The sequence below is a fragment of the Gossypium hirsutum genome, chromosome D11, assembly GCF_007990345.1.
Source record: "Gossypium hirsutum isolate 1008001.06 chromosome D11, Gossypium_hirsutum_v2.1, whole genome shotgun sequence".
Taxonomy (NCBI): domain Eukaryota; kingdom Viridiplantae; phylum Streptophyta; class Magnoliopsida; order Malvales; family Malvaceae; genus Gossypium; species Gossypium hirsutum.
The window spans coordinates 65779990-65852078 of NC_053447.1; the positions used below are offsets into that span (position 1 = coordinate 65779990).

At 33.1% G+C, this 72089-nt stretch overlaps 3 protein-coding genes, 1 long non-coding RNA gene and 2 pseudogenes across 4 annotated transcripts; all 6 read right to left on the minus strand.

The window, feature by feature from the left end:
- Window positions 1-2921: 2921 nt before the first annotated feature.
- On the minus strand, window positions 2922-5293 carry LOC107954036 (cytochrome b561, DM13 and DOMON domain-containing protein At5g54830-like; annotated as a pseudogene).
- A 10284-nt stretch (window positions 5294-15577) lies between these two features.
- LOC107963670 (cytochrome b561, DM13 and DOMON domain-containing protein At5g54830-like) lies at window positions 15578-18716 on the minus strand (annotated as a pseudogene).
- A 2661-nt stretch (window positions 18717-21377) lies between these two features.
- LOC121223250 (receptor-like protein 9DC3) lies at window positions 21378-22060 on the minus strand (the record flags this gene model as incomplete). Its single annotated transcript, XM_041104385.1, has 1 exon — window positions 21378-22060. A coding segment is annotated over one exon (558 nt), but the record flags the coding sequence as incomplete, so codon positions are not given.
- A 6227-nt stretch (window positions 22061-28287) lies between these two features.
- On the minus strand, window positions 28288-36329 carry LOC107963731 (uncharacterized). Its single transcript, XR_001702001.2, has 5 exons — window positions 36098-36329; window positions 35894-35975; window positions 28900-29040; window positions 28570-28814; window positions 28288-28488 (listed from the first exon to the last, which is right to left on the minus strand). It is a non-coding gene; the product is annotated as an uncharacterized lncRNA (long non-coding RNA).
- A 4435-nt stretch (window positions 36330-40764) lies between these two features.
- Window positions 40765-42193, minus strand: LOC121223251 (receptor-like protein 9DC3). Its single transcript, XM_041104386.1, has one exon. The coding sequence runs from the start codon at window positions 42191-42193 to the stop codon at window positions 41060-41062; it is 1134 nt and encodes a 377-aa protein (XP_040960320.1). The 3' UTR covers window positions 40765-41059.
- Window positions 42194-61702: 19509 nt separating this feature from the next.
- Window positions 61703-65396, minus strand: LOC107955192 (leucine-rich repeat receptor-like serine/threonine-protein kinase BAM2). Its single transcript, XM_041104387.1, has 4 exons — window positions 64673-65396; window positions 62608-62679; window positions 61772-61843; window positions 61703-61725 (listed from the first exon to the last, which is right to left on the minus strand). The coding sequence occupies exons 1-4, from the start codon at window positions 65394-65396 to the stop codon at window positions 61703-61705; spliced, it is 891 nt and encodes a 296-aa protein (XP_040960321.1).
- Window positions 65397-72089: the final 6693 nt, after the last annotated feature.

Consider the following 72089-nt stretch of genomic DNA (forward strand, 5'->3'; position numbering starts at 1 on the left):
ATTTCAGGTCCTAGCTGCTCAAGTTCAGCTTGGTTAGGCACTAGGTCTTCTGAAACTGCTTCTGGCTCATTTTTCTCCCAATTCCAGCAGGCTTTTTCATCAAAGATGACATCTCTGCTCACCTGGACTTTGTTTATCAAGGAATCCAGAACCCTGTAGCCCTTCTTGACTGAGCTGTAGCCTACTAGAACACCTGGTTGAGCCCTTTTAGAGAGCTTGTCTCTCTTTGCTGCTGGTATTTGTGCATAACACAGGCAACCAAACACCTTCAGATGTGCTAAGGAAGGCTTGAAACCAGACCAAGCCTCGAAAGGTGTCTCGGATGCAAGAGCTTTAGTAGGAAGCCTGTTCTGAAGGTAAACAGCAGTGTTTACTGCCTCAGCCCACATGGTCTTGGGCAGTTTCTTCTCAAACAGCAGACATCTGGCCATATCCATCAGACTTCTATTCTTTCTTTCAGCTACCCCATTCTGCTGAGGTGTGTAGACATTTGTAAGCTGATGTTTGATACCAGCATCATTGCAAATGGCTTGAAACTGAGCTGAAGTGTACTCAGTGCCATTATCAGTCCTTATCGATTTCAGCTTGCAACCTGTTTCTGTTTCTACAGCATTTTTAAACTTCACAAACACTTGAGCTACCTCAGACTTGTGTTTTAAAAAGAAAATCCAGCAAAACCTTGTAAGGTCATCAATAAAGAGGATGAAATACCTGTTTTTGCTGAGTGATTCAGTCCTCATCGGGCCACATACATCAGAGTGCACCAGCTGCAGTCTTTCAGTAGCTCTCCAGGTTGAATTTGTAGGAAATGGCAGTCTTGCCTGTTTCCCCATTTGGCAAACTTCACACACATCATCATGCTCCACTGAGCTGATGAAGTTCTCTGCCAAGCCCTCTTTGGCCAATCGAGCCATTGATCTGAAGTTGGCATGTCCAAGCCTTTGATGCCAAAGCTTGGAGTCTTCAACAGAGGCTGTGTATGCTGAGTTTGAGTCATTTGCCCAGTGAACCTCAAAGCATTTATCAGTCATTGTGACTGTCATAAGGCTTGATCCACTTGGATCAGTAATATGGCATTGTTTATCCTTGAACACAACAGAATAACCTTTCTCGAGCAGTTGAGCTATGCTGAGAAGGTTTCTGTCAATCTGTGGTACCAACAGCACATTTGGAATGATTTTGTTGCCTGTGGGAGTACATATCAGCACTTCTCCTCTTCCTTCAGCCCTTATAAACTGACCATTTCCAACCTTGACCTTGGTTTTATAACTTTTGTCCAAGGTTTTAAACAAGGAGGCATCTGGTGACATGTGGTTAGTGCAGCCACTGTCCAGCAACCAGCCTTTTGAGCATTTCTTCTCAGAAGCTACACAGGAAACAGCAAAGACCTGTTCTTCTTGGTCACTACTGTCCTCAGCTACTCGAGCTTCAACCTTTGACTGCTGAAATTGATTCTGCCTTGGCTTACTTCTGTTTTTGCAGACCCTTTCAACATGGCCCTTCTTCTTGCAGTGTTGGCATACTGCATCTGGCCTAAACCAGCATCTGTCTTCTGGATGGCCAGGCTTCTTGCAATATCTGCAGGGCTGGTCATTGCTCCTTGCAGCATCAGGCTTAGGCCTGTTTTTCCAAGGCTTTTTGCCTCTTTGAGCATTAGTGCTCGAGGTTTCTCTGGCCTTGGCTTGAAATGCACCTTCTTGGTGATCTTCAGCTCTGCTAGCTCTCCTTTGTTCCTGAGCATAAAAGGTGTTGATTAGCTCAGTCAAAGAGATGCTAGCAAGGTCTCTTGAGTCCTCTAGAGAGGATATCTTGGCCTCATATCTCTCAGGCAAAGTGGAGAGGACTTTCTCCATAATTCTTGCCTCATCAAAGTGCTCACCTAGGAGCCTTATGCTGTTAACCACTGCCATAATTCTATCTGAGTACTGCTTCACTGTTTCTTCTTCCTTCATCTTCAAATTCTCGAAATCCCTTCTCAAGTTTAACAGCTGTTGTTGCCTTGTTCTCTCAGTGCCTTGAAACTCCTCCTTAAGCTTATCCCAGGCCTGTTTTGGAGTCTCACAGGCCATAATTCTGGTGAAGATGACATCTGACACACAGTTCTGGATGCAGGACATGGCTTTGTGCCTTTTGGTCCTCTCATCAGCATGTTGCCTAATCTGAGCTACTGTGGGATTAGCCCTCAGTGGTGCTGGCTCAGTATCTGTGTTGACAACTTCCCACAGATCGAAGGCCTGTAGGTAAGTCTTCATCTTGACCAGCCATATGTGAAAGCCTTCTCCATTGAAGACTGGTGGGGCTGCTGGTGAAAATCCTGAAGAAGCCATCAAGTTCCTTGTTTTGAAGCAACAGGTCCACTAAGACAAGAGCTCTGATACCAATTATTGGTGCAAGAGGCAGCAGCAAGGTGTTTCTAGTCTTGCTTGAGTAGTAAGCCTCGAGGCTTGGTGAAGAAGCAAACTCGAAAGCAGAAAACAGAAAGATGAAGCTAGCAAGCGAAAAACAGAAAAGAGAGAAAGAGATTGAATGAAAATGAGCTGATATCTTTCATTAAGCAAGTCAACAAGGCATTAAGCCATTACATATATCAGTCAACAAGTAAAACAAACAAGTAATCACCTAATAACATACCTAACACCACTAAATTGCCTAGTAACTTGGTAAACTTGATTGAAAAACAAAAAGCTTCTACCTAAACTTGTCATTCAGCACCTAATTACATCAAAATGCAGCTACCAACTAAGTTTGATCCTAACTAAATACAAAACATTCAATTAAGGAAACTAAATGGATAGCTTCAGCTTGCTGCACACCATGGCACCACTGCCTGCTGCGATTCCAGAAGCATGACCACCTTTGCATGTCGTGCATGGCCACCTTTGCATGGGAACTAAACTTAACATTATTGTTGTACAAAAATCTTGCTAGTTGGAGGATCAACTTTCCTTTTAATTTTAATAAAAATTATATATGAACTTGTGAACTTGTATTCAAATTGAATCTTTCCATTGAGTCGCTCTTGCAAGTCAATGCAGCAATCATGAACCATATTATTAATACCCAGCTAAGATCGTGGACGTTTTCTACTCTATATCTTTCTCCTAAATGCTTCATTCCAGTGAAAAGTGCTGCAATTCCTACGGGAATGGCACCTTTGCCGATAATTACATGGAAATACTCCCAAATTAATTAATCTCTTTGTGGAAGCGTCCTCCCCATTAGCAGGTTTCTCCGATCTGAGATATGCATTCATTGGTTGCACAGAGGCAGAAACTATGGCAACAATACCAAGCTGAACATGTAACGAGCTGACATAGAAACCCCGAAGTTCGGCAACTGCAAAAAGAACACCAAGTATAATAATTGCTAATCCTGAATATTGTAGGTAAATATGATTTTGGTACCATCCATCACCCTTTACATGTTTTAGGTATCTAGCAGCCAATATTCCACCAGGAATCAAAATACCCCAGGAGAGGAACAGCATAAACCCATGTACAGCTTTGACAGGTTGTAAACCTTGCTCAGCCTCGGAAGAACCACAGATAAGCAGCACTTGCACTGACAGTATGCATGTTTTTCTCACTGAGATGTTCATCAGTCCACTTTGAACCCATTGCCCATATGACTTTAAGAGGAGTTGTAGGATGAAAATGTTCTTGCACTCTGGCTTATCATTTTGATTGCATGATGGTTTTAATGGACGTGTGAATTCCAAAGTAATGATGCCATCTTCTGACCTGCACCTGACGTGTGTCAGATTCTCATTTGTTGGATGGATGTTCAAGGGATACTTTCCATGAATGCAATATGTATTTAAATGCCATTTTCCAGTATCACCAATCCAGCCCACATATGCATAGCTATTCACCATCCCATTACCGAAACCTATTGCAAGATAGCCACTCTTATTCACACCAAGGGCAGCAATAGTTATTGAATCTTCTGATAACGTCCAAAAGAAAGTAACTTGATCATCTAAATGCACACTAGTGTTATACATATCAGACAGGGCACCATCAAAATCTTGAACTTTCCATCCCATCTTCTCTTGGTACAAGGATTGATAATACACTTGATCGGGGGTATTCCTATCAGGAACCGAAATCAATTCGTGAGGATTTGCTACAACTCCTTCCGCTTCTGGCTCTCCAGAATAAATAGTCTCAGTTGCATTCCTTAATGTAGCATTCCCACCTAGAGAATCTGAAGTAATATACAATGCAACATCATGCCCTACTTGCACCAAAAACTTAACTGGAACCTCTCTTTCCACTCTCAACACCGGTGCTTACTTATTATTAATACACAAAACCTTAGTCAGACTTGGTGGATTTGGATAATGCAACACCTCCCCTGTTGTAGCAACAAGGGAGACTTCTATATCAGCAATAATCAACTATTGATCCTCAGTATCATTAGCATCCAATGGCCCGAAACAATCATCTACCTTCTCTGAAACATGAAGCACCAAATGTCCTTATCCAACCTTCTCTGGACCCCCATGAAATTGGGGCAAAAAATGAGACCGATTTTCATTCGGTGGTTTCATCAACCCTAATGCCTAAATAACCCTCAGATCCTCATTAGGATACACAGGCAAATCATACTTCTTATTTGTCGAATTCAATGGTTTCCTAAACATAATTAAAGAAACCCCATCTCTCCTATGTCCATAAACCAACATAGTATTATTCACCATTATGCCATTTTTCGAGTTCTCATAAACTACATCAGGGAAAACACCTATAGCTGTACGATCTTTAGAACTCAACTTACATTCACTATAAGCCGTAATGTAAAAATCATCAACAAAAGGCCTACCTTCCTCTGTAAAACTTGCCACCGTAACATCAGCTTCGGACATCAGCTCATTCGTCCTATTCAGATTCGCCCACCCAAATGCCATGTAATAGGTCGTCGGCGCCCCTGCTTCTAACCCGATCTCGATCCAATTTTCCTCCACATTCAAGTTCCACCGGACCCTATAATTATTCGAAAAATTCTTACAGTTATCAAACACTGTATACACCATGTTTGAAACCGAATCTGACTCGTTTCGAGGGAGGGTGACATGGCCGAAGTCTGAGGTGCTGGCGATGTCCCAGATTGAAAGAACGTTGATCTGGTCCCAGGTTATGTCGGGGAGCAATTGGACTGAAAATGATGCATTTTTGTAAGCTATTTGATTGAGGCGTTGATCGGAGATAGGGAACCCGCTGGTGAGGTCAGAGAAGTTGAGGGAGACGGCACCCCAAAAAACGACGTCAGATGAGCCAGATAACATGTCAAATAATTATTCATAAATTTATACATTCTTTGCATATTCTTGGGTACCTACAATAGGTCCTTGAATATCAACGACATGAGTGACGCTGCTACAGACTCAGAATCTCCTTTTGAGCGAGACATGTGTTTAGAGGGATCTCATGACTTTGAAAATGACATAGATTGTAGCCCATCTCCGGACTTGTTAAGGATGGTAGAACAAGATGAAAAACAGATCCTACCTTACAAAGAATCAATGGAGTCCATGGCTTTTCTCTATGTGGGGCATGGATGTCATTAGGCTGATTTTGGCAAAAGCTTCTAGCGGTCAAGAATTCATCTTTGCAGCCGTCGATTACTTCACTAAGTGGGTGGAAGCTGCTTCATATGCTAATATCACAAAGTCGACTGTCAGCAAATTTTTGAAAAAATCATATGTCGGTATGAAATGCCAAAAAGGATCATATCCAACAATGTACTAAATTTGAACAACAGCACGATATCAAAAGTTGGCTGTCTGTTCAAGATTAACACCATATCGCCCCAAAGTGAACAGTACAGTGGAGGTAAAAAAAAAGTGAACCTCTACCGGGGCAACATCTTTCTCTTTGGCTTATTGCAATTTTTTACCCATTGAAGTCGAGATTCTTTCATTGGAACTTTTTGTGGATCTAATCTCGATTGAAGAGGAGTGTTCAAAGTTATCTGTCATGGTCAAATATACCAAAAGCAAATTATGCAAGCTCACTAAAAAAGTTTGCCCCAAAGAATTCCATGAGAGAGATCTAGTAACGAAGAAGATTCTTCCCATACAAAAAGAACTTCATAAGAAAGTGGATGTCAAACTCGGAAGGACCTTATATGGAAGGTCTTATATAGAAAAGTGTTGATTTTGATCAGAAGGGATAACAAGGACATGCCTAATCCTATGAGTTCAGATTAAATCAAAAAATATTTCAAAAAAGAGAGAGAAGAAGAAAAGAATAGAAAAAGAAAAAGGAAAGGCCAAGGTGAAAACCAGCAAAGGGCGCCTTGAGACCAAAAGGGATTTGAGTTGAAAACCCGCAACGGGTGGCTCAAGTTTTGGATAAAAATGGGGCATGAAGGGATCAGAGCAACTCAAATTTTAATCAGATTGGAGCATGTGGTGATCTTGCTATACCTGAATCAATAAGAAAGGGTAGACGACATCTTGGGGCATCGACAAAGTCCTGTAGATCTCCTAAACACATGTTAAACTCAGAATGGTCTTTCAAAGAGTTTGTATACATAAGTTCAAGCTACGATATCTGGGGCACCTAATCTTGATACTATTTATATTGAATTTGCTATCTTGGAATACTTTATTCTTTTTCAAGATACGTGTTCCCAATCAATTCCTCTTTTATTCTTACTATCCTTGATAATTTATTAATTTCGAGCCATGCTCCCAAATCAATTCTATTTTATCCATTGTTATGGTCTTTTTGTAAGCATGTTACATTAGAATAACAATTAATGGATTGAATATTCAAGCAAAAGAAGTTTTGCATATTACTCTAGAAGTTTCTAAATAATATAGGAACTTGAAACAGGACTATTGTTTAGAACACACCAAGTTTAAAGGTTGAAATGTCTAAGGAGGAAAAGTCTAAATTAAGACTACCCATTCGAATTTTATTGTCAAAATATTGATTGAAAAAAAACGACAAGATGTCATGTTGGTGACAAGCTTCAATGATCACCGAGTGATAAAAAGAGGTTTCTCGGAAGAGAAAGTTCTACAGTTGAGCATAAACATTTGGTACGACACCCTGAGAATGGTGTAGGAGACCAAAGAGATTCAAATCCTATATCCTTGAATTACAGTGGGAGAGGATTAAGAAAGCCAGATCTTATACTCAATGGGAGGAAGACAGTTCAAATTTTATGTCCCAAAGGTACAGTGAATTAAACCTTGAAAATTACAGTGGGGGCAATCCGGTTAAGTAAGATATGAGCATTACCAACCGGAAAAGATAGCATTCTGACATGTTGGCAATAAAACCTTATTGAACAATGAGCAATAACAACTCAAACATTGAGGAATCATTTTCATGACATTTTGCATTCATGCATGCACATTTAGTTAGGAGATTTTGATTCGTTCCGATCATACTATTCTAATCACTAGGCATAAATAGGCCCATGAAATGGATTCTATAGGTTTTGTTCCAGTGATGTTAAGCCTTTGACTAGTAATATGAGTAATATTGGGCTCCAAATATTCCGATCATAATATTCTAATCACTAGGCATAAATAGGCCTCTGAGAGGGATTCTACAGGTCATGTTCCCCAGAGAACAGATCGGTGAAACCAAAAATCTTTTCTCCCTGAAGTTGCAGTGGAGCAGACTGAAGGTAGCGAATCTTATTTCCCTGGCTTTGCAGTGGAACAGATTAAAGCTAAAGGTAGCGAATCTTGTTTCCCTGGCATTGCAGTGGAATAGATTAAAGCTGAAGTATAGCGGATTAAAGCTGAAGGCAGTGAATCCTATCTCCTTGGCTTTGCAATGGAACAGATTAAAGCTAAAGGTAGCAAATCTTGTTTCCCTGGCATTGCAGTGGAATAGATTAAAGCTGAAGGTGGTGAATCCTATCTCCTTGGCATTACAGTGGAATAGATTAAAGCTAAAGGTAGTGAATCTTGTTTCCCTGGCATTGCAGCGAAGCATATTAAAGCTGAAGGCAACGAATTGTATCTCCTTGGCATTAAAGACTAAAGACAACAAATCTTATCTCTAATTGAAGCCAGACTACAAATCTTATATCTCTAAAGTTGCAGTGGAGCAGATTAAAGCCAAAAACCTTTTCTCTCTGAAGTTGCAGTAGAGTAGGTTGAAAGAAACTAATCCTATCTCCCTGAAGTTGCGGTGGAGCCACAGATCTTATTTCTCTGAAGTTATAGTAGAGTATACAAAAGAAACCAATCCTATCTCTCTGAATTTGCAGTGGAGCGGATTAAAATGATGGATCTTATCTCTCTGAAGTTGCAGTAGAGCATATCGCATCAGACTTTATTTTCTTAAAGATGCAGTAAATCAAGTTGAAGCTACAAGTCTTATATCACTGAGGTTTCAGTGTAGCAGACTAAAAATTGCATATCTTATCTCTCTAAAGTTGCATAGAGCAGATCATAGCAAACATTATCTCCCTGAAGTGCAGTGGAGCAGTTGCAGTATAGTAGATTGAAACAACACTTCCTATACCTCTGAATATGTAGTGAATTGGAATGAAGCTACCTTAAGAAGAAAAGCATCAAAGTAAGTCAAGATCTGGTGAGACCGGGCAAAATTGGTCCTTTTTGAAGTCTTTGCTCCGTTCTCGTTACACAACAATGAGCAAAGAGGGGCAACTGTAGTGACCCATTTTTGCCCGGGGCCCAATATGACCCAAACAAAACCAAACACAAAATGAAAACAAAACCTAAACTAATTAGCAGCCCATTTTACAACTGGCCCAAACAGCCCAAACTAAACCTAACAACCCTAGCCCAACAGAATCAGAAAAATGAATAGTAAAAAAAATACCCTAGGTGCACCGCACCTAGGTCTTCTGACCCCTAGCCGCTAGCCTGCCTGCACCGCCTCTGCAACCATCACAGCAGGCCTCTGGCACCTACAAAACAGAGAATAACACGCAACAACAAATGCAATAAAAAACAACATGGAAACGGACAAAAAAGAAGAAGCAAACAGTTTTCGATTCGGCTATAAAAGCCCGAACTTTATCTTTTTATTTTTTTACCAGCACCAGTGAATCAAAATAGCAGAAAAAGTCTTAAAAGGTGTTTAGATCTTTTATTTTATTTTATTTTATTTTTTTTCTCTTCGTGTTCTTGTTCATTTTTTATGTTTGTTTACTATTTTTTTATATATGGAACTATCTCAACAAAAAACGAAATAAAAGAAAAAAGGGAAGGGGTACCTATCGGTTCTGAAAGCCTATTGCCGGAGGCCTTCTTTTGGCATTGGAATCGGATCGAAAAGGGTGTGAAAGATCCCATCTATTCGGCCTTTTGGGTCAAGAGAATTGGGTTTCTAACAAGGATTTGGAACGGGGTTAAAAAACCCAATCTTTGCCTAGCTCCGACCACCGCCTGCGGCGGCGCGGCCGTTCGCTGGTGGTGACCATGGCCGGGGGAGGGGAAAGGTTTTGAAAGAAAAAGAGGAAGTTTTTTAAAATTTTTTAAATGGTGGTAGAAATGAATTTTTTTAATAAAAATTGGGCTTAAACAGCCCCTTAAAACAGCGCCATTTCATCTAACCTCCCTAGGCGCCAAAACGGCGTCGTTTTGGGGAGGTCGACCCGAAATCGACCCGACCCAGGCAGGATCCGCGTGTTTTTTTAGCGGAAGGGATAATTGCGCCTTCATCCCTTCCGTTTTTTAATTTTTTTAAATTAGGTTTTTTTTTATTTTTTTTAATTTTACCCCGCGTTTTCAGCGATTTCAATTTGGTCCTCGCTAGACGACGCCGTTTTGGAGGAGAAGGGAAAATTGCCCTTTTAGTCCCTCCATGTTATGCGCGCATTCAGAAAGGTCCCCTATTTTTATTTATTTGCAGATTTGCCCCCCCAAAGTTCTGTTTTAAGTTCAAATCAGTCCTTTTTGTTACTTTTTGCTATTAAATTAATTAATTAATTTTAATGGTGTTATCATTATTTTTACCATTATTATTATTTTTAATATTACTATTACCATTATTGCGTTTATTATTATTACTTACCTTATTATTATAATTATTTTCTCATTCATACTTTTTTTTTTAATTTAATTTCAAATTTAGTTATATATATGCGTACATACTTTTTCATATTATCTATATCTATGTACACGTGTATATATATAGATATATATATTTATATTTTATATACATATCTACATATCTACATATATATATATATTATATTTTCATGAATACATATACATACTTATATATTTTTTTATATTTTATAATTTTTATATGCATATATATACATACATATATATCTTTTTACATTTTTATAATTTTATTCATCTTCTTTATTTATTTATTTACGTTTTCATTATTATTTTGAAAGAATGTTTTAATTTTATTTGCTTATATACTTGTTATTTTGTATGATATTGATTTGTCCTTTTATTTATCTTATTTTGTTGCTATTGCTCGTATTATTTTTACATTATCGTATTCATTATTGTTTTGTTACGCATATTAATACCATGTTTTATTTCTACCATTTCGCGTTAGATTAATTCTATTTTGATGCATGAATTGCGACTTTAAAATAATTAAAATTTCGTATTTTGATTTGAAAAGATCGTACCCTAACTTACGGGGTTTCGATTTTCTCGGTATATTCAAATAAACGATTTTTTTTAACAAATTTTTTTAAAATAATCTCGAGAATTAAGAAAATCATATTCTAACTTACGGAGTACGATGTTTTTCTAAATTCGAGATAATCGAGTGTCTTTCAAATAAGTAAATTTTTCGGCATATATTCTCGTATCGGGAATTCGATACATTGTGTCCTAATGCATTGGATATGACATGTAGTTTTCCCGAGATGAGGATTTTTCTAAAAAATAATAAAGGCAATATTCAATGTTTGAAATTTTGAGAAATTGTGCCCTAACATATTGGGCTGCGATTTCTTCAACTGAATTAAACAATTGAATATCCTTTTAAATTTTATTACAAGAGTTGTTTTAGGACAAGCTCATTTTTGAGGAGGTGAAATATCATGCCCTAACTCATTGGGTTTGATATTTTCTCTCTCCAAAATGAGAGGGTCTTAACGGGTAATTTGTTTTATACATTTTTTTTAAATACAAGGATCGTATTTTAAAATCTTTGCTCATTTTTTATATTAAGAAACTAATTAAAAAGCTAGGTACCAATTTTGGGCGCATTGAGGGTACTGATCCCTCCTCGTGCGTAACCGACTCCAGAACCTATTTTTTGGTTTTTTGTAGACCGAAAAATAATGTTTTAATAAATCAAACTATTTATTAAAATGATTAAATTGTGAGGTGATCCGATCACACCTCATTAAAAAAATTGGTGGCGACTCCCGTAGCTTTGAGGGGAAAAAAAAAGACAGAAAAAGAATTTTAAAGACACAAATTAATAAAATAATTTTTTAATCTACATTATATTAAAACACACACACAAAAAAAAAATCACCTCATTTTCCCGTAGCTTATTATTTACAGTTTTTCTTGCAATCCAAGTGCGAGATGATCACAAATTCCAATTGGCAATTGGAAAATGAGATACGATTTTTATGTTGTTTTTTTTTTTCATTTTGAAATATAATAAAGGCGAAATTGACGGACGGGAAACTTTCTCCTTGGTTTAAAAGTCCAGATATCAATTACAGGACATAAAAAACAACGACAAGTATTGGTGGCAAGTAGATGATAGTGAGTGACACTATTTGATTTAGTCTAATTATTATAACATGTTTGATTGAAACTATTTTGTAATCTCTGATTAAATAAATATTGAGAGGAAAAGACTTAAATTTTCTTCTTTTCCTTAGCTATAAAATTGAATTTCTAGTTTGGATTACATGCCTGTGGTTCTCATCTCTAGTTATGTAAGGCTGAGTCGCTGTTAGTTGGATGGACCTACATTGAAAACATGAATTGAAAAGATAAGTAATAGAAACTTTGTCATATTTAGACAAATATCAACCACATCTTTATTAACTTTTTACATTTCTTATCCCAATATTCAAAACCAAACAATAATACATTCATTGCATGTTCCTTTTCTCAAATATCATTTTATTTAATGTCATTAGAGATTACTCTATTCTTTTTTCTTTGTGATAAAAATTGTTAAACAAAAAATTATTACAAATGTTGTAGGAATCTATCCTTTGAGATTGTTTGATTCTAGTTTTTGACAAATTGCTCAAAGTTGATGGGATAAAACAAGTGAGTTTGATGGTGTTCGGAAACAAGCTTCGATGTTTAGTGAGATCAAAATTTGTTGGCAAATTAAATTACTCAATGGGTAAATATCCATGGAAGTTATTGTCCCAGAGTGGGGCTGGACTTGGATGGTGTCTGCGAGACTCATTTTTATCAAATTCAAATCAGTGGCAGTAATACCGATTAAATTACAACTAGAAATAAAAACAGATCAGTTGGTTTGGTTGCGAAGAGGTTTCGAGGGTCATGCTTTTGGTTGCGAAGAGGTTTCGAGGGTCATGCTTGTTCCCTATCATCCCAAGTACTACTAAGTCAGTACCCCTCTAAATGGGGGGAACTTTGTTGATCTTTCATTGGTTTAAAAGTCCAAATACCAATTGTAAGGCATCAAAACAACAAAGACAAGTATTGGGGACCAGCTGAAGAGAGTGAGTGACACGGTTTGATTTAGAGTCTTATGATTGCAACATGTTTGATCGTGATCCTCAACTTTGATTGTAATGTCTAACAAAATAAATACCCAGATGAGAAGACCTTTTTTCTATAAAATCTAAATTTCTAGTTTTGAAGGCATGCCTGTAGTTCTCATCTCTTACTTGTTCTGCACGGCTAAGTCGCAGTTGCTTCGATGGACCTATGTTGCCAACAAGTAATAGAAACTTTGTAATATTCAGATAGATCAAATTAAGCTTTTTGTGGACCATCCTCAAATAATTATTTTTGACAATCTTGAATTTAACAATCTAGCTATTAAATTTAATTAACAATATAATTATAGTTGCCTTGCATTTAAAATTTTAATCTATCATTTCGGTCCAAAACTTTGTTTATTTCATATATATTATATAAAGCAAAGTTTTTACGTATTTTTTAATGTAACTAAGTAATTAAGCATGTTTCTTCTACCGCGAGTCAAAAGTTTGCAGCAATTTTAGCCATTTCGTACACTATATATCATTATATTGTTGCATTAATTAAAGCAGAATAATATATATTTCCATAAGTTTTTAAAAATATCATAAATTTCCATTGGGAATCTTGTTGGTGTATTCTAAATTACATAATAATCAGAAATATGAAAGATTTCCATATATTCTCGCCTTTTAGTATAAGTAATAATAAAAATTTTTGCTGATCCACCTTTACTATGAAAATAAAAAAATTACAAAATTAGAACCGTAAATCAATTTGGTTTAAAATTTTAAACCTACATATTAAAGATATCCTAACAATTTTACTTTATAAGAGCACAATTTATGGAATAATTTTTATATCCAATCAAAGGCCTTTCATTCTTATAAATATCGGAAATTACAAAGTTAATCTTTGTGTAGAAAATCTGATAGGTAAGTAGCATAGCATCTATCTAATAGATTAGGAAATCTGTAGTCTTGAGATGGAATAGATTTTACGGTCACATTGGCAACCTTAAATTATAACCTTCTTTGATCTCGTTTGCATAACATTCATCTAATTTTGAGAAATCTTCACTTTTAATTTCAAAATTGTAATTAAATAGTTTTATCCAATTAAATAATAATAATATATGGCTATGGTGATGTCTATAATTTCATAAAATAATTACTCTAATCTAATCCATGCCTTTTTCTTTCTGAGTTTATCAAGCAATAAATTCCCTTCGATTTCACCTAACTTGTTATAATAATGTTTTTTCAAATTAGTTAAAGAAGAAAATTTGTGATGTTATACTTAAATTGAATCTTTCGGTTTATTAGGAATTGCTTTTAAATTAGAAAGATCAAAATTTAAGTAGAATCACTTAGGGATGCTAGTGGGGAAAGTTTTGTGGGTCCCGCCCTACTTCGTGCTCAATTGACAGTGGGATGGGGACAAAAATTAAACCCGTTGTGAGTGGTGGGGTAGGCGTGAGTATGACCTTGTACCTACCTCATCCCCACCTACCCCATCCCATCCTACATAATATAATAAACATATTTAAAAAATAAACATTTATAAAAAAAATATTTTAATAATTATTTTAATAGTATTTAATTTTTGCTCTTGTGTTGCATTTGAAGATATTTATGATGTATTTGAGATATTGTTTGTATTTTGATATTATGTAATGACTTTATTTTTTGAATTTTTAAACTTGAAACTATATCTTATTTACCGATTAAAGGTCGTAACGACTTAACTTTTTTTTAAATAGTAAATAGTGACAGTTAGAATAATGTCACATATGTGGTGGGAGTCTGGAGGATATATATTTTATACTTTTGTCACAAAAAATTAGTTTATATTTATTTAACTGATACTTATAAATATATCATATGAAGTGGGTCGTAAGGCAAATATAGCGAGGATTAGGTGGGTTTGAGACCCACGTGGGTGGTAGGGCGAGGATGAAAATTGTGTAAGTCAAAGTCTGTGTAATTTGTAGTAATGCATACCAAGAAGGAATCTTCTGCCCTCTCTCTTTCTATCTCTGTCTTCCTCTCATTTTGGTGTATTGTTTGTTTGGATGTGTTTTGTCTTGTGTTGATCTCATTTGTTTTGTTCCAGTGATGTTAAGCCTTTGACAAGTAATGCAAGACTGCATGTCTACACCATTATTCACTATTCAACAATACATTACTTATTTTTTTCTTTGTGATAAAATTTATTAACAACAAATGCTATGCTTGTTTTATGGATAAAGCAATGTTTATTTAATATATCCACAACAATATCAGTCTGATTTACTGAAAAATATATATTATTTATCCACAATAATAAATTAATTTCCAGTTATACGTCTCATCCAATAATAATATTTTCACTATTACCAAATATTTTCTCTTTTAATAATTGTTTAGAAAATGGCGTTCAACATGAATTTAGACAAATAGTTTAGTAGTAGATTAAATTCTTTGGATATATTAACCAAATCCACATCAACAAATTTTACCTCTGATGGATTCAATTGAACATATAAAATAATAACTTGTTAGAAGGGTTGATTAATTGGAAAGCATAGAATGGGTTAATCAATTAGAAAACTAGAATTTATAAAACTTAAGGATATAATTTTATATTGGAATTATTCAGTGGGATGAAGAGTAAATTTCAAGTAGCAAAAGGATGGATCCATCTCTCTCCCTTCCATATTTAGTCTTTTGCAAATCTTCAAGAATAAGCTGATGTACAGTTATTTTACTTTGAATGCATGAGTCTGTGGTAAGGAAGGGGTCCCAGCAGCAAGGTAAAATGGTAAGTGTTGAAACAGAAAATAAAAGAAATGTAGCCGCTGTGGGTCTTATGGAATTAGTATGATTTAACGATGATGGGGTGTTATGGTGCTTTGGAATCATCGTTTTTTTTAAGATGATTTGATTTGGTGAAAGGGAGAGGGCCCGATGTGGGTATTTGGTTGCATCTTTATTGTTGTACAAAAATCTTGCTAGTTGGAGGATCAACTTTCCTTTTAATTTTAATAAAAATTATATATGAACTTGTGAACTTGTATTCAAATTGAATCTTTCCATTGAGTCGGCTCTTGCAAGTCAATGCAGCAATCAAGAACCATATTATTAATACCCAGCTAAGATCGTGGACGTTTTCTACTCTATATCTTTCTCCTAAATGCTTCATTCCAGTGAAAAGTGCTGCAATTCCTACAGTAATGGCAACTCTGCCGATAATTACATGGAAATACTCCCAAATTAATCTCTTTGTGGAAGCGTCCTCCCTATTAGCAGGTTTCTCCGGTCTGAGATATGCATTCATTGGTTGCAGAGAGGCAAAAACTATGGCAGCAATACCAAGCTTAACATGTAACGAGCTGACATAGAAACCGCGAAGTTCGGCAACTGCAAAAAGAACACCAAGTAGGATAATTGCTAATCCTGAATATTGTAGGTAAATATGAATTTGGTACCATCCATCACCCTTTACATGTTTTAGGTATCTAGCAGCCAATATTCCACCAGGAATCAAAATACACCAGGAGAGGAACAGTATAAACCCATGTACAGCTTTGACAGGTTGTAAACCTTGCTCAGCCTCGGAAGAACCACGGATAAGCAGCACTTACACAGGCCTTTGACTCGTGACAGTATGCATGTATTTCTCACTGAGATGTTCATCAGTCCACTTTGAACCCATTGCCCATATGACTTTAAGAGGAGTTGTAGGATCAACAATGTTCTTGCACTCTGGCTTATCATTTTGATTGCATGATGGTTTTAATGGACGCCTGAATTCCAAAGTAATGATGCCATCTTCTGACCTGCACCTGACATGTGTCAGATTCTCATTTGTTGGATGGATGTTCAAGGGATGCTTTCCATCAATCCAATATGTATTTAAATGCCCTTTTCCAGTATCGCCAATCCAGCCCACATATGCATAGCTATTCACCATCCCATTACCGAAACCTATTGCAAGATAGCCACTCTTATTCACACCATGGGCAGCAATAGTTATTGAATCTTCTGATAACGTCCAAAAGAAAGTAACTTGATCATCTAAAAGCACACTAGTGAGGGCACCATCAAAAACTTGAACCTTCCATCCCATCTTCTCTTGGTACAAGGACTGATAATACACTTGATCGGGGGTATTCCTATCGGGAACCCAAATCAATTCGTGAGGATTTGCTACAACTCCTTCTGCTTCTGGCCCTCCAGAATAAATAGTCTCAGTTGCATTCCTTAATATAGCATTCCCTCCTAGAGAATCTGAAGTAATATACAATGCAACATCATGCCCTGCCTGCACCAAAAACTTAACTGGAACCCCTCTTTCCACTCTCAACATCGGTGCTTACTTATTATTAATATACAAAACCTTAGACGGACTTGGCGGATTTGGATAATGCAACACCTCCCCTGTTGTAGCAACAAGGGGGACTTCTGTATCAACAATAATCAACTCTTGATCCTCATTATCATCAGCATCCAATGGCCCAAAACAATCATCTACCTTCTCTGAAACATTAAGCACCAAATGTCCTTATGCAACCTTCTCTAGACCCCATGAAATTGGGGCAAAAAATGAGACTGATTTTCATTCAGTGGTTTCATCAACCCTAATGCCCAAATAACACTCATATCCTCATTAGGATACACAGGCAAATCATACTTCTTATCTGTCGAATTCAATGGTTTCCTAAACATAATTAAAGAAACCCCATCTCTCCTATGTCCATAAACCAACCTAGTATTATTCACCATCATGCCATTTTTCGAGTTCTCATAAACTACATCAGGGCAAACACCTATAGCTGTCTGATCTTTAGAACTCAACTTACATTCACTATAAGCCGTAATGTAAAAATCATCAACAAAAGGCCTACCTTCCTCAGTAAAACTTGCCACCGTAACATCAGCTTTGGACATCAGCTCCTTCGTCCTATTCGAATTCGCCCACCCAAATGCCATGTAATAGGTCATCGGCGCCGCCGCTTCTAACCCGATCTTGATCCAGTTTTCCTCCACATTCAAGTTCCACCGGACCCTATAATTATCCGACAAGTTCTTGCAGTTATCAAACACTGTATGCACCGAGTCCGAAATTGAATCCGACCCGTTTCGAGGGAGGGTGACATGGCCGAAGTCCGAGGTGCTGGCGATGTCCTAGATTTAAAGATCGTTGATCTAGTGTCACGGGCCACAGTTCAAAGCCCGTGACCATCGCACCAAATGCATCCGATGGAGGTCTATTGCTCAGATGGGGATCATTTGGCCCACGAGAACTGGCCCGATTCAAGGAGATATTGGAGAAGCCTGTCAGATTGAAGCCTGGTTGGCCCAATCGGACTGGCCCGTTGCTTGAAGAGATTGAAGGTCCATCTACAAATATGGAAACATGATCTTAAAAGATATGATATTATAATCTTAGAGATCTTAGATATGATATGGAATCTTATAAGATATTATTTTATAAGATTACATATCTTATCTAAGATATGTAATGTTAGAAGATATGATATTATATTCTTAGAGATTTGATGGTAGGTACCCTTTAATCTCGTCCGTCGATGTAATTGTATCTTGACCGTCGATTTTTGGGGAGCTCAAGTATAAATAGAGAGCCTCCCCCTCATTTGTACTCACTCCATTCATTGTTTCATTATTCTTTGTGAATAAGAGAATAGAGAGCATTTACTCAAACACTTTGTGTGCGTCCCTTTCTGTTGTTCTTTATAAGCCTCTTTTGGCATAAGTTTGCTTCCGCTGTACGAGTTGGTGCCTTGAAGGAGTTCTTAAGGAATCCTTATTTGAGTAAAGGCTGACTTGGGCGAGTTTGGACGAGCGAATCGCCTAAGGCCGCACGGATCACGAGACGAAAGGTCTAGCCCCGTGACACTAGTCCCAGGTTATGTCGGGGAGCAATTGGACTGGAAACGATGCGTTTTTGTAAGTTGTTTGATTGAGGCGTTGACCAGAGATGGGGAACCAATTGGTGAGGTCAGAGAATTTGAGGGAGACGGCGCCCCAAAAAATGACGTCGGATGAGCCGGATAACATGTCGAATCTGGTGACCTGGAAAGAGCAGCCATCAAAGATTTTGAGATGGCCACGGAGTTGGTGTCAGACCATTGTGAAGTTCGATTCGAACCCGACTAGGGAGCTGGTGTTGGAGCATTTCTGACCCAAATCCTCTTTGGAAGAGGCAATGGAATTGATTAGGAAGAGCAGGATTAGAAGGAAAATTTTGGAATTGTACATTCGAATCCGGTCGCGGGTGATTCGAGAATCCGAATTCGGTGATGATGGAAAATGAACGTTTAAAAGAGAAGGAAAGAGCCAATGAGCGGCTGGTGGTGGTGAGTGGTGACTCGGTGCAGCCGGAGCGAGTCGTCAACTTGTCTCGATATTGTTTTATAATTTTACTTTTTTTCCTGCTTTTCTGAAGAGAGGAAACCAGAATCCCAACTATCTTCTCAACTATCAGTTGTTTAATTTTGCTCATTCAACCGTCAATTTTTAATCTAGTTCAAATTTTTTAATTTTGTAGTCCAACCGATTGAGATTTTTTTTTTCCAATTTCCGTTAAGTAGGGTTAAATCTCTAATGAGAGGATATGACAGTTAAAAATTAATATAATAATAAATTTAACTCTTAATTTTTATATTTTCTATTAATTTAGTCATTATTTTTAAAATTAATTTTTAAAATTTACAAATAATCTCAATATAATCATCAAAATTTACCTTTTCTTTCCACTTCCTCCGCTACTACTATCACCATTGCCTCTAGTTCTGCCCTCTCCTCCACCTTTCTCAAAAAAAAAAAAACCCCTTTTTTTCAATCATGTTCAAATTTAAGGTATTATAATTTATTTTGTGTTTAGATAGATGAAGCCTAAGCTATTTAAATATATGTGCTACTATTTAACAAATAAATTAGGTTGAAATAGAAAGAGGAAAGGTAAGTTTTTTTTGGGAGAAAGGTGGAGGTGGAGGTAATGATGGTAATGGCACGTGGTGAAGTACAAGAGAAAAATAAATTTTAAGAATCTGAGACTATTTATAAAATTTGAGAATTAATTATTTTATAATTTTGACTAAATCAATTTAAGATGTAAAATTTGAGAGCAAGATTTATAATTATACTTATTTTTTAACTACCACATTACCCTCGATAGAGATTTAAAGAAATGAACAAAAAAAAAATCTCAATTAGTTGAGTGATCAAATTAAAAAAATTCATAATTAGGTAGCTAAAAAAGAAAAAGGGGAGATAGTTGGGTGACTTGTGGTGTAGTTTACCCTAATAATAAAATATAAAAGGGTAAACTGTAGAATTAGTCACCCCATTATTAGTGTATTTATGTTTTAGTCACCTAACTATGAAAATTTTCAATTTTATCACTATCGTTTTAGATCATTTCTATTTTGGTCACTCACATTTTAGAGTATTTTTATTTTACTCACTCTTCATTAAATGGTTAATGAAAGTTATGATGTAACCTTTTTTTTTAATTAGTATAAATAATACATTTAGTCTTCGATGCTTACAAATTTTATCAATTTGATCCTCGAACACATATAATTAAATATAAAGTATATATTGTGAAAACGTACAAAATATAATTATTTATATATATATTTATCTAAATAATATAATATGTGCTTATATTTTATTATAATTATAATGTTCAAATATGCATTTAGCCCCTCAAACTTGACACCTTTTTCCATTTTGGTACTTATGATTTTTTTGTCCCAAGTTGGTACCTAATTTTTCATTCCGTCAAGAGCTTTGATTTTTTTTTGTTACAATATTAAATATAGGACTTGACACTCTTAGGATGCCATAATCCATTTTTTTTATAAAAATATACTAAAAAATTTAAAAGAAACTATATGAAATATATATTTTAAAATATAAAAGAAATTATAAATTATAAAAATATATGTAAATAAAAAATTTAAACTATTACAAAAAATCTAAAATTCAAGTTGGAAAAATTGAAAACCTAGAAAATTTACACATTTTTCTAAATAAATTGCAAACAAATTAGATAAAGATAAATTTTGCAATAAATTTTATGTTTAGAGATGGGTGTAAATTATTACACGATTTTTCAATTAAATAAGAATGTAAAAGATGATGATTTAAAAATGGCTTACAAGAAGCTTTTTCGTTGTCTTTTTTTTTTTTTGCTGTTAATTATTGCCTAGGTGATGGGAGAAATTGGGTTCCTTTGTTGAAAATGCTATAAAACCACAAATTTACTAAGTTATGGGGGTTTTGAGTTTTTTGGTTTATCAAAATCACACATACATATAAATTTATCAACATTTAGTTATATGTGTTTAAATATAATCATTTTTTATATTTAATTATATGTGTTTTAGAATAAAGTTGATAGAATTTGTAAATATGGAATGTGAAATTTATTGAATTATTTAGAATAAAAATCAAATTGATAGAATGTGCAAGTATTAAGAAATAAACATGTTATTATACCATCTATAATTTGAAAAAACAAATATCCAAAAATAATATAAAAATACATATCTATAATTTCGCAAAAAGAATTAGATTGCCATAAAAATATAAGAATGTACTAAACTTTTTGGAATAAATTAACCATCTATTCCTTATTTCAATTTTATTAAAAAGATAGGTTCCCATAAAGACAGTCTTTACAAACCAGTGCACCTATCATAAACACATCAGGGAACATTGCCATGAGAGAGGACCTAAGAAAACATAATACAAAGCACCCACACAAAATGTTTATTAAACAGCTACTGAAAAAGGCCTGCATACCACCAAGCAATGAAGTTTTCTGTTCTGTTTGCAACTTGTTGAACTCGCCCAAGTGTTGCCTTCTCTACCTTTTTGCAAATCTTCGTCGGACTCGCTCCACGATCCTAATCAACCACCATGGTTTTCCAGTCGTGAATACAATGTATGCCATGCTCATTCCCAGCACCAACCCACATCCATACCCCATCAATATTGAAAATTTCCAATTCAATTCATCACCATCATCATCTCTATCAAATATGGCTGGGGTTTCCTCATCAGTACCACAGTTTTTTGATAGTGGCAAACCACATAAATCCAAATTTCCCATGTAGGAATCGTTAGTGAAAGTATCAAATTGTTTGCCTTGAGGAATGGGTCCCTTGAGATTATTTTGAGAAAGGTTTAACACCTCTAAGAATCCAAGATTTTTCAACTCTGTTGGAATTCTTCTTTCCAGCTTATTTGATGAGAGGTCTAATGATTCAAGCTCTGACAAATTACCTAAAGATGATGGGATAGGACCTATTAAACAGTTATAGGAGAGATTTAGGACAATAAGTAAATGAAGCTCACCAAGTATTTTTGGAATTTCTCCCCTGAATTGGTTACTAGAAAGGTCAATAACCGTCCAAATGGATAATGTGATTCAAACTTTCTTTCCAGCCCTCTTGCTATAACAGATAAACCATCAGTATAATTCACTAAAAATTCACTAAGTGCTTCTCTCATGTAATGTGGATCAACTTTCTTTCCATACTCATCTCTAATGGCATGCATATGCTCAAAAAAAGGGTAGGTAAGTAGCCACTAAATTTATTGTGAGAAAGATCAATGATTCGCAATTTAGTTAAAGAAAATGTAATATCAAAGCTCTCTATTTGGCTGTAAAATCTATTCAACCTCAAGGTAAGAACTTGCAGCTGATCCAAATTTCCTAACCAACTTGGGAAAGTGTCATTCAAATTGTTGTTTCCAACATTGAGAAGATTTAAACCTTTGCAATTACCCAAAGATCGTGGTAGTGACCCTTCTAATTTATTGTTGTCGATGCGTAAACTTCTCAACATGCAACCTTTAGCAAAATTTTCTGGTATTTGACCATGAAAATTATTATTCCCTAGCTGAACTGCTATGAGAGAAGAACTCAAGTTTCCGATGCACATTGGAATTGTTCCCTCCAAATTATTCTCATCTAAAAGCATAACCATAAGGGAAGTGAAACTGCATATTAAAGAAGGGATTTCTCCAATTAAGTTATTAGTTGAAACTCCATAGAATTGCAATAAAGGTGGTGGTGTTGGAATTCGACCTTAGAGATAAAATTGAAAATGAGATAGAATTAGGAATTTGAAGATTCTTTGGAATATAAATTATAAAATAACTATATTTGTGATGTATTACATGCATGATGTGCACACTCGATACAAATAATTGGTTAATTTACTACACTACTTCTAACCATTTTTAGATGCATCACAACAACTTTTAAGTTGTAATCTATTGAAGGAAACTACTACTATCTTCTAGAGAAATTTTTATTTCCCTTACTTAAAAGTAAAATGGGATTGCATAAATGTATAAAAAATAGAAGGAAAAAAATATCAAACTATACCTAATAGTTTATTATAAAAGAGATAACCATTTAATATCTTACTTATATTTCATTTTTTAGTGTTTATTATTATTTTTGGTACATTTATGTATATTTTATAATTTATTATTGGGGTTCACGGTTGTTATTGTCAAGAATATCATCTCTAAGACTTGAATCTTGTTCTCCCATTAAGAGAGTAATATGCCTTACCACTGCACCGAATATTTATTGGTGTAGTATTTATTATAACTACAAATAAATTTAATTATCTTTTTATGAAACTCTAAGTTAGAGGTCAAATAAAAAAGAAATTTAATTAATATAGTGTTTAACTTTTTATCATTTTAATTATTAGTTATAAAATTTTTCCTCACAATTGAAATTTAAAAATGACATTTTATGAAATTTAAAGATAACATAATTAATAGAAAATTGACATTTTCTTTAGAGTCGGAATTTAAGTAGTAGCAATATCTATAACTGGTACTTCAAATGTACATTTTATGTTTATAATTTTTATAAGATTCGGAGTTAATTAAGATTGTAGCCTCAAAATTGGTGTTATGAAAGCCATTTTTTATAAGAATATTTTTCTATTTAACAATGATTGTCCAGCATGTTATAATTGAAACCTATTATGGTATTCACTATTACTGACTCGGAACTCAAGTAGGTTCAAGTTACTGACCCACAACCCAAGTAGACTCAAAGGAATTCGGGTCAGGCCCCACGAAGTGGGCATGTTAGAGTTCGTACATCCAATTTGTGAGTATGCTATAGCTCTCGAGCCTAGCTCACAAGACAAGCTTGCACATTGAGTTCACATATCTCTATATGCTTGCGAGGAGAGGTGTTAGGTCAAGCACGTGGTCCATGAACACGTGTTAAGTCTAGAGCAAGATATGTGTTAGCATGCATGAAGCCTATCTAAGACGTCATTTTAGTGAATAGTAACCGTATTATATAAATACTAAGTCATATGCCCATAGTAGACACAAAGAGAAAATACTCAACAATTTGGTGTAATGTGTGTGGTCAAACTTTTGATTGATAGATTTTAGGGGTGAGCAAAACTCGATTCGACTCGAAAAAATAGAAAAAAATTTGAATTTCGAGTTAAACGAATCGAGTTTTTCGAGTTAATCGAGTTATTCGAATCAACTCGAATATTTTTTTCGAATTTCAAGTTCGAATCGAGTTGAGTTTTCGAATTCGAATAACTCGAATAATTCGAATAATTCGAATATCAAATTATAATATTTTACATTTTTACCCCAAACTCCCAAACCTTTTTATTTTTCCCTCAAAACTTTTACTCCTTCCCACTTTCCCCCCAAAACTTTTACTCCCCTCCCCTCCCAACCCCCCAATCTACCCAAAATCTATTTCCCACCAAAATTTTACTCTCCCATTTATTTTTTCTCAAAATTTTCTCCCAAAAACCTTCAAAACCTTTTATTTTCCCCCAAAATTTTTACTCCCTACCACTTTTCCCCTAAAACTTTTATTCCCTTCCCATCCCACCTCCCATCTATCCCAAACCCTCCCCCCTCCAATTTTTTTTTTAATATTTTCCCTCCAAAATTTTACTCCCCCTATTTACTTTCCCTCAAACTTTTATTCCCCAAAACTTTTTATTTTTCTCCTAAACTTTTACTTCCCACCCTTTACTCTCAAATAAAAAATCAAAATTATCCAAAAAAAGTCACTAAACATAAATAGTAATAATTTTATTTATATCTACTATTTATATTATTAAATTAAATTTCACATTTTATATTATTTATATTATTAAATTGTTTAGTCATATTGAATATTTATATTAAAATTGAATTATTAATTATGCCATAAAATATTCGTGTTAAAATTTTATATTGGTATCAATTTCACATTTTATTTTAAAATAACTTTTATTAAAAAATCATATTTTTACATTTAATATATTTTTTAATTCTAAAATACATAGTGACAAGAATCTGAAGATAATTGAAACAACTAAGCAAGCAAAGAAGCTAACCAATATATAAAAAATTAATAAATAAATTATGAAGTGATGAAAGTTAATAAAAAATTTGATTAAGGTGGACAAATTTTATTACGATGGGTGACAATAGTTACAAGGAGCCAAAATTATTTTTTAAAATTTAACTCGAACAAATATATTCGATTCAATTCGATTCGAATTCCATCTCACTCGACTCGATTCGAGAAAACTTCAAATAAAGTTAGGATGATAAAATGAGATTCGAAAACTCAATTAACTCGAAAATTTTCGATTCGATTCGATTCGATCGAATGCTCACCCCTAATAGATTTTTAGCTTGTAACAATCAAAATGGCTCACCCAAATGAAAATTTCCTCATCAATTTTTTGTGGCAAATTCTGGACTGGGTTGTGTAGATCTCATAATCGTGGAGAAATCTAGACTAAACAGGCATACGAGCGTGTGGGCCGACTTGGGTCGAGTAATAGGCCTTAGACCCATTTACATTGTTTTCTTTTTACAGTACAGGTAATCCTTAGCCATAGGCAATTTGGTGCTGCTAGGGACTTGGAGGTGGCCACACAACTGTAGTTGTTCTACAATTGTTTTTATTTAAATAACTTGAGTTCGAGTTGGGTTTTGTTTTTTTAATAAGGCCATTACGTATCTTTAAATTTTAAATTGGGCTTTTGGTTACTTACTTAAAAATGAAATTTAATCCTAAGAGTTTTCCAAAGCTTTCACGGTTTTTAGATCAACCTTTTATAATAATGGCAACAACAAGCCAAAATTCCCGACTTAATGATTTGTTAAATAATAATAAAGGGGTTTTTAAAATTTAGAGGCTAATTTTTATCAAGGAGTCATAGTTTTCGAAAAACACTTCAATGTGACATGCTAGATTCGACCATAACTCCTAGGCCAAGTTTGGGATGTTACATATATGCAAACCAAGAGCCATCTAATTATTCTGATGCGGTTAGCTGTGAAGACTCAGAGAAGTGGATATTTGCTATGCAATAGGAGATGAAATCACTCCACAAAAATAAAATATGGGATCTTGTGAAACTTCTTAAAGGTAAAAAGGTTGCTCATTGTAAATTGGTGTTTAAAAAGAAATAGGGGACTCTAGGAGTTGAAGAACCCAGATATAAAGCAAGGTATGTTGCAAAAGGTTATAGTCAAATTCTAGGAGTGGACTTCACAGATGTGTTCTCTCAGTTGTGAAGCTCCCCAATTGTGAAGCATAGTTCGATTCGAGCTTTGCTTGGTATTGTGGCCTTGCATGATTTGGAGCTTGAGTAGTTAGATGTAAAAACTGCATTTTTACATGGAGAACTTGAGGAGGATATTTACATGCAGCAACTAGAGCGCCTTATAGTAGCAGAAAAAGATACTATGTTTGCTTGCTAAAAAAGTCCCTTTACGGTTTGAAACAGTCACCAAGACAGTGGTACAAGAGATTTGATTCCTTTATGACTTCTCATGATTTTAAAAGAAGTAGCTTTGACAGTTGTGTTTTCTTTAAGAAAAAAGTGATGGTTCTTTTGTGTATTTGCTCCTTTATATTAATGACATGTTGATAGCAGTGAAAGATAAATGAGAGATAAGAAAAGTCAAAGCACAACTAAGTGAAGAATTTGAGATGAAAGATTTGAGACCAGCAAAGAAGATACTTGGTATGAAGATTCTCAGAAATAGAAAATCATGTAAATTGTACCTAAGTCAGAAAGGGTACATTGAGAAAGTTCTTTGCAGATTCAATATGCAGAATGCTAAGCCTGTTAGTACTCCTTTAGCAGCCCATTTCAAACTTTCATCATCTTTGTCTTCACAGTCAGATGATGAGATTGAGTACATGTCACATGTTCCATACTCTAGTGCAGTGGGATCTCTGATGTATGCTATAGTTTGTTTACATTCAGATTTATCATATGCATTTAGTACAGTTAGCAAATACATGGTGAATCCCAATAATGAATATTGGAAAGCAGTTCAGCGGATTTTAAGATACTTATGCAGTACTGTTAATGTTTGCTTACAGTTTGGAAGAACCAGAGATGGAGTCATTGGGTATCTTGATGCTGATTTTAATGGAGACCTTGATAGAAGAAGATCTCTCACAGGTTATTCTTTACAATCAGAGGTTGTGCAATCAATTGGAAAGCCACTTTGCAAACTACAGTTGATTTGTCTACTATTGAAGCTGAGTACATGGCGATTACTGAGACTTGTAAAGAAGCTACTTGGTTAAAGGGACTCTATAGTGAACTCAAAGAAGACATTCAAATCAATACTGTATTTTGTGACAACTAGAGTGCCATCTTCCTTACAAAAGATCAAATGTTTCATGAGAGAACAAAACACATTAATGTTTAGTATCATTTTGTTCGTGATATTATTGCTCGTGGTGATATTGTTGTGAGCAAAATTAGTATTCATGAAAATCCTGCAGATATGATGACTAAGTCACTTCTTATAAACAAGTTTGAGCATTGCTTAGACTTGATTGGTGTTTATTGTTGAACTTAACCTCTGAGCCATCTGGTCTCTTAACCTCTGAACTTCAACTTGAGCTTGACTCCCCGAAGGCATGTATTGCTACAAGCTGGATCCAAAATATTGGGTCGGGTTAACAAAAGATCCTTGAAATCAAACCCGACCATACCTTTCAGGACCCAAAACTTCAGTAATAATCCTGTTATCAATGTCCTCAAGATGAACAGAACTATCACTGGAAGCAATCGCTTCGTGCTCCGCCTTTTTATCCTTTAGTTTCTACTAATAAATCAGTCAAATAGTTAAGAACGCAAAATATATTATAAAAACAAATGTAACATAACTAAATAATATTTGCATTACAAATAATGAATTAAACCATTTGAAAATAAACACTATAAATATTTAAAATAATTCAAAATTTAATAAGTAGACGTACTATAATTTCTGCAGCTTCAAGAGTCATAGGAGATCCATCTTTCTTCCTGTGTAATGTCAAAAAGCTGAATGAGTCCAACTTTTTGACCGGACGACAGTTCCTACAATATGATAGTAAAAATATTATTTAATGGAAAGTAATATAAATCATTTGACACTATTAATAAATTCAAAATACCCCGGCCTCAGCTACACAAGCAAAACTTTTTGACCCAGCAGTGTGAGTGAATTTTTGTTTTTGCATGCTGCTTTTTCCAACTCGTTCACGATCCTACATTATGAAATTATTATTACGTATATAGTAAATACTATAAACCAAAATAATTATAAGAGTTTGGAAGTACGTAATACCTCTCCTTTCTTTGATGTCCAAAATCTAACCGCATCTTCCCATTAGTACCTCAGCATTCCCAGCGAGGCATTTTGCAATTTCTCTTCGAGGGCTGTTTTTGTCTTAAAATAATCTTTCTTTAAATTACTTTTATGGTCTCTCCATCTTTTTCCCAATGCCTTCTCTACATAAGTATTGGAGACCTCTAAAGCAAACCTCGCCTACAAAAAACACAAGTTAAGAAAGTAAATATAAACGAAACTTAAAATCAAGTATTATAAATGAAATTAATATTTTGTTACCTTAATATTATCGAGAGCTTGATTTTTGTTACTATCTGGCATTTGATGCCATGACTCGTAGTTGATAGGCAACATTTTTGCATTTCACGCTAAAATGCCCAAATATCCTTCTAAAAGTCGAGCTTTTGATCCAACAAGCTGACCAAAACTGTTTCTACATACTTTGACATGCTCGACTGGATCTAACTCGTATAAATCTTTAAGTAGCATACGTCCTTGACCTCTGCGCGTCCCACCACTTTCAGCTAGAAAATGGTATATTCTAATATAAGAATCTGAAAAAGAAATCAACAATAACTCAACACGCATGTAAATTAAATGTAAAATTACTTTGAACTTCTGTAGGTTCGTCAGCTGTAATCGAAACATTCGAAGATTCAATAGCAGTCTATTGTTCACTATTTGTTTCTTCCGAGTTTTGAGTATTTTGAACAATGCTTAGATCTTACAATTTTCTTCTAGGCATTTTATCTGCAATACACATAAAATAATTGAAAATTTAGTAACTAATTACAACAATAACAGCACATATAAAATAATTGAATATTTAATAAGAGCAAGTTTTGAATTATGATATTACATATAATTAAAAAATCATAAAATCTTACTACATCAAAATCCGTAAATATCTTCATCTGTATCCTGGTGAACCCATTAAAATTGTGTACTAGTACTAAGGATATTTTCGTTTAAGTTTTGTTCTGGAAAGGGCAAAGTTTCTAGTCTGTCGTCGATGTTATCTCTACTTCCATTGTCCATGTCAAACAAGTCTCTAAGGATGTCACGAAGTACAACATACCAACCCTCATCAGTTGGATCTTTTGAATAAAAAAACTTGTTTGACTTGAGAAGAAAATACATATGGCTCATCTATCAATTGTTGTCCTGTGTGAATTAATGGAGAGAAGTTTGCCATTTTAAAACCAAATTGATCTTGCTTAATTCCACGAGCAATATTCACATCAGCCCAATCCCCTTGAAATAAGATAACTTTCCATTTGTCGTAGTAATCCAACTCAATTATGTCAGTCAGAAGTTCGAAATACTCCATATTTCCCTCAACAGGATTGTTGTCCCTAGCACTAGCATAACTTGTAATTGAGGAATTAACAACAATTCCACAATTCTGAGTTCTCCTCAATCTCTCGCGATATTATGTATGAAATCTAAATTCGTTGATGAGGAAGGCACTATATTTTTTAACCACTCTGTTTGAACCTTAGGAAAGGCATTTAACTTTGTCATTTACGTTCTTCACACTCCAAACCTACTGAATGGAAAGTAAACTGAGTAATTATAAATGTTATGATAAAACATTATTATTTGTCAGGGAAAGCTTCAATCACATACAGTTTGGCTTAACCATTCATGAAAAGATTCTGTAAATAACTTATTGATCTTTTGATGTTGTAATTTTCGAGAGTGCGAACGAGATCTCAATATTTGTTTGTACTCACTATGTTAAAAAAATGTGCACATTGCTAGAAGATGATCAATTTATACTTGATGAATAGTTATCATATTTCTAGAACTTACTTCCGTAACGGTTCCACTGAATCATGGTGAAACAGAACATATCGATGTGCTTGTACCCACGATAAATCATCTAATTCCACAATTTCAACTTTGTCGATTGGTTCTCCAAAACTTTGAAACAAATAAGTATCGGCGAAGTTATCAGTGAGTCTAGCATTTCTTCTTGGTCTGTTCAACCTTGTTTCAACATCTTCCAAATATCTTGAACAGAAAGTCATACATTTCTCAGCCAAGTAGCCTTCAGCAATTGATCCTTCTGGATAATACTTGTTGTGGCAGCAAGACTTCAATTTGGATAGGAACTTAAACACGATGTACAGCATCATTAAAAATTGTAACTAAAGCCATACAGGTGAATGAAGGAAAATTTTACAAATAAATTAACACCTTTCTATGGGATACATCTATCGATAGAAAACAGGTCCACCAAGAATTGCTTCATGCGGGAGATGGATTAGTGAATGCACCATAATTCTGAAGAAAGGTGGAAAGATTTTCTCCAAGTTGCATAAAGTCAAAGCGGCTTGATCTTGTACTTTCTCAAGTTCTTGAACATCCAAAACTTTGCCACAAATGGCTTTTATTATATTGGATAGTTCAATAATACAAGAAATCATATTTTTAGACATACAACATTGTAGAGCAACTGGTAGTAAATCTTACATCAAGATGTGATAGTTATATGATTTTAAGGAATATAGTCTTCGATTTTTAATACTAACACATCGAAATATATTTGATGCATACGCATCTGGAACCTTTATACCCTTCAACACCATGCAGAACACTTCTTTTTCCTTCTTCGACATTGAAAAAATAGAAGATGACAACTGATATTTCCCGTTCGGAAGTGCTTGGGGATAAGATCAGGCCGAATTTCCATGTTGACTAAATCAAGTCGACTCTGAAGATTGTCTTTTGATTTTCCTTCGACATTCAAAATTGTACAGATAATGTTCTCACAAACATTTTTCTCAATGTGCATGACATCAAGATTATGTCGTAAAAGTTGATGCTCTCAATAAGGCAACTTAAAAAAATACTTCTTTTTTTTCACAAGTCTGCCTCATTAGGATCATCCTTTTCATTAGAGTCATCATTAGCTTTATCATTTGATCTCCTATTTCGTTGCGTGTTTGTCGGTTGGTTCATCTTTCTATAGCTAAAATTCATATCTTCCAACATGAACAAGATTTTAGATCCACTGGTCTGCGAAAGAGCTTCTCTTAACTCTTTAGTATCGTCAAATACAGAACTCTAAAATCTAAATCTATGATTTTTCGATAACCACCGACAATGCCCCATGTAAGAGAACTTCTTCCAATTATATAACCATTGCGAACATGTTTGCACAGCACAATAAGGACAAGCATAATGACCATTGGTACTCCAACTAGATAAATTGGCATAAGCGAGGAAGTCATTAATAGTCCACATCAAAACTACACACAAATTAAAGTTCTCATTTCTTAGTACATCGTATGTCTCAACACTAGCCCATAATTGTTTTAACTCTTCAATAAGTGGCTGTAAATAAATGTCGATGTCGGAGGCAAATTGTAAAGAACAAGCACTACAGACCAGGTACTGTACGTAGTGTTCATGATCTTGTATGGATTAAATCAATCAGATGCTAGCCCAAGCCTCACACTCCTAGGATCGCTTGCAAAGCTTGGAAATTTACTTTCAAATGATTCCCAAGCTAAAGAATCTACCGGATACCTTAGTAATCCATCATTGGTTCGTCCATCATGGTGCCACGTCATCGACTCGGCCGTCTTCGATGACATGAAAAGCCTCTAAAACCTTGGTATTAGTGAAAAATATCGTAAAATCTTATTTGGCTTCTTCCTTGACTGTGCGTCATTTTCATCGTCATTCCCATAATCTGTGTTTCTATTCATCCAACGAGATTGGCCGCATACATGACAACACTGCTGGTTTTTTTTTATCACCCCAATACAACATGCAGTCATTCGGGCAACTATGAATTTTGTTGTACCTAAGACCTAAATCTTTTATCATTTTCTTTATATCTTTACATGAGTGAGGGATTTTTGCAAACGAAAACATATCTCTTAAAAACTCTAACAGCGTTGTCAAAGAGTTTCTGGTCCACCCTCCCAAACATGTTAACTGAAAAAGACAAATATAGAATGACATTTTTGAAAATTTTGATTCCTCATAAAGTTCTTTGTTCATTTCATTAAGTAGCTCGTAGAACTTCGCCGCTTCTCCGTTCGGCTCTTCATGACGTACACTTCTTCTCGGTTCGGTAAAAGCATCTCCACCAAGATTACAATTATCAGGTGCCACAAAGTCAGCTGGGAACGACTGCAAACCATGATTGTGCATATTAAATGCATCCCGCAACATCCCTTCCATGTCATCCCCTCTAACAGACTGATGGTAATTAGTACCAGGATAAGATACATCCATCCTTGAAGAGGAAGTACTAGGCGGGCATTCTCCATGAAAAAGCCATTGTTTATAACCCCGAGCAAACCCATCAACAATTAGATGCTCGTATACAACTTCACGATAATGCTAGTTTATATTGACACACTTCTTACACGGGCAAAGAATCATGTTCTCTTGGCTTGCACATTGAAATGAAAAATTTAAAAAAGTTTGTACTCCATTTCGATAACCATTGCTTACCCTTGACAAATTCATCCAAGACCGGTCCATTTCTTTATTCTTGAAGTCTGATGTTGACAATAAATTACAAGGGTAAGTTGTTCAGTTATAACCTTATAAATGACTTATGTAAGTTACGTAAGTTATGTAAGTAATGTATTATGTAAGTTGTGTATAATATTATTTAAGTTATGTAAGTTGTGTATTATGTAAGTTACGTAAGTTATGTGGGCTATGTTTTATGTAAGTTACGTAAGTTATGTAGGCTATATTTTATGTAAGTTATTTAAGTTATGTAAGCTATGTATTATGCAAGTTATGTAAGTAGTGTATTATGAAAGTTATATAAGTTGTGTATTATGTAAGTTACGTAAGTTATGTAGGCTATGTATTATGTAAGTTATTTAAGTTATGTAAGTTATGTATTATGTAAGTTATGTAAGTAGTGTATTATGAAAGTTATGTAAGTAGTGTATTATATAAGTTATATATTATGAAAGTTATGTAAGCTGTGTATTATGTATTATGTAAGGTATGTAAGTTGTGTATTATGTATTATGTAAGTTATGTGAGTTATGTAAGTTGAGTTATGATATATATACATAATTAAGTTATGTATGTTACGTGAGTTATGTAAGTTGAGTTATATATAAGTTATTAACCCCTGTAAGTTATCTGAGTTATATATTGGTTATATATACAAAATATAGGTTTTAATATTTAAAATACACATAAAATAGGTAATATATCCATACTAATATAGGTGATATATTAAAAATATAGATTTTAATATTTAAAAATATAAAATAAATAATTATGTTTAAAATTTAAAAAGTTATTAGTAATGAATTTGAAATATAGGTTATATTCCCATACTAATATAGGTGATATATTAAAAATATAGGTTTTAATATTTAAAAATATAAAATAAATAATTATGTTTAAAATTTAAAAAGTTGTTAGTAATGAATTTGAAATATAGGTTATATTCCCATACTAATATAGGTTATATATTAACAATAAAGTTTAAACATATTTAAAATATAATATTTATAAATATTTTTAAAATTTAAAAAATAATTAGTAATGAATCTGAAATATAGGTTATAGTCACATACTAATATAGGTTATATATTAACAATATAGTTTAAACATATTTAAAATATACTAGTTATAAATATTTTTAAAAATTAAAAAGTAATTAGTAATGAATCTGAAATATAGGTTATATATTTGATTAAAATATATAGGTAATATAGGTAATATTTGATTAAAATATTAAGTAAAATTAATTAATTAAAATAAATAATAAAGATATATTTGACCAGTAGTTCCTCGACCGCTAGCTAAGTCGATGATGGTAAAAAAAATTCCAGCGCGCTCATTTTCTTTATAGTTACCACAAACTTTTCCGACAATTTTAAGTCCCGTTGTAAATAGGATTTTTTTGACAGCATTTTAAAGTGCCGGTAAAAGTCAAATTTAGATTTAAATTTAAATATTAATATACGAAACATTTTCAGACCTTCATAATTGTCAGAAAAAAATCATATTCGCATTAAATAAACAGGAATTTATGGTCTGTTACCTTGACAGACACGTTGTACATATGCAATCGCAAGAATCAGTTCATCAATGGAAGCAGACTAACAACAATACAAAAGTTTAGAAACCTTAGAACATTTAGATGAAAACCGAGTAATCTTAAATGCTTCATATATTTTGTTAAGCACAAGATAACCTGCTGATTTATATAACCAAACTAACTTCAACAAAATTAATTGCTTCATAACAGAAGAACTTAGTAACCAACTTCAACACACGTAACTAACAGGAACTGCACTGTCTACAGTGGGTTCAATAGTACAAGTCTGTTGTTCACACTTTCTAAACATTTCCTTAGGTAGAACAATTTAGTCTGCATAATTTATATAAGTAGTAAACAATAAATATGATCAAAAAACAACAAATATTAATAGAGTTAGTTGCAGACAGAAGCCATTTTCAGACATGGATACTTAATAATAAGGTTAGTCTTGGAATTCCTAAATAAATCAATGTCTGTAAGGAATGAAGATTAGCAAGATATATATAAGTTCACCATGATATTGCTTCGAGCCATGAGACAAAACACAGAACTAATCAAAACCAGGCTGTTTAAACTGATGGTTGATATAGTTTTAACATTTGAACCTAAAACACTCCAAGGCAAAGTTCTAAAGGCTCTCCTCAAGCAACTAAAGATACACAATATATAAGAAGTGCTGTCATTGCATGTGCGTCCAACCATAGAGCAAACTTATATATTGCAACGTATACTAGACAAAAGCAGCATTGATTTAAATGCATAGATAAAATTGGCGATTGCCAAGTTTAAAGCAAAATGAAAAGAAAAAACCAGTGAGAGGTACCAAATTAAAACAGACGATATACAACATTAACCTAATTCCAGCAAAAAAGACTTGCAGCAACATTAACCAAATTCCAAATTAAAAGATGCCCCAACTACAAATATACCAAATTTGCTTCAAACCAGTGAGAGGTACCAAATTTGCAGACTAAATTGCTAAAACTAAATTGCTACAGTCAAAATGAAAAGAAAAAACTAAGAAAAAAAATACTACTCTGCCTCTGCCTGACTACATTGCTAAAACTGCATGATATTCGAGACAATAATGCAGTATCGATATATTTTAATTAAATTATAAACAAAATAATCATCATGAACTTGTTCAATAAAACTGTTTTTACATAAACTTAAGTGAATAATAAACTTTCTAAGTATCTAAATCAAAATATTATAAAAGCGTATTTTTTATATAAAAATCTATTACATTATATGAGTACTAACTGTATAATACATAACAGGCTGATTAAACTGCAAATAGGAAGACAAAACAAAGGTCCTGATTCCTTTAACAAAAAACGAATAGAAAGACAAAACAAGGTTTAGAATATACTTTAAAATCGATTTTAAAATCGAAAATAACTTTAACCACAAACAAATTAAAAAAAGATATCAATACAAAATAGATTTAGGCATTCGAAAGCCTACATTCTACGGTCAAAATGTAAGACAGTCAAGTCGGTTAAAACCCTAAACAGACTAAATTGGCAAACCTAGAATTAAGAGAGAAGAAAACAATACCTTTAGAAAGATGAAGAGAAATTAAATCGGTTCGGATCAAATTCCACGAGTAAATTCCAAAATGCGAACGTTTTCGGAAACCCTAAAACCAAGGACGAACTTCAATGTTAACGATTCAAACGAGTAATTTCCACGAGTAATTTCGCAAAAACCCTAAACACGCAAAAGAAAAAAATAAAAGAAATCAAACTGGTTCAAGCTTACCCAAAAAACAGAACCTCCACTGCTCTGTCTTCGTGTAAATGCCGTGAAGAATCGAATAAGTAACGATATATTTGAAGAATCGAACAAACAAAAATAAAACCAACAGCAGTTTTACAGGATCAACTCAGTGAATGACTGGAATTAGGGATTTGGGAGAGCTTTCGAAGGGGAATTAGGGATTTGGAAGGGGAAGATTTCTGTAATTAGGGGCTGGGTGCAGGAAAGGGAAACAAAAATGAGACTCTAAGCAAAACGACTACGTTCCGATATAATTTTTCAATTCCTAAAACGAAACGGCAACGTTTTCAACATTTTCTAATACACACGTTTTCAGCCAAAACGCGGCTAAAGCTTGCAATTTGCGGTGATTTTGAGAAAAACACCACTAAAGCGTTAAAATCATTTAAGCAAACGATGCCATTTTTGTGCGCTTTTTTATACATTTTTGCGGCGTTTCTATAAAAAAACGCCACTATTGCATACATTCTGCGGCGTTTTTCACAAAAATGCCACTAAAAATCAAATTCCTGTGACCAAACGGCGCCGTTTTGTATAATTTTTAACACATTGTCGCGGCTTTTTGGTCCAAACGCCACTAATGTTAAAATTTTTCTAAAATTTAATTATTTTATAAAATTTAATTATTCTATGAAGTCAGGTTGTGTTTTTCAAAAAAAACTACTTAATCTAAACCCTAAACCATAAACCCTAAACCTCTAATGCTTAACCCCTAGCTAACTCCTAAACCCTAAACCCCAACCTTGAACCATAAACTACAAACCATATTAATCCATGAACTCTTAACCCATATCCCTTAAACCTTGAATCATAAAACATTAACTATAAACCTTAAACCCCTAACCCTTAACCCCCAACACCTAAACCTTAAACCCCAACCCTTAAACCATAATCTCAAAACCCTTAATCTATATTCCTTACACCCTAAATCATAGAACATATATAAATTTTAAACCCTGAATCATATATAGATCATATATAAACTAAAAACCTTAAACCCCAACCCTTTAACAGTAAACCATAACCCCCACATCCATAATCCCTAATCCGCTAATGTGTCTAAAGCTTAACAAAAAAAGTAGCTTAACTTTTTCTGGCGCTTTCAAAAATTGCCGCTAATGCTTGACTTTTACGGCGCTTTTTGTAAAACGCCGCTAATGATTGTAATGCTTAACAAAAAATGAAGCTGTTTGCTTAAAATTTTTGCGGCGCTTCTAAAAAAGCGCCGCTAATACTTGACCTCTGCGGCGTTTTTATAAAAGCGCCACTAATGTCTGTAAACCTCAACAAAAAACATTGTCGTTTGCTTATAAACTTTTGCGGTGCTACTGTGAAAGCGCGGCTAATTCCTGACTTTTGCGGTGTTTTTAGGAAAGCGCCACTAATGTCTCTAAAACTGAAAAAACAAACGACGTCGTTTGCTTCAAACTTTTGTAGGGCTTTTGAAAAAGCGCTGCTAATGATTGACTTCTGCGGCGTTTTTCAGAAAGCGCCACTACTGTCTGTAAAGCTCAACAAAAATGACATTGTTTGCTTAGAAACTTTTGTGGCACTAATGAGAAGGCGCCGCTAATGCTTGACTTCTGCGGCGTTTTTTGGAAAGCCCCACTAATGTGTCTAAACCTCAACAAAAAAAATGGTTTGTTAAAACCTTTGCGGACAAAAGTGTCGCTAATGCTTGACTTCTGCGGCGTTTTTTGGAAAGCGCCACTAATGTGTCTAAACCTCAACAAAAAAACGTCGTTTGTTAAAACCTTTGCGGCGCTTTTGAGAAAGCGTCGCTAATGCTTGACTTTTGCGGCTTTTATTTAGAAGCGCCACTAAGGTATTTGAGGCTCAACAAGAAAACGGCATCGTTTGCCTTACCCTTTTGTGGTGGTTTTCGGAAAACGCCGCTATTGCTTATATTTTGCGGTGTTTATTTAAATTTGCCGCTAATGCTCGATTTCTTGCTGCGTTTTTTGTTAAAACACCGCTATAAACGCCGCTAAAAGCCTATTTTGGTGTAGTGAAATTTACTAAGTTTTGGGAGTTTTGAGTTTTTGAGTTTATCAAAATCACAAATATATATATTTATATATATAAATTTATCAGCATTTAGTTATATGTGTTTCAATATAATTACTTTTTATATTTAATTACATGTGTTTGAGAATAAAATTGATAGAATTTTTAAATATGGTGGGTGATATTTATTAAATTATTTAGAATACAAATCAAATTAATAAAATGTGTAAGTATTAAGGAATAAAAGTGTTACTATGCCAGTTGGAAAAGACAACATCATCACTTCTGTTAACTATTTAACGGAGAGTGATCACAATAGAAACAATCTAAAGTGTGAGTATTCAAAATAGAAATAATCTAAAACGTTAGTGGCTAAATTTAAAAATTTCATAGTTGGGTGACTAATTCTATAGTTTACTTTAGATGGTAGAAGCAATTAGGATTAATTCCACCAAACATCTCAAACTATTACTCATATTTTAAATTGAACCCTAAAGTTATATACATTCTAATTAAATTACTCAAATAGAATGTGATTGTACTAGGCCTATTTTGCCCGAGCCCAAGACAAATAAAATAAAAAATAATAGTCCAAATTACAAAACAAAATGGCAGGCCCAAACTCAAATAGCCCAAAACTAAACAAACCCAAGAGCCTAAAACTAAACACAAACCCTAGCCCCCCTAAACCCTAATGCGCCGCACCTAGCTACTTGCCACTATCAGTCTGTCGTTGCCCCTATCCTCTACTGCTGTCAGCACTGCCACCGCCGAAGCCACCAACTCCACTTGCCACCGCCCCTTTTAAATTTCATTCTAATTTCAACTTAGTCCTTATTTATTTATTCATTTATTATAATTTAGACTATTAATTTCGTTTTGCTTTCGATCTAATCCCTTATTTATTTAATTTCAGCCTTTCATGATTTTTTTATTTATTATTTACTTTTTTATTTATTATTGCCTCGCTTTTTATTTTAAAACTTATATTGTTCATATTTGTATATTGTTGCCATATTGTCATTGTTATTTAGTTATTTTTTATTATTTTTGATACTTTTCATGTCACGTCCTTTTTAATCATGCATCTTCCTTTTATTTTTATTTTGAGTTATCTTGTTTATTTTATTATTATGATTATATTATTGTTATTACAACATCCCTTTATTTATTTATATTTTATCATTCACTAATCTTATGTTATCCTTTTATGGACTTTGCTTTGCTTTGTTTTATTTTATTTTATTTTATCTATTATTCCCTTACTTTTTTTTAATTTTGTGTTTTTAAATTCCTCTTTCGTGTGCCCTTTTTTATGTTTCATAATTGTTATCATTATTATTTATTATACTTTTTGTTATTTGTATTAATATTATGATTATCGTTATTAATATTATAAATCGACAATTTTATCGTTACCATTGTATTATTATCAATCACTAGCATAGCATCTTCAGTTTATCTTTTATTTGTTCATTTGTTCATTTATTTGTTTGCCTAATATTTTAATATCGTATCTTTGTTTCTCTACTACCATGTTATCTTATTTTTTGTCAACACCATGTCACGGACCGTATTCGAATATATTTACCCATTTTTATACTATGCTTAAATAAGTTAAATGTGCATTTCTTAAAATTTTATATTCATTTTTTTACTCGATGTATAACAAGAAATTTTTAAAATCAAAGTAAATGTTCATTATTTTCGGAATTAGAAGAGCCGTGTTCCTAACTTACGGAATATGACTTTCTCCTAAAACCAAAATAGTTGAACATCTATTTCAAAAAATAAAAACGGGATTTAAGTGATGATTAGATGGAGTTCTTTTTTGTTCTCGAGGATCTAAGGCATTGTGTCCTAACTTACGGGACATGGTCCTTTTTTCTCGATTAACTTGAAATAAGCCCCTTTTCATGAAAATTAATTTAGTAAAGTAATGTCTTAACAAAGGACCGTATTTTAAATCTCTTCAAAGTTTTCAATTTTCAACACTAAGGCACTAATTAATCGACTAGGTACCAATTTTGGGCGTAACGAGGGTGCTAATCCTTCCTCGTACGTAATCGACTCCTGAACCCATCTTTCTAAATTTCGTGGACCAAAATCATTGTTTTAATAAATCAAATCGTTTATTAAAATAACTACTCTTTTTGAGGTGACCCGATCACACCTCATTAAAAAGGATTGGTGGCGACTCCCGTGTTCATTTTCATTTTCAAAATTAAAGTCGACCCCTTTTATCAAAAAATAGGTTTCGACAGTGATAATATGTTATGCTATTATTCATCGATAGTGCATAGAACTTATGCACCAACAATACATCAAATATTCTCATTAAAAAATGTATAAAATAAGTTTTATACCATCTATAATTTGTAAAAAAAAAGTATCCAATAAAAAATATAAAAACACATATCTATAATTTCACAAAAAGAATTACATTAATCCAAACCAAATCATTTCTTTTTATAAATTCAATTCCAAATCTCCTGTAATAAATCAACCTCACAAAATATACATCACACAAATCTGATTCAGGTTAAAAACAAAGAATGCATGTATTGTGCAATTAAAACCATGATCCATATTCAATTCTAAAGTATTGAACATCTAATTTTGCATTATTTTACCTCCCTTGATTCTTCACAAACTCTTTGGAATAAATTAACCATCTATTCCTTATTTCAATTTTATTAAAAAGATAGGTTCCCATAAAGACAGTCTTGACAAACCAGTGCACCTATCATAAACACATCAGGGAACATTGCCATGAGAGAGGACCTAAGAAAACATAATACAAACTACATAACATACAATCAAGCACCCACACAAAATGTTTATTAAACAGCTACAGAAAAAGGCCAGCATACCACCAAGCAATGAAGTTTTCTGTTCTGTTCGCAACTTGTTGAACTCGCCGAAGTGTTAGCTTCCCTACCTTTGTCCAAATCTTTGTTGAACTCGCTCCACGATCCTAATCAACCACCATGGTTTTCCAGTCGTGAATACAATGTATGCCATGCTCATTCCCAGCACCAACCCATATCCATACCCCATCAATATTGAAAATTTCCAATTCAATTCATCACCATCATCATCTCTATCAAATTTGGCTGGAGTTTCCTCATCAATACCACAGTTTTTTGATAATGGCAAACCACATAAATCCAAATTTCCTATGTAGGAATCGTTAGTGAAAGTATCAAATTGTTTGCCTTGAGGAATGGGTCCCTTGAGATTATTTTTAGAAAGGTTTAACACCTCTAAGAATCCAAGATTTTTTAACTCTGTTGGAATTCTTCCTTGCAGCTTATTTGATGAGAGATCTAATGATTCAAGCTCTGACAAATTACCTAAAGATGATGGGATAGGGCCTGTTAAACAGTTATGGGAGAGATTTAGGACAATAAGTAAATGAAGCTCACCAAGTATTTTTGGAATTTCTCCCCTGAATTGGTTACTAGAAAGGTCAATAATCGTCCAAATGGATAATAGTGATTCAAACTTTATTTCCTGCCCTTTTGCTGTAACAGATAAACCATAAGCATAATCCACCCAAAATACACCAAATGCATCTTCCGTGGGCTTTATTTCTCTCATGTAATTTGGTTCAACTTTCTTTCCATACTCATCTCTAATGGCATGCATATGCTCAAAAAAAAGAGTAGGTAAGTAGCTACTAAAACTATTGTGAGAAAGATCAATGATTCGCAATTTAGTTAAAGAAACTGTAATATCAAAGCTCTCTATTTGGCTCGACCTCAAGATAAGAACATGCAGCTGATCCAAATTTCCTAACCAACTTGGGAAAGTGTCATTCAAATTGTTGTTTCCAACATTGAGAAGATTTAAACCTTTGCAATTACCCAAAGATCGTGGTAGTGACCCTTCTAATTCATTGTTGTTGACGGAAAAACTTCTCAACATGCAACCTTTAGCAAAATTTTCTGGTATTTGACCATGAAAATTATTATTCCCTAGATGAACTGCTATGAGAGAAGAAATCAAGTTTCCGATGCACTTTGGAATTGTTCCCCCCAAATTATTCTCATATAAACAAATACCCATAAGGGAAGTCAAATTGCATAGTGAAGAAGGGATTTCTCCAATTAAGTTATTATTTGGAACTGCATACCATTGCAACAAAGGTGGTAGTGTTAGAATTCGACCTTAGAGATAAAATTGAAAATGAGATAGAATTAGGAGTTTGAAGATTCTTTGGAATATAAATTATAAAATAACTATATTTGTGATGATGTGTACACTCAATACAAATAATTGATTAATTTACTACACTACTTCTAACCATTTTTAGATGCATCACAACAACTTTTAAGTTGTAATCTATTGAAGGAAACTACTACTATCTTCCAGAGAAACTTAAATGTAAAAAGGATTGCATAAATGTATAAAAAATAGAAGAAAAAAAGATATCAAACTATACGTAATAATTTCTTATAGAAGAGATAATCATTTAATATATTACTCTTATCTCATTTTTTAGTGTTCATTATTATTTTTGGTGCATTTATGTAGGGGTGAGCAAAACTCGATTCTATTCGAAAAAATCGAAAAAAATTCGAATTTCGAGTTAACGAATCAAGTTATTCGAGTTAATCGAGTTATTCGAATCAACTCGAATTTTTTTCGAATTTCGAGTTCGAATCGAGTTGAGTTTTTGAATTCGAATAACTCGAATAATTCGAATAATTTGAATATCAAACTATAATATTTTACATTTTACCCTAAACTCCTACACCTTTTTACTTTTCCCTCAAAACTTTTACACCTTCCCACTTTCCCCCCAAAACTTTTACTCCTCTTCCCTCCCAACCCCCAATCTACCCAAAATCCATTTCCCACCAAAATTTTACTCTCCCATTTACTTTTTCTCAAAATTTTACTCCCCAAAACCCTCAAAACATTTTATTTTCCCCCAAAATTTTACTCCCTCCCACTTTTCCCCTAAAAATTTTATTCCCTTCCCATCTCACCTCCCATCTACCCCAAACCCTGCCCCCTCCAATTTTTTTTAAATATTTTCCCTCCAAAATTTTACTCCCCCTATTTACATTCCCTCAAAATTTTATTCCCTAAAACTTTTTATTTTCCTCCTAAACTTTTACTTCTCACCCTTTACTCTCAAATACAAAATCAAAATTATCCAAAAAAAAAACTAAACATAAATAGTAATAATTTTATTTGTATCTACTATTTATATTATTAATTTAATTTCACATTTTATATTATTTATATTATTGAATTGTTTAGTCATATTGAATATTTATATTAAAATTGAATTATTAATTATGCCATAAAATATTCTTGTTAAAATTTTATATTGGTATCAATTTCACATTTTATTTTTAAAATAACTTTTATTAAAAAAATCATATTTTTACATTTAATATATTTTTTTAATTCCAAAATACATAGTGACAAGAATCTGAAGATAATTGAAACAACTAAGCAAGCAAATAAGCTAAACAGTATATAAAAAATTAATAAATAAATTATGAGGTGATGAAAGTTAATAAAAATTTTGATTAAGGTGGACAAATTTTATTACGATGGGTGACAATGGTTACAAAGATCCCAAAATTATTTTTTAAAAATTAACTCGAACAAATATATTCGATTCGATTCGATTCGATTCGAATTCTATCTCACCCGACTCGATTCGAGAAAACTTCAAATAAAGTTAGGATGATAAAATGAGATTCGAAAACTCGATTAACTCGAAAATTTTCGATTCGATTCGATCGAATGCTCACCCCTACATTTATGTATATTTTATAATTTATTTTTGGGATTTCAGTAGTTATTGTCAAGAATATCATCTCTAAGACTTGAATCTTGTTCTCTCCTTAAAAAAGCAATATGCCTTGCCATTGCACCGAACATTTGTTAGTGTAGTATTTATTACAACTACAAATAATTTTAACTATCTTTTTATGAAACTTTAAGTTAGAGGTCAAATAAAAAAGCAAATTAATTGATATAGTGTTTATCATTTTAAGTAAAGTTATAAAATTTTTTCCTCACAATTGAGTTAATTTTGTGTTTATAATTTTTATAAGATTGAGAGTTAATTGAGATTGTAGCCTCAAAATTGGTATTATGAAAGCCATTTTTTATGAGAATACTTTTCTATTTAACAATGGTACTCCAGCATAAGCCCACTAATCAAATAGAAACTTGGGAAAAGAATAGTGGCCTTGTTATTCATGTTTGGCAAATTAATATACTTTGTTTCTCTCATAATATAAAATTATGTCCTGCGCCTAAATTAATTAAACAAATAAATAATAAGGCAAATCAAAAATGTAAAACTACGTCTAAATTATAATTCAGAATGTAAATTAATTAATGTAAAATTTCAATTTATTTAAATCATTATTATTATCAAATAAATTCTCTTAATAAAATACTTTTAGTGAAATTAGAAATCTTACTTATAAATAATAGGAAGAAGAAATTTTGCTATGAGCAAATAGAAAAATAGTCAATATTCTTAATTAATCATTTTCATTAATTTAAGAGATTTTGCATGCTTATTCTTTATATATATATATTATAGATGTAGATTATAAATTGTAGACAAATAATTTGGTTGGGTTAGCAAAGCTGCAAAAGTTGAGAATAATAATTTCTTAAATTTATAAATTTAAGGTGAAAAATTAAATCCTAATAGTTAAAATATCTACATGTAATTAATGAATAAGAATTGCCAAGAATGGCGTAAAAGAAAAAAAAATGGAAGAATTTAAAATATAATTTTTAAGTTTATATCACATGTCATGTTATAATTGAAACCTATTATGGAATTCACTATTACTGACTCGAAACTCAAGTAGGTTAAGTTATTGACCCACAACCCAAGTAGACTCAAAGGAATTTGGGTCAGGCCCCACGAAGTGGGCATATTAGAGTTTGCACATCCAATTCGTAGGTATGCTAGAGTTCACGGGCCTAGCTCACAAGACAAGCTTGCACATTGAGTTTACACGTCTCTATATGCTCACAAGGAGAGGTGTTAGGTCAAGCACGTGGTCCATGAACACGTGTTAAGTCTAGAACAAGATAAGTGTTAGCATGCATAAAGCCTATCTAAGACGTCATTTTAGTGAATAGTAACCGTATCATATAAATATTGATTCTTACCCCTATAGTAGACACAAAGAGAAAATACTCAACAATTTGGTGCAGTGGGCATGGTCAAACTTTTGATCAACAGATTTTCAGCTTGTAACAACCCAAATGAAAATTTCCCGATCAATGTTTTGTCAGGATAAGTTGGAGCTTCTAGTGCAAACAATTAACCCAATAAGACAAATTTATTTATCGGGTGGTTTGCTAACCGGTCAAAAAATTTGGGTGACACGGCCCATGTAAGAGCTTCGAATTCTTTGACTTAAAATTTCCTTCTGGCTAGAGATTGTCATTCTCCTCTGGTTAGGAAGCATCACCAGAGCAGTTTTTTGCTATTCAGGAGTTGATAAAGATGATGAAGAAACAAATGACCCTGTAAAATGTTAGATTCGAACAATAATAGATGTTTAGCAAGAGTTGTTAAATTTGAATAAGGAGCTCAGAAGGAAGGTGCAGTTTGATAATTTTGATTTTCATAACAATGTCACCATGCAAGAAGAAAGTTTTGACATTCATGCAAAATCGTGGCAAAATGAGATGGATGTTGTGTGAAGAGATGTAAGGGCTTTACATCTTGAATCTCAAGATATGGATTGACTCATTTATTCCAATAATCCACTGGCTTTTAAGGTAAAACCATAAGCTTGCCAACTATTTTTAAGGTTTCGAAGGATATGCTTAAAGGAAGAAGGGACCCGCGAGTGCATCCCATGCAGTATAATAATTAGATGAATGTGCTGGAAGCTTTTGATTTCGCGAAGTACAAGGCTTTTCGAAAACACTCAAGGGGGGCGAAGGATTGATACTTATCTCTTCACTAGGGTTCCATTCGTACTTTCTCTCAGTTGGGTCAGATGTTCTTGGGATGATTCAGGGCATATAGGATAATTATTAACACTCTTATGGGTCTGATGTTTGTGAAGCAAAGAGAGGGAGAAACTTTGCAGGATTATGTAAAGCATTTCTAAGCAATGTCACTAAATACTAATAATCTCAAAGATCAGTGAGCCATTGATACTTTAATCATGGGTGTAAAGAATAAGCAAATGTACTATTCTTTCACTGACAATAAGCCTTAAAGAAATAAAAAGAACAGCTTGTGGGACATTCCAAAGAGATGAGAGGAATTTTAGAAACATGGATAGAGCTCGCAGTGGACAGGGTCTACTTTCTCAGGCTTTGTGTGTAGAAAATGGAGGACAGCAAGGGCAATCGTGAGTGTTGACACCATTTTTTGGATGAAAACGGGGTCAACTTAGGTTTTGACGAAAACGAAAAAACCGGGAGTCGCCACCAATCCTTTTTACTGAGGTGTGATTGGATCACCTCGAAAAGTAGTTGTTTTTAATAAACGATTTGATTTTATTAAAACAACAAGTTTGGTCCACGAAATTCAGAAAAACGGGTTCGGGAGTCGGTTACGCACGAGGAAGGATTAGCACCCTCGATACGCCCAAAATTGGTACCTAGTTGATTACTTAATGTCTTAGTGTCGAAAAACTGAAAACTTTAAAGAAATTTAAAATACGATCCTTAAAAAAAACTCAAATGGCATGGATTAAAATTCAAGAGGATATTTGGCAATTTGGTTAAACGAGAAATCAAAACCCAGCACCTTAGGGCACGTTCCTCGAATTTCCAAACGCAAAACATTGCCTTATTTTGTAATTTTTGAAAAGGATATTAAGCCATTTGGTTGAACGAGAAAAATCGACACCCAGCACCTTAGGGCACGTTCCTCGAATTTCCAAACGCAAAACATTGCCTTATTTTGAAATTTTTGAAAAGGATATTAAGCCATTTGGTTGAACGAGAAAAATCAACACCCAGCACCTTAGGGCATGTTTTCTCGAATTTCCAAACGCAGAACATTGCCTTATTTTTGAAAAGGATATTAAGCCATTTGGTTGAACGAGAAAAATCAACACCCAGCACCTTAGGGCATGTTTTCTCGAATTTCCAAACGCCAAATATTGCCTCAATTAGAAATATTTTCCCTTTTTTTTTGAAATATGATATTTATATGCATGATGGAATAATAAACATGATGATGTGAATAAAAAATATGAACAAAAACGAATAATAAAATGAATCAATCATGCATATACCATAGCAAATAAATACATAAATAAACTAAAGCATAAAAATGAACATATAAATAAGTACATAAACGAACATAAAAAAGGAAAATAGATGAAAATTATAAAATGAGAAATATGTACATATAAGGGGACTATATATGTATGTATATAAAATTATGAAAATGTGAAAATATATATAAATTATAAGATATAAAAATATAAGTATGTATATCGTAAAATAAAACAATGTAAGTATGTATACATATATATAAAAAATAGATGTGTATACATATATCTTATAAAAATGAATGATGGATATAGACGTATATGTATGTATGTATAACAAAACATATGCATTTATATAAGCTAAAAAACGTGTCTATAAAGAGATATATAGATATATATAATAAGATGATATATAAAAATAGTTATAGTAGTAATAATAATAGGACAAATATATTCAAAATTTAAATAACTAGATATAAATAAAATATAACAATAACAATGTAAAACTAAATGGTATAATAATAGTAACGTAAATATACATATATATATAATAGGAAATATAATAATAATATTAATAATATAATAATAGTTGTAATAGGATTAAAATAGTTAATTTAATAATAAAATAGCTAAAAAATTAAACTGAAAATAAACTAAATCATAAGGGCAAAATCAAAACTGAAAACAAACAAATGGATTAAATTGTGACTCGCGCGAAAATGGGAAGGACTAACTAAGAAATTATCCCCTGTCAGTCAAATGGTGTCGTTCTGCCAAAACCCAGACACATGGGCTCTGGACCAAATTGAAACAGATGTGGAAATCCGGGGCAAAATTAAAACAAATAATAAAAGGGGATAGGACCCAATTCTAAACAGCCTCAAAAACGGAAGGACTGAAAGCGCAAATAACCCCTCAAGTCTGAAAACACGCGGATCCTAGGTGGTTCGGGTCGGGTCGGGTCGAAAGGCCTGAAAACGACGTCGTTTTGAGGCCGAACGAAACAGGCCAAAACGGCGCCGTTTCATTTTAGCATTTAAACCAAAAATTTCTTCTAAAATTCATTCCCCTCCACCCCTTAAAAAAATTTGAAAACTGTTTTTTCCTCTCAACAGCCCCCCTCTCTTTCCCCAGAGAACGACCAAGGTCCCGTCGAAGGGCCACCGCACCGGCCGCCGCTCGCCGGTGTCGGAACCGCCGTGCACGGCGGCGAGGCGGTCAAGAACTTTGTTTTTTCTTTAGTTTTCAAGCCCTTCCTCCTTGATTCAATAGACCGAAGAAAAGGGACCTCCTACGCCCTTTCTCGGTCCGATTTCAACGATTGAAGGGACCCCCGACGATGGCCGTGGGATCTACCAGGTACTCCCTTTTCTCTTCGTTTTTTGTGTTTATATAAATAGAGAAAAACTGAAAAATAAAAATAGATCTAAAAATATGAAAATCACCTTAAATGTTTTTTTGTTTTTTATTATCTGAAATCTTTGTGAAAAAGAACCAGCCCCCCTTTACAATTTGTTAAATGGCTTTATATAGCCTTTTTCATTACAAATCCCCCACTTGCTACTGCTATGGTTTTTCTTTATTGTTTGCAGGTGAAGCAGGTGGAGACGTGACGTGCGGCGCGACGCGGCAGGAGGTCAGGGGTCAGAAGACCCTAGGTGCGGCGCACCTAGGGCTAGGGTTTCCAGACCCCTTTTTTTTACTTTGCTTTGGGTCGTTTGAGCCATGGGAAATTGGGCTAGACATTGGGCTTTGGCATGTAATTGGGGTTTGGGTTGTTTTGTAGTGGGCTTTGGGGTTTGTTTTTATAATTGGGCCCCGGGGAAAATTAGGCTTGTACAACTACCCCTCTTTGCTCGTTGTCGTGTAACGAGAACAGAGCAAAGACTAAGAAAGACCAATTTGCCCGGTCTCGCTGAGTCTTGACTTCTCTTGACGCATCTTCTCTTCAAGTAGCTTTATCCCAGTCCACTGTGTCTCGTTGCTTCGATCCACTTCATTGCACTTCAGGAAGGTCTGACTTGTAGCTTCAATCTTCTTCGCAGCAACTTCAGGGGACGATGTTTGTGGTTCTAGTCTGCTCCACTACAATGTTAGGGAGATAAGACTTGTTGTGGTAGATTTAATCCGCCCTACTGCAACCTCAGAGGTATAGGATTCATCATTTCAATCCACTCCACTACAACTTCAGGGAGATAGGATTAGTATTTTCAACTTGCTTTACTGCATAAAGTCTGATGTGATCTGCTCTTCTGCAACTTCAGAGAGATAAGATCTGTGGTTTTAATCCGCTCCACCGCAACTTCAGGGAGATAGGATTGATTTCTTCTGTCTGCTCCACTACTGCTTAGGGTGATAGGACTAATGGCTTAAATCTGCTTCTCCACTGTATTGGGAAGATAAGATTCACCATCTTCGATCTGCTCCACTACTGCTTAGGGTAACAAAATCTACAATCTTCAACCTACTCCACTACTGCTTAGGGTGATAGGACTAATGGCTTAAATCTGCTTCTCCACTGTATTGGGAAGATAAGATTCACCATCTTTGATCTGCTCCACTACTGATTAGGGTGACAGAATCTACAATCTTCAACCTACTCCACTACTGCTTAAGGTGATAGGACTAATGGCTTAAATCTACTTCTCCACTGTATTGGGAAGATAAGATTCACCATCTTTGATCTGCTCCACTACTGATTAGGGTGACAGAATCTGTGATCTTCGACCTACTCCACTACTGTTTAGGGTGATAGGACAAATGGCTTAAATCTGCTTCTCCACTGTATTGGGAAGATAAGATTCACCATCTTCGATCTGCTCCACTACTGATTAGGGTGACAGAATCTGCAATCTTCAACCTATTTCACTGCCAAATACAGGAAGATAAGATCTGCTATTTTCGATCTCCTCCACTGCCAAATACAAGAAGATAAGATATGCTATCTTCATTTATTTGTTCTCTAGGGAACATGACCTGTATGTTCTATTTTATGAACCTAGTTATGCCTAGTGATTAGGATGACATGATCAGAATGAATCAAATGCTCCTAACTAGATGTGTATGAATGGTGTTCGCATGAATGTAAAATTTTATTTTTCCGAGAATGATCCCGCTTAGGTTGTCATTACTCGAAGTTTATTAAGGCTTTGTAACTAACGTGCTACGACGTCTTCTTGCTTAACTGGCTTTTCGAAAGAAACATTTAGTCAAGTTGCCCCCCACTGTGAACCTCAAAGTTTAATCCATTGGGGCGCAAAATTTGTACCATCAATTTCCACTGTAACCCAATGGTGGAAAAATATGGCTTTTCTCAATCTTCTCCTATCGCAATTCAAGGATACAAAATGTGAAGCTTTTTGGTCCCCTACACCATTCCCAAGGTGTCATACCAAATGTTTATGCACAATTGCAAAATTTTTTCTCCGAAAAACAACCTCTTCTTATCACTCGGTGATCGCTGCTTGTTTGTTCATTGAAGCTTTGTCACCAATACGACATCTTGTTATTTTGTTCAATCAATGTTTGGACAACAAAATCTGAAAAGATAGTATTAACTTAGACTCTTCCTTATTAGATATTTCGCCCTTTAAACTTGGTGTTTTCTAAACAATAGTCCTGTTTCAGGTTCCTATATTATTTAGAAACTTCTAGAGTAATATGCAAAACTTCCATTGTGAAAGTATTATTAGTCTATTAATAATTATTCTAATGCAACATGCTTGCAAAAAGAACATAACGATAGATAAAATAGAATTGATTTGAGAGCATAGCTCAAAAAGAATGAATTATCAAGGGTAGCAAGAATAAAAGAGGAATTGATTGGAACACGTATCTTGAAAAAGAATGAAGTATTCCAAAAACAACAACAAATTCAATATATAAATAGTATGAAGGTTAGGTGCCCTAGATATCGCAGCTTGAACTTTTCTGTACAAACTTTCTAAAGACTTTCCTGAGTTTGACATGTGTTTAGGAGATCTACAGGACTCTGTCGATGCCCCAAGATGTCGCCTTACCCTTTCAGGTATAGCAAGATCACCACATGGCCCAATCTGATCACTTCATGCCCCATCTTGATCAATATTTGAGCCGCCCTTCGGGTTTTCGACTCAAATCCCCTTTGGCCTAAGGTGCCCTTTGCGGGTTTTCCCCTTAGTCCTTCCTTCTTCTTTAAATGAAGTGTTTCTTAATTGGATCCGAGTTTATAGGATTGACAATCTCACTCAGGATCAGTGCTCCTCTGAAAATGGTTTTCTTTACAACATAGGGACATTCATGGTTTGGCATTCATTTCCCTTTAGAATCCTTTCGTTAAGGAAGAATCTTTTTCAACACCAGCCCTCTCGTGGAATTCTCTGAGACGAGCCTGTTTATTATGGGCTCATATTATTTATTTATGGTACATCTGACCCTGATGAATAGCTTCTAACCCTTTTCCTAGGGCCAACTGATCACATCGCGATAGGATCCCTCCAACAAGCAATGAGGGGATTTTAATAGGTAAAACTACCTCAATCCTATAAACCAAAAAGGGAGGCGTTGCCCCAGTACCGATGTTCGACAAACAATGAGGGCAAATGGTAATTTCTTATGCCAGTCCTTATCCACCTCTAAGTAATTCGGTGACAAAATGTGGTGTCTGTTTTTGAATTGATTTCAGACCTCAGTTATCATGCTATTATTTAAGTTCAATGCATTTTCCAATACCATCCTCTCTGAAATTCTGTATCGGTATAGGATAACCTTGATCCATGAAGTAACCTCTCAAAAAGTGAAGCAATGCCCATTAGAAGTCTTCGATAATGGTGATGTCCATGCCTCATTTTGTTCAAAATTTGAGTCGCCCTTTTTCGGGTTTTCAACTCAGATCCACCTTTGGTCAAAGCGCCATTTGCGGGTTTTCGCCTTGACCTCTCCTTTTTCTTTTTCTTTTTATTTCTTTTTTCTTTTTTCTTTTTCTCCTATTTTTGACTTTTATTTTTTGATTGATTTTTTTTTATTTTTTTGATTTTTTGATTTTTTGATTTTTTGATTTTTTTGATTTTTTTAGTCTGAACCCATGAGATCAGACAAGTCCTAGTCATGTTTTTCGACCAGAATCAATGTTATTCTAAAGTCTTCCACATAAGATCTCCCACTTTCATCTTGTATGTGAGAAACCTTCTTTGGTACCAGATTTCTTTCATAGAGCCCTTTTGGTACGCAACTGCGACAGAAAAATTTAGATCTTCCTCTTTAGTCAGGATAAAATCCAACAACATCTCTAAGGGATGGAAACTCGACTTCAAATGGGCAAAGCTATGCTGACTCAACGAGAGAGGCATTACCCCGACAAAGAATTGCATCGTTCGCACTGTAAATTTCTGACATCGTGCTGTTGTGTAGGCTTTATTATAAGAATCGAGGCATACCCTGGTATGATCATACAAAGACATCTTTGAACTCTAGAGGTAACTCAACAAGGTCTTGCTTCATTTCTGTGGCAGGTCAATTCTAGTCTTCACCAAGCTCACAATTTCTAATGATTCCTTAAGAGGTAGGATCTGTTTATCCTCTTGTTCTACCATCCTCAACAAGTCTGGAGATAGGCTACAATCTATGTCATCTTCAAAGTCGTGAGATCCCTCTAAACACATGTCTCACTCAAAATGAGATTTTGAGTCTGTAGCAGTGTCATTCATGTCATTGATATTCAGGGACCTATTCTAGGTACAAGAGAATATACAAAGAATGTATGAATTTAAGAATAATTATTTGCACAGTATGATTATGAATGAAAGAATGATTTGGATGAAAGAATAAAAGAATAATCATTCAAGAAATGAAAGAATATTGGTTCAAAAAATCGCAAAGATGCATTCCATTGAAATAATGATGTTCAGACATGAGCCTATTTCACAAAAGACTTCTTGTTGCCTCTAGGCTAAAAGCAACAAGTGTGTTTTGAATATTACTCTGAGTAAGCTCTAAATACTACAGGGATATCTTCTGCAGTCTAATTATTTAGAACACTCCCGAGTTTATAAGGGCGGATATCTAATAAGGTCCCTTTTCAGTTGTCTTCATGTATGACATTGATATGAACATTTTTTGACCTCTTCACAAAACTCTATCTTGCTGGACCTTAGGTTACCGCTCTTGTATTTGCAGTTGTAGTTGGTCTTGCCTCCCCCTTTGGAATCGTTCAAGTTTTTTAATCTTTGGTCCATGTTTTTTTTTATTCGGGTACCACAAAAATGTTGGTTTTCCAGACTTTTCTGAAATAATTTTACCTAATTAAGGTTACTTCATGAAAATCTAATGCATATGATGCAATGTAATGCAAATGCATGAAATGAATGCCTAAAGAGACGTTGATTCTGATTCAATTACATTTAGGAAGCTTTTCTAGAAAGTAAATTCCCTTACACAAAACGGATACATGTACGACCTCACCCACATATTCCAAGAAACATCGGTCTTTTTCTTCATCTGCATGCTTGAGGTAATCTCGCCAATAGATGCCATTGCTAGCTCATTTTCTTGATCTTGGTCGCTATCCATCATTTGCCCATCTTCATAAGGCTCATCAACTTGTCGAAGGCTTTTGGACAATCGTCTCGAACCCTTAGGCCACGAAGTAAAGATCATGAACTCTTTCATCGCCCTTCTTGTGTTTCTCGGAATATATTTGGGAAGTTGTATTATTTTCCACTTTATCAAGGAATTCGTATTCCATGACAAGCTTTCTAATTTAGTAATCGGACTTAAATCAATATCTCTTTCCTAAGATGCAGATGCGATGCAATCATAATCAAAGCACAATAAAAAGGGTTAGTACAAAAACAAACAAGGAAAACAGAAAGTATCTAATCGGGTGACTACTAGGGGTTTGGAGTGGCTCTATCTAGGTTAAGTTCCTAATTCCACTACATGAGGTTTGGTTCTAAAGCAAAGGTAACCGAACCAGCAAATTCCTCGATCCTCTCCCATTATAGGCTCATACGGACCGAGTTCAGTTCAGGGGAATACATTTCCCTATGCCTGCACGGAGATGAAAATCTCACAAAGACATAGGTACGGATGTATCCCGAAAGCGATCCACTATCCTGCACGGAGGTGAAAACCTCACGAAGGAGTAGCTTCTCGCTCCCACTTAAAAGGTGTGACCAACGGTCATGCAATGCAATGTGCAGAGATATATAAAAAATTAAAATACAAAACATGATTATAACTCAAAACAAATGAAATGCAATGAGAGGATTGTATATTTAAACCAAATTTTCAACTTTCGACAAAAAGACAAGAAATAATCAACTCGTGGCTTGGCTCTCTTATTTAAAGTTCCCAGTGGAGTCGCCAAGCTGTTGACACCATTTTTTGGATAAAAACAGGGTCGACTTGGGTTTTGAAAAAATGAAAACGAAAATGGGAGTCGCCACCAATCCTTTTTACTGATGTGTGATTGGATCACCTCGAAAAGTGGTTGTTTTTAATAAACGATTTGATTTTATTAAAACAACAAGTTTGGTCCACGAAATTCAGAAAAACGGGTTCGGGAGTTGGTTACGCACGAGGAAGGATTAGCACCCTCGATACGCCCAAAATTGGTACCTAGTTGATTACTTAATGTCTTAGTGTCGAAAAACTGAAAACTTTAAAGAAATTTAAAATACGATCCTTAAAAAAACTCAAATGGCATGGATTAAAATTCAAGAGGATATTTGGCAATTTGGTTAAACGAGAAATCAAAACCCAGCACCTTAGGGCACGTTCCTCGAATTTCCAAACGCAAAACATTGCCTTATTTTGTAATTTTTGAAAAGGATATTAAGCCATTTGGTTGAACGAGAAAAATCGACACCCAGCACCTTAGGGCACGTTCCTCGAATTTTCAAACGCAGAACATTGCCTTATTTTGAAATTTTTGAAAAGGATATTAAGCCATTTGGTTGAACGAGAAAAATCAACACCCAGCACCTTAGGGCATGTTTTCTCGAATTTCCAAACGCCAAATATTGCCTCAATTAGAAATATTTTCCCTTTTTTTTTGAAATATGATATTTATATGCATGATGGAATAATAAACATGATGATGTGAATAAAAAATATGAACAAAAACGAATAATAAAATGAATCAATCATGCATATACCATAGCAAATAAATACATAAATAAACTAAAGCATAAAAATGAACATATAAATAAGTACATAAACGAACATAAAAAAAGGAAAATAGATGAAAATTATAAAATGAGAAATATGTACATATAAGGGGACTATATATGTATGTATATAAAATTATGAAAATGTGAAAATATATATAAATTATAAGATATAAAAATATAAGTATGTATATCGTAAAATAAAACAATGTAAGTATGTATATATATATAAAAAATAGATGTGTATACATATATCTTATAAAAATGAATGATGGATATAGACGTATATGTATGTATGTATAACAAAACATATGCATTTATATAAGCTAAAAAACGTGTCTATAAAGAGATATATAGATATATATAATAAGATGATATATAAAAATAGTTATAGTAGTAATAATAATAGGACAAATATATTCAAAATTTAAATAACTAGATATAAATAAAATATAACAATAACAATGTAAAACTAAATGGTATAATAATAGTAACGTAAATATACATATATATATAATAGGAAAATATAATAATAATAATATTAATAATATAATAATAGTTGTAATAGGATTAAAATAGTTAATTTAATAATAAAATAGCTAAAAAAATTAAACTGAAAATAAACTAAATCATAGGGGCAAAATCAAAACTGAAAACAAACAAATGGATTAAATTGTGACTCGTGCGAAAATGGGAAGGACTAACTAAGAAATTATCCCCTGACAGTCAAATGGTGTCGTTCTGCCAAAACCCAGACACATGAGCTCTGGACCAAATTGAAACAGATGTGGAAATTCGGGGCAAAATTAAAACAAATAATAAAAGGGGATAGGACCCAATTGTAAACAGCCTCAAAAGCGGAAGGACTGAAAGCGCAAATAACCCCTCAAGTCTAAAAACACGCGAATCCTAGGCAGTTCGGGTCGGGTCGGGTCGGAAGGCCTCAAAACGACGTCGTTTTGAGGCCGAACGAAACAGGCCAAAACAGCGCCGTTTCATTTTAGCATTTAAACCAAAAATTTCTTCTAAAATTCATTCCCCTCCACCCCTTAAAAAAATTTGAAAACTATTTTTTTCTCTCAACAGCCCCCCTCTCTTTCTCCAGAGAACGACCAAGGTCCCGTCGAAGGGCCACCGCACCGGCCGCCGCTCGCCGGTGTCGGAATCGCCGTGCACGGCGGCGAGGCGGTCAAGAACTTTGTTTTTTTCTTTAGTTTTCAAGCCCTTCCTCCTTGATTCAATAGACCGAAGAAAAGGGACCTCCTACGCCCTTTCTCGGTCCGATTTCAACGATTGAAGGGACCCCCGACGATGGCCGTGGGATCTACCAGGTACTCCCTTTTCTCTTCGTTTTTTGTGTTTATATAAATAGAGAAAAACTGAAAAATAAAAATAGATCTAAAAATATGAAAATCACCTTAAATGTTTTTTTGTTTTTTATTATCTGAAATCTTTGTGAAAAAGAACCAGCCCCCCTTTACAATTTGTTAAATGGCTTTATATAGCCTTTTTCATTACAAATCCCCCACTTGCTACTGCTATGGTTTTTCTTTATTGTTTGCAGGTGAAGCAGGTGGAGACGTGACGTGCGGCGCGACGTGGCAGGAGGTCAGGGGTCAGAAGACCCTAGGTGCGGCGCACCTAGGGCTAGGGTTTCCAGACCCCTTTTTTTTGCTTTGCTTTGGGTCGTTTGAGCCATGGGAAATTGGGCTAGACATTGGGCTTTGGCATGTAATTGGGGTTTGGGTTGTTTTGTAGTGGGCTTTGGGGTTTGTTTTTATAATTGGGCCTCGGGGCAAATTGGGCTTGTACAGTGAGTAAGATGGCTAGAACATTCTAAAGATCCAAACTTGAACACACATGGAGGTATGTTCCTCAAAGTAAGTTCAAATATTATACCCCATTGAATGTTATGCATACCTATGTTTTGAATTAGGTGAAGAGTCTAGGTATTTTATTGAGCCTTCCACCTATGAGGCACAGTGTTAGGAGGTTAGGTTTGAGAGACAGATGTGCTTTCCACAACGACGGAGGGCATAAGATTGATGATTGCTTTTCTCTGAAGGATGCTATTGGGGAAGTAGTGAGAAATGGTGAACTGGGGGATTTTGTGGCTCAAAATACTACCTAGCAGAGGTAGAGTTCACGTTCTGAGGCAAAAGGTAAGCAATATTATATTGTTGCTAGTATTATACAAAATAAAAAGTCACAAAAGTGAGAGAAAACTCAGTAATCAGTGCACCAAAACTCCTTAAGTCAATCATAGTTGCTAGTATTATATTGTATCTTCTTACATAGAGAGATAAGGTAGGTGAGAGATGGAGACAAAAGATGATGAGCTTGGATGGGACATTAAGGGGGAAGAGAGGGAACAATGTTATGTGCCTAACTATTTCTAGTGTTTGAACTGTTTTCAGTCATATCTCATATCTTTCTTTGAACTCATACTGTCCTAAGCCTTAGAACATTACAAGCTTAGAAGACCAATGTGACTTAAGTGTTCTCTATGCATAATCTTCCAAAATTGCTAACAATTATACTTAATGAATAGTTGTTGATTCACATGATTGTGTCTACTATATATCTATTTGATTTATGTTAACAGTGATATTGTTAAACATTTGGTTGTGGGAATTACTTCTAGTTTGTTAGTAATGTAAATTTGTAAACTAGTTCCTATTTACTTTAAAAAGTTTCCAAGACATTAAATTATCAAGATTAAGTTACATGTATGATAAGAATTGTTATATCTTTAATAGTTGATAACAATGTTCATAGTAGTAATAAAATCCAAGGGACATCTTCTTATTGCATGCTATGTGTCTAGACTTGGGTTTACTTGAGGACAAATGAAAAGTTAAGTGTAGGGGAGTTTAGGTTTGAGGTTCTTATTTACATCCATCTTCACTAACTCTAGCTTGTTTAAAGAAAGGAACCAAGCCAAATTTTTTTAGTTTGCCTTTTTTTACAATTAAAATTTTCTTTATGTTTTTATGTTTATTTTTCCATTCTTTTTTCTTTGTTTATTTTAATTATATGTTTCCATTGCTTGGGAACAAGCAATGGCTTAAGTGTAGGGGAGTTTGATCTACCGTAATTCGGTGTAGTAGATTAAACTTTTTCATACTTAAAGAGCTTGGATATGAGCATTTTGGTTATGCTTTAGTTAGTTTTTGTATTTTAGTTTTAATTTAATAAAAAGTGTAAATTGAGTCTTTTTATGAGCTTAGGGGTCGAATGAGGCATAAAGGTGGGATTCTCACGAGGGAAGATTGTTCCAAAGCTATGCTTTCATCGATAAATCCATGTGCATCTCTTTTCCTTTATTCTATTCTTTATATCTCTTTCTTTAACATTGTTTAATTGAATGTTTGTGTAAAGTTTAGATATCACTATTAACAGAGTAATTGGATAATAGAGGATAGTTTAGGTATCACTATTAACAAAAAAAAGTTCAGATACATGAAGAAAAATGGCATAATTTAAGTACTAATTTGTGGGTTAAATCTTAATTTTTTATATAAGTAACAACTATTAATTTGCGAGTGCTTCTATCTTTTTATACAAAATAATTTCATTAAAAAAAATATAAACACAATAATATTCATAACTTTTTCTTGAATGAAATAATATTCATAACTTCAATTTTATTTGGAAAAAAATGTAAATAAATAATATTTGCTATGTATACACATGGATGAAGTGTATAAATGAATAATCTATTTCACAACATCTAACCTTTATAGATGCATGAGAATGACTCTAATTGATTCTTATAGTGTTATAAAATTCTTAGCCAAAAAAATATAAATTTAAAATGAAAAATATGAGATTATAAATAGATATAAATTTTCATCTAAATCTTGACATTTTCTTATGAGTTAACATTTTTGAAACCTAAATTACAACATAATGTATGATTGTTTTATCTTGATAAATTATGTTAAATTTTGTTGAGTGTAGTGGTGCAAACGAGGTTAAATTACTTCATATAACATCTTACATTTTCTAAATGCATAATAATGACTCTAAGGTTTTAATCTTTTAAGGTTAATTTTATTTTAATTACTTTAAAAGATTGCATAAATTTAATAACAAAAAGGAGAATAAAGAAAAAAATACTTAAAAAAATAAATAAATTAAGAATAAATTAATTCAATGTAAAATTTAAATAAAATTTAAAATTTTTGTTATTATATCAAATAAATTTTCTTAGTAAAATACTTTTAGTGAAATTAGAAGTCTTACTTATAAATGGTAATTTTTATTAATAGTAAAAAAAAATTTATCTTTGTGCCAGAAAAAAACACCGCATAGATCATAAAAAGGAAAAACTAAAACATCCAAAAAAAAACTGTCAAACACTAAACACAAAATTCATAATTGTAGAGGAGGATTGGATACATTGGTCCCATAATATGTCACTCAAAATCTCAAAATCATCCAACAAAAAGAAATCATCACTTCAGTTAATTAAAGCAAGAACAAAGAAAGTTATGGATGAACAAATATGGGAAGCAAAGAAAAATGATGGATCAAAAGGGACGAATAAGCTAATTTCTGCCATAAGGTAGATGGTGAACTTAGGATGTGGAGTTCCAATAAATACCTAAACATACCTAAACTTTTGGCAATTCAAATAGTTTCTTTATAAAAATTTGTAAATTTGAGGTGAGATTATCAAATTAGCAATTATTATTTTTACAGCAAAAAATATGAGTATATAAAGAAAATAAAAACATAAAAAAGTAGAGCAATATAAAACGAAGTTTTAAGGTAAGTCGCTTTCTTATTTTTAAGAATATTAGTAAAGCAGGACATTTGGTTTTGCTTATATAAAAAGTTGTTCCATGCTACGGAGAAATGCATAGGGACGTCATGTTTCTGATTTCTGAAAGCCATTGTCCTCACCAAATGATTATTACCCATGTTTGCATTTAAATATTTGAGTCGAAATATATTATTTTAAGCTGTCTAATAATGAAAATATTAAACTAAAACTTTAGTAGAGTTTAATTATATATTATATTTTAATAAAATTACATATTTTAGTTCAAAAAGATATTTTAATCAATCATTTTTATTAGTTTTGAAGTTCTGGCTTATATATATATAGAATATATATTGATTGAGTTAGAAATACCACAAAACGTTGACATTTTTTAAAAGTGTGATAATTGAATAGAAGTAACCTATGCTAATGTGGAGTAATTGTTCCATATAATCCTTTTTATGATCAAATGATTGCTTAATTTACTTCATAACATCTTACATTTTCTAAATGCATAATAATGACTCTAGGTTTTAATCTTTTAAGGTAACTTTTATTTTATTTACTTAAAAATATTGCATAAATTTAATAGCAAAAAGAATAAAAGAAACATGAAATTATACCTGTCAATTTGTTATTGCTAAGATAAAGCACTCGAAGAGAAGTCAAGTTTCCAATAACAAGAGGAATTTCACCTGAAACATAGAATTAAATCAGTAAATATTTGTAATTATTTTCCTAGCGAACTCTTAATTTATTTGTTGAGCATATTAGTGTCCGTTTCATTTACCTATTTTTTAATGTGCAAGTTTTGTTTAGTTTTATAGTACTTATGACAACCCAAAAATATTTTAATTATAATACTCGAATTTATAGTTCAAATGATGATGAAAATTAGATGGAATAAAATAGTTCACGCTTAATAGTTTTGTTCATAGGATACATCATCGAAGCTGAACATACATATATATTAGAAACTTTTATTAGTTAACAGGGATTAGCTAATGTCAAACAACTGATACTATTGCATACAATATGTTTCCCTAAACTGCTTGCTATTTATCTCTCGCCACAAATTTTCAAAAACACATGTGCATTTTAAGCCAAACGTTTATAATAGTGATAAGCATATTGATTCAATTTTTTGCTAAGGAATCAGTAAACAAACACATATATCTGCACATATGGACACACACATATATCTGCACATATAGACTACTAGGAACCCGAAAATGTCGCTAGACCCCGGGATATAGTCTAGGTGAAAAGGGACTGAGGAGTTGAACAGTAACGAAACTAGTAAGAACTCACATGATAATGAGCTTGTTGTAACCAGAATACAAAGATTGGGCCATAGTCAAGTTTCCAATTTCTATAGGCATAGTTCCCTCCAAAGAGTTGTTATGCAATGATAAAAACATCAACTATTATAACTAGAAGAGACTGCATAACAGTAACAACAAAATAGAGAATAAAGATGATATTATACCTGTTAAGTAGTTATCAGAAAGATCGATGTCTGTGAGAGAAATAAGATTTCCAATATTCGACGGAATTTCACCTAAAATATATAATTAAAATTATCAAAATTTATTTCACAAAAAAATCAAAATTTATTAATTATTTTTATAATAAACCTTAAAATCGTCAAAAATCAAAGCTACTTCATGGTTGTATTTTGTGAGACTGTGGGAGTTGTGTGAAGAAGAGAAATTAAAGAGACAATAACAGTGGGTGAATGCGGGTAGGTATAAGTCTGAAACATATAATATCAACCATGTACTCTGTAATCAAAGCTAAGAGAAATCATGTACTCTATTTCTTTCCTATTCGATAATATCAACACATAAGTAATAAGGCATATCTAAAGGATAAAAAAAAATAGCTAATTACAAATCTAATGTGATTCAAAAGGGTATAAAGTAGGTCCTAATTAAAAATCAAACCTTAAACTAATTTAATGTAAAATTTAACTCTTTTCTTATCACCAAATAAATTTACTTTTAGTAAATTAGGAGTTTTAATAAAATACTTGTAATAACTGGTTGTTCATGACTAGGTGTTTTGTTTTCAACATATTTTTCTAAAAATTTCTACTTTTATGGAATTAACTTGCCTTAGAAAAGCAGTCTCTATTATTTTTAAGAATATTATTGCTCTCATTTTACTCGTACCAATATTTCCTATATTTTTCTTATGTTAAAATAGTTAAAGCATTAAATGTATAATTGATTTTTTTTAAGTCAAAAGCTAATTAATAATATATAACAACTAAAAAGGGATCGCATAAATGTAACAACAAAAAGAAAAAATAAGATATTATACCTGATAAGTTGTTAACGGAAAGATTAATAGCTTCGAGAGTGGTCAAGTTTCCAATAGTTGATGGGATTTCACCTAAAAATATAAATAAATTGGTCAAAATAGCTTGGTGCTAGAACTATGTTATCTTTGTGTGTGTATGTTTAACGTAGATAGCTAACTTAGAAGTAACCCAGGATATAGAGAAATTTTAATAAATACTCGAACACAGTTGAACCTTTGACAATTTGTAACTCAAATTTGTTTCTTATACTCAAAATAGTTGCCCTATTTTTTTAAGCTAAAAGTAATATATTAAGAAACTAAAAAGATTGTAAAGCTAATTAATAATATGGAACGACAACTAAAAGGAATTACATAAATGTAACAACAAAGGAGAAGAAAATTTTTGATGAAAAAAATGATATTATATTTGTTAAGTAGTTATTAGAAAGAATAATGTACTTGAGTGAAATAAGATTTCTAAAAATAGATGAAAAAACATATAATTAACAATTTATTTATTCTATTTCTCTCATACCATCAACTATGGCTGACCAAAAATTAATTAAGGCAAATCAAGTGGATGGAAATAGCTTAGTTACAAGTTTGATGTTAATTCAATAATTTTGTTTTAAAAAAAAACGTTGTTTCCAAAAGGCTAAGAAATACGTCCAAATTATAATTCATAACATAAATTAATTTAATGTAAAATTTAAAATTTTTATTAGTATTGTTAGAGTTGTGTGACCTAAATTCTAAGAGATTGATTGCAAGTCAAGGTAAACAAAATACATCTTCTTTCTAGAAGATTTAGTATTTATGAGTATAACATATTTAACATTTATTAGCATAATATATTCGACTTTGATTAGAATTAGGTTTTTTTTCAACCTATAAATAGATGTAGTCGAAACTCCTCTTGGAATCATTCGAATTTGACATAGTGAATTTTCTTTTCCTCTGCCTGTGGTTTTTTTCCCAAAAGGCTTTCCACGTAAAAATCTGTGTGTTCTTTATTTTTATTTCTCTTTTCTTTGCGATATATTGTCATTACTGATATTCTATTTTTACAAGTATCAAATAAATTCAATCTAATAACTCATTGTTTATGACTAGGTGTTTTGTTTTCAACATAATTTTCTAAAAATTTATACTTTTATGCCACTTAGAGAAGTTTCTTTTAAGTATTTTTTTCTCGGCCAAAATAAAAGGATAGAACTGACGAAAGCGGTTAGTAAAACATGTGATGCTAAATACACAGACATGCCAGAATAGGAAGGAAAATTAGAAACAAACTCCTAAACCAAATAATTGGTTGATGGCTGAACTGACATAAAACCGTTAAAGATTTACACTATAACTATGTTTTATTGTTTACGAATAATTTTTTCATTAGACACAAGCATTACTTTTGTAAGAACCTAAAATAAACTACAACAATATAAAAAGAAAGTTATAATTACAACTCAACCAATCATAAGCCAACTTTGACTTTTCGACTAAAACTGTTACAACTGAAAACCTAAATTCATATCTTTCACAAAGAACAGGGATTGACGACATATCTCACTCAGTTATTCCTCAAGCATGGGGTTGTGGAGGTGACTATGGGTTCCGATGTGTTCCTACCTGCTACTAAGGGTTAATCAGGAACTGCATTAAAAATCTGACTACATTCCGTTTGGCACCAATTAAATTGGTTGATGGCTCAATTCACATAAATAATATATATATACTCTATGATTAAGTTTGGTTTTGCTAGCACTGAACTTAGTAGAAATTAGATAAAAATGAATGCAACAATAACCAGGAATTGTTTACCTTTGAGGTGGTTGTTACCAAGATTCAAACTCTCTAGCAAAGTCAAAGCCATTTAGCTTATCTAAGAAATTGGCCTGATTTGACACCAATTAAATTGGCTGATGGCTCAATTCACATAAATAATATATATATACTCTATGATTAAGTTTGTTTTTGCTAGCATTGAATTTAGTAGTTATTGTTTAAAGTCCCGCTTCACTATTTAAAACAATTGTTGATAGAAATTAGATAAAAATGAATGAAACAATAACCAGGAATTGTTTACCTTCGAGGTGGTTGGAACCAAGAGACAAAGCCTCGAGCAAAGTCAAATTTCCAATTTCTGTAGGTATACGTCCATCCAAGGAGTTGTTAAACAATGATAAAAACTTCAGCTCTTTGCACTTGAATAAACTATTTGGAATTCTACCGGATATTTGATTTCCACCCAAGCTCAACATTTCTAGTTTTGACAAATTGCCTAGAGTAGATGGGATAACACCAATGAAGTTGTTAAGGTACAGAGACAATCTTTGAAGTTTACTGAAGCAACCAAACCATGATGGGATTTCTCCATTGATGCTATTGTTAGCAAAGTCTAAATATTTCATCCGACGCAAATTAGTTAACTCAATGGGTAAAGAGCCATGGAAACTATTTTGATGAATGTCAAGCCAAGCAAGGAAAGATAGATTTCCCAGTTGAGAAGAAATGGTGCCTGTGAGGTCCATGCTTGACAAATTTAGAGCAGTGACTCTATGGTGTCTAGATCCACATGTGACACCAATCCAGCTACAAACGGAGGTAGAAGTAGACCAATTGGTTGCCAAGAAATTGTGAGGATCATGGGTTATATGAGATTTTAGTGCTAGAAGAGCAGATTGATCAACGGTGATGCTAGAATATTTTGCAGACAAAATAACCCCAAAGGTTGCGAATAGCAGCCCAAACATAAACGGAGGGAGGAAGCTTGGTTTTGCCATAAGGTTGGATATGGGTGTAAGGCGCATCATAAGGAGAGAAACAACCAAGTTTAGTACTTTTCTAATGTTAGTTCAATATTCTTTAAATACTTTGATTCTAAGGATTTAGGTAAGGCATCCATTGACTCATAATTTGAGTAAGAAACATGTACAATCTTGTGGGTCCAACCATGTTATAAGGAAAAAAAAAAGCAAAGCCTACAATAGAAGCCTTAGTCTCAAGTTGAAGAGTAGCACTAATAATTCAATAGCATTAACAAAGATAAAGCACAGCATAAATCTGCATTGACTCTAAAGATTTAAGCACAGCATAAATCCTTTGTAGTAGTAATGAGTGAGAAATGCTTACAATTATTGTGTTCCCCGATGCAAGACTTAGGTTTAAGCATCCCGACAAAAAGAGACCCTGACTTTGGTTAATTGAAACCTTTTTGACGGAGATCCTCAAAATATTCTTCATGGTTGCTCCCAAATTCTTTCTATTAACATGAATCGAACATCTAATTTCAAAATTAGTCACATGAATTGATGAGTCCCAGTTGGTTGAATGGACCTACATTGGTGTTTTTCATGTGTTGAGCCATTATTTATCTCCCTCATATTGGGCTGCCTTTCACACTTTCTTCCATTCAAACATGAATTTGTAAAGTGGCGTCCTTTTTCACCGTTAATTTCAATCAAGCTTTCCATAAGAAATGTTATTTTAAGACTGCATTATTGACGTTTGCGCCAAACAATGAATTATTTTTCATCTATCCTTTCCAACTTTTACCGTTAGTTTCCGTTTTCAATTATTCTTTGTTTGATAAACCGAATCAAATCATGTGCTGCTAAATTCTACTTTAAATCTTGTTTCGCCATTCATCCATTGGTAAACATCATTAGTTTTCCATTTGTTAATAGGCTTTTATCTTGTTAATTTAACTACAATTTTTTTAAAAAAATTTTGTCACTAACATTTTTGATCTATTATGTTTTGGTAACTCCTATTTAAACCATTTTCAAATCCTACCAATTTAATCTTAATTCTAAACAAATATTCAACAAATTCAACCTTTCATATTTACAAAATCTATTAATTTTTTTTGTATATTTGAAATTAAATTCTCAATTTTAATAATATGTAAAACATAAATAAATAATTTCAACTTAAAATATATTTTATAAAATTTAGAAAATTTGGAAACGAGCATTTGGTCTTTCCAATTTCGTCTATTTTCTTTCTTATTAATTTGGAAAATTTGTTTTGAATGAATGTGGACAAATAATTGTTAAAATTAAATGTAAATATTGCCAACAATATGTCTAGATTTGTTTTAGACTTAACTTTTAAATGATTTTCATTAAATTTATTTTTTTAACTTTTTGAACATTATTTATATTATTTATAAATTTTTTAATGTTTTAAAAATTTATAAAATTTAAAAACTATATTTTTCTAAAAATATTGTAACCTCACTAACCCGGCCCAGTATTTATTGTCGGATTCCGAAGACTACATTGGTCATCGAAATGATCCAAAAAAAGAAACAAGATTAGAAACTTAATTACTTTCTTTTTAAAACATTTACTTATTTTCGGAAAAACTGTAGTGGGCTGCTTCTCTTTGTTTTATAAAAACATTAATTTATGCCAAGTTTGATTAAGACTCAGATATAAAAGTTCTTATTACTTTTGGAAACATTTTTTATTTTTAATTTACTTTCTAGAAATTCAAGAACAAATTTGCAACCGAAAATACAATGATCTTAGTTCATTATTATTAAAAAAAAAAATTTACATGCTTATAAACACCAATGTGCAGGTTCGTGCAATTATTTAACTAAACTAGTTTTAATGATAATGCATGCAAAAGGGTAAACTATCAAAATAGTCACTTTTGTTTGGTACAGGTTACATTTTAGTCACTTATGTTATCACGTTGTAACATTTTAGTCACTGAGCCGTTAGTTTCTGTTAACGGTGTAACAGTAAACTGATGTGGCACATTAAATCATCATTTCAAACAAAAATTCTAGGTTAATTTATACAATCGGTCCTCATATTTTTTCGTTTGAAGTAATTTAATTTTTTCTTTTATGTTTTTTTAACTTTCTTTCTTTTCCATTCTCTTATGTTTCTCCCTTTGTTTTCCTCCCTTCTCCATTTCTTTCAACGTGGTTATTTTATGTTTTATTTTTTTGAACAATTTAATTTTTTCGAGTGAGGCGAGCTTGAGAACTAATTACAAATGGAAAGCATAGAAAAACTATGTTAAAAGAAATGAAGAAGGGAGGAAAATAGAGGGAGAAGCATAAGAGAATGGAAAAAAAAGTTGGAAGAACATAAAAGAAAATTTTTAAATTGTTGAAAATGAAAAAATATAGGGACCAATTGTAGAATTTAACCTAAAAATTTCGTTTGAAATGATGATTTAGCGTGCCACATCAACTTACTGTTACACCATTGTCTAAAATTAACGACTCGGTGACTAAAATGTTACAACACGATAACGTAAGTGACTAAAACGTAACATTTCAAACATAAGTGACTAAAATGTAACCAAGGCAAACAAAAGTGACTATTTTGGTAGTTTACCCCATGCAAAATACCAAAATATCGAACCCATGCCACAATTCGCATAAAAAATATTACAGACACGAATAGTGATAAAAACTATAATTTTAAACCAAAAATTTGAGACAAGACGTTCGTATGCTGAGTCTATTTTATCCTTGAGGGTTATCAATAGGGAGTAAACTAAGAGAGTAAGCTCGAAAGCTTAGTGTGAAGAAATCAGTGAACCAAAGATCTCAAAAGCATGCAAGTAAGCAGAGATAACAGTAATAAAAATGTTACAGATCACAGTGTTTCAGAATATACAGAATCACAGAGTTCTCAGAACGTATATGTCCATGAATGTTAGTACAATTTCCTACTCATCCATCCGCTACACACTATGAGTTCCCTAGAACTCATTCATCCACACACACCATAACAGTAAGAGCTGTAGCTCATTGTGGATAAAGCACTAGTAATAGTAAATATTTGCAGATAAACTACCAGTAATTTGCGGTTAAACTGCCAGTAAAAAGTTTATAGATGAATAGCCAGAACTCCGAACAATACTCTAATGTTACGGCTATACTGCCAGAACTCCAATATTTGCAGATTGACCACCAAAACTCCCATATTTGTGGATAAACCGCCATAACTCCACAGAACTCCCCTGTCACCAATCTTCCCAACCCCATGTAATAGAATGGCATAACGTACATGATAGAATCAGATACAATGCAAAACTGCGGCATGTTTTAACATGCGATCAATAAATCAGTAGTAGTGGCATACCTTTCATGCAATCAATAAATACAGAAACAGTGACATGTTTTCAGTCATGCAATCAGTAGACACAGAAGCATCAGCATGTCCTCATGCATTCAATAAACATGTGATAACAATACCGTATCTTACATTAGTAGTCTATACATGCTTAGTCATAGCAAACAAGCCCTTAGGCACATTGGACCAACTATAAAATAAACATAAACACATTTGACAAGCACCCCAAATTAACACACATCACATTCGGCTACTTTGGAGGACACTATACATTCAGCCAAAACTTAAGGGTACATACATACAAATTCGGTTCAACATGATTTATATACACATGCATTCGATTATCACCAAATTACATGATTCACTTATGAATAGGACACACACCTGATTATTCTAATCCTAACACTATCACTTTTTTGCAACTCCTATGTTTTAGATGTAACTAGATCCAACCAAACTTGTACCCAATAGAGATCAATCATTAAAAATCAGCCCCTTTTAACACCCATATAGATTCGACCAAACTAGTTATATTAACCGAAATTTTTAGATCTGAAGTTAAAAATTAACACTTACTCTATTTGGCTTACGATGGAATTGCGAACAGTTTACCAAAGTTATTGCTAATCTGAATGGGTTGGATCTAGATCTTGCATCACCAAAACACAAAACTAAAAGAACTTGTGAGAATCGGCCACGAAAGAAGCTCTATTCGGCCATGTTGTGACTAAATAAGAAGAGAGCAACATATATTTAAAAGAAAATAAAATAAAAATTTTGCACTTACGATACTTGATCAGATTCGTGATGACAGGAAAAACAGAGAGCAGAAGAAGAGAATCAAAGGGGCAGGCGAAAATAACAGAAAAATCAGTAGCAAAAATTCGGCTATAGGGGTAGAAGATGAAATGAACAAAAAAATAGGAAACAAGGGGAGTTGATGACAAATGGGGCGGCACAATAGCAAAATTGTGGAGTTTTTAGGGGCGACACGAGGAAGAAAAGAGGAGCGGCAATACAGAAGCAAAAATGATTAAAAGAGGTTGAAAACAACAAAAAATATGTTATATAATAGGATTTTTTTATGCAAGAAGCGGCACACTAGGGGGCAAAAATACTGAATAAAAATTTCACAATAGAGTGAAATTGAACTCTAGTCTTAAGAGAAGCTACACTAATTCTTAACCACTAAGCCAAAACTCATTCTTGCTTAAACTTTTACAACATTTTTTTTTAAATAGGGTATGACGCTTACTAAGGTTTGAAGCAAAATTTATAAAATAATAAAAATGATACGAGTGAAGGGAATCAAACTCGGGCCTCAAGGACAATTTTACTAACCATTAGACCAATAACTTATTTTTATATAGACGCACAAAGATAGTCTTAAAAATCAAGATGTGACCACTCTCGCTTCACAAGCCCGATTTTTGGGATATGAAAAATATATATATATTTATATTAGGGTGAGTATTTAGTATACTAACAGTGTACCTTTTTTATTCCATAAGCAGTCTTAGAAAATTGCTTTATGTCTCTCTTTTTTAAAAAAAAAATTATCATATCCTATAAGACACTTTTTACCCTCTAATATTTCTTATGAAGTTTAAAAACTTTACCGACAATGCACCAAATATTTTCCTCACTACCATCATTTCAACAACGGTGGTAAGCATGGCCAGAGCAAGAACAGAAAATTATATGTGACACACATGATGCATCTCCACCGTTCCTAATATTGTTTAATTGTTAAGGATGTTTTAAAATATATTTTAATAAAAAATAAATATTATAAAAATATAAAATTTAGATCTAGATAATTAGACTCGTTATTTTGTGTTTGTCTGCATTTGATTTTTGCCATTTACACTAGTCTTTTCTTTTTGAAAACAAAATTCTGCCTCCTAAAAGATCAGCGCCTGTTAATTTTCAAAATTATTTATGAAAATGAGTCGCTTTTAAAAATAATTATAAATATACACCGAAAACCTAAATACACGCTAGCATAGACATATTTTCAGGAGATAACTCAAAAAAACACTTCTTTCCTTGTGTCAGATAAAAGCATGCTGACGTGAACACACTTTAGTCCATGCTTAGACTAACTTTTTAAAAAAGGTCCTTTTTTTAAATATTATAAAAATAGACCAAGTTTTTGAAAATTTACAAAAATAAAATTTTTTAAAGACCCAAAATGGCAAAATCATTTTTTTATTTTTTGGTGCCACCAATTAATGTAGAAATAAAACTTACAAAGCAGATCTTTATATAAACCCAAAGTCTCATTTCCTTTGTTTAATTTCTTAAGCAATGTGGGATATGAGATATGTGTATATATAAACTCATGAATAGATTTGCAGCTTGTTCCTAGACAATATGGGTTTCCTTCCTCTTTTAACTAACAACATATTAAATGCTACACTATATTATATATATATTTTTTACTTATAGAGTTTAATTTTTTTTTCAAAAAGTTAACATTTGTTACATTATAAATAAAATTTTTAAACTTTATAAGTAAAAAAATATAAAATATAAAATGAGTATAGTAAAATATTAAAAATAAATATTTAAAAAATTACTAATAGTTGAATGATCATTTTGTAAGTTTTTATAATTCGATAGCCAAAAAATCATAGTTAAGTGGCTACTAATGTAATTTAATCTAGATGTAAAAATATGAAAAATAATTATTATATTTTATGTATATTATATATTTCTATAAAAAAAAACTTATTTAACATAATTATATACTATTTTTAAATAGATTATCTATCTAGTCAAAATACATCTGAAATAAATTTATCAGCATTCATTAGGTGATGAAAATTAAATTAAAATTAGGGTTAAAAAATTAATGAGTATAGTAAAATATTAAAAAATAAATATTTAAAAGAAGAGATATCAAATTTTTAAAATTACAAAAATATATACTATTTGAGTACCAAATACTCACCATTTATTCATTAATCAAACATTCATAACATAAAATAAAATAAAAAATTAAAAGTATAACTTCTAAATTGAAATAATGGAAAATTATTTTAAAAATTAGAAATGAATGGATATTATCTTCAAACATTTAAAATTGAATAGAATGTTACTGCATGTACAAGTTTCATATGTGCAATTCGTTCTTTTCTTTTTAATGGTCCTTTTATATATGCTAACAATTCTAAAATGCAACAAGGTTAAAGATCTCAAAAGATAATTTTATAAAATGAGAAAATGTTAACAAAATATAAAAAATAGAAATTGTTTTGTAAAAAAATTATAAAATATAGTGCAGCCTTTAATCTTATGTTGTTAGTTAAAAGAGGAAGGAATCCCACATTGTCTAGGAATAAGTTGCAAACCTATTCATGAATCTATATATACACATATCTCACATTACTTAAG

Bases quoted from the DNA above. Each gene is read 5' to 3' on its own strand.
- LOC121223251 (XM_041104386.1), bottom strand. From the start codon at position 42,193: ATGGGTATTTGTTTATATGAGAATAATTTGGGGGGAACAATTCCAAAG.
- LOC107955192 (XM_041104387.1), bottom strand. From the start codon at position 65,396: ATGCGCCTTACACCCATATCCAACCTTATGGCAAAACCAAGCTTCCTC. The intron at 62,680-64,672 runs GTAAACAATTCC...TTATATTTTTAG, and splicing joins TGGTTCCAACCACCTCGAAG to GTGAAATCCCATCAACTATT. The intron at 61,844-62,607 runs GTATAATATCTT...TATATATTTTAG, and splicing joins TTCCGTTAACAACTTATCAG to GTGAAATTCCGTCGAATATT.